At 29.9% G+C, this 56355-nt stretch overlaps 2 protein-coding genes across 4 annotated transcripts; both read left to right on the top strand.

Annotated features, from left to right (window-relative positions):
• Window positions 1-14998: 14998 nt before the first annotated feature.
• On the top strand, window positions 14999-41805 carry LOC107442158 (G-protein coupled receptor Mth2). 2 transcript variants are annotated; one of them, XM_071185990.1, is made up of 2 exons: window positions 14999-15188; window positions 40020-41805. In XM_071185990.1, the coding sequence occupies exon 2, from the start codon at window positions 40075-40077 to the stop codon at window positions 41554-41556; it is 1482 nt and encodes a 493-aa protein (XP_071042091.1). In that variant the 5' UTR covers window positions 14999-15188; window positions 40020-40074; the 3' UTR covers window positions 41557-41805. The 2 variants fall into 2 exon arrangements, with proteins under 2 accessions (XP_071042091.1, XP_015911132.2); XM_016055646.3 differs by lacking the exon at window positions 14999-15188 and adding an exon at window positions 33874-34005.
• A 5686-nt stretch (window positions 41806-47491) lies between these two features.
• On the top strand, window positions 47492-54842 carry LOC107442156 (uncharacterized). 2 transcript variants are annotated; one of them, XM_016055644.3, is made up of 2 exons: window positions 47492-47614; window positions 53297-54842. In XM_016055644.3, the coding sequence occupies exon 2, from the start codon at window positions 53309-53311 to the stop codon at window positions 54401-54403; it is 1095 nt and encodes a 364-aa protein (XP_015911130.1). In that variant the 5' UTR covers window positions 47492-47614; window positions 53297-53308; the 3' UTR covers window positions 54404-54842. The 2 variants fall into 2 exon arrangements, with proteins under 2 accessions (XP_015911130.1, XP_015911129.1); XM_016055643.3 differs by lacking the exon at window positions 47492-47614 and adding an exon at window positions 47641-48054.
• The last annotated feature ends 1513 nt before the right edge of the window (window positions 54843-56355 follow it).

The following is a 56355-nucleotide window of genomic DNA, read 5'->3' as shown; positions in this document are numbered from 1 at the left end:
GACTTTTATTATTTTTATGCTAGTGAGAACCAAAACAATATGGAAATGAATGAGGGAAAACTGGATCCTACCACGTGATTTCCCGGCCAATAAAAATGTAGCGTTAAACGTTTAACGCAACCTTGTTGGAAGTTGTATAAGAAGTATAACTTAAAAAATTTAAATCAAGCAATTATTTTGATACAAATTATTAACCCAAATCGTGCAATTATTTCAGTATAAATAGAAATCCCAAGTCACGCAAAAATTTCTTTATAAATTAAAACCTTAAATTGAAAATAAAACTGAACCCAAATCAAACTACTATTTCACTATACAATCCCACTTCAAATTACTATTTCGGAATAAATAATAATAATGATAACTTAAGCAATCAATGTAAAACAGAAGAATTATATTTCTGTGTCAATGAGTCTAGTGAGCGTGGTACTGGAAAAAAATTGCAGGGAGCAGGCAATTTTTCCAAGCTTCGTTAGTCCACATGATAGCAAGTTGCATTCAAACTTTCGATATTGTAATATACCAGATCAGATAATAGGATCCATCGTGTGTTGTGGATCCTACAATAATAGACTAACAAAACAAGTTTACTTAATTTTACAAACTCAATTTATTTCATTTTCTTCACAACTGCGATAAAGCATAATTGAATTAAGTTTCGTGAAACGGAATAACGTAACCCAGACCTGTCACCCTTTTCTCTTTCCGAGAGAGTATTTTCCATGTGGTAGCGAAAGACTAATTGGAAAGCAGTTGACTTTTTGCAACCACCATGACTTACATTCTTACGACGACAATCCGTGGTTCACCAAACCTCTTAATCTGTAATTTTGCCCTGGGGCAACTGGTACTAATGGCATAGATGGTATGGGGAAATCAAGGCAGTTGGCGGCTGGGTAGCGTGCTGCAATGTGCAGATCATATCATGATATTCGGTTAAGATATAATATTAAATAGAATATGTATATATAAACTTAATAAATAAATAGATATGAACATTGAATTTATAGAGTAATGAAATCAACTTCAATTATTGAGTAACTCAAAAGGAATTATGAATTTTATACGTTTTCTTAAACTAACAAATGGTTGCCAATTTTATTCAAACGCATTTCAAGAAAGCTGAAGTTATTAACAAATGGGAACTTAAATTAAAAATGGTAAAAAAGTTTACCATAGACTTTATAAATTGGTGGTAAGTATACTTACCACGTCTTTAGAAAGGAGTAAAATGAAGATAAGGACTTCAAATTTTAAGAAAGAAAAAATTAAATGTAGTTCAAAAAGGAACAGAGCTTAAAAACGGAGCTTTTGTATGAAAATCACGGTGATAGTCTCAGTTAATAAGGAAGCTTATTATTCTAGAATAAAAGTCTGAAATATATCTCACCTTCAGTAGAAATATACGTTTATAAATTTTGTTAGAATTGCAGCCTAATGCTTAGAATTTTGATAATAGTAAATAAAATATATCCAAATTGTCTCCTTTTATAAGACGTTGAATAATTAATATGTTCTTTTCTCGAAAAATATTTCAAAGTCTGTTGCTAATGTGTGGTATGAGCTGGGGGCAATCACAATAACTAGACAAAACCAGACTTGCAGAGACGTCTTTTGTATTTAAAAGATAATTAACATGGATTAAGGCTATGAAGTGGGCCAAGAATTAATTAGATTTTTCTCTAAGGCATTGAAAATGTGAAGTTGTAAATATTTTCCATTAGAGTTTACCTACAGTTTGGCATTAGAAAAATATTTCCAATATAAGTTTTCTGTAGCTTTTTCAAACACATAATTCTAATAATGATATTTTACTGTAGATTTTCGCAAAATTTTAATAATGATTGTTTACTGCAGATTTCCTCAAACACATGACTCTATTAATGATAGTTTACTGTAGATTTTCTCAAACACATAATTCTAATAATGATAGTTTACTGTTGATTTTCTCAAATACATAATTTTAATAATGAAAATTTACTGTACTCCTCAAACACATAATTCTTCTAACGATATTTTTCAGCACATATTTTCAAACTCATAATTTTTCTAATGAATCAACATTAAGAGTCTCGTAACTAAAATAAACCCGTCTTGTCTTGTTTTAACTTTAAAGTGGTACCTGGAATGCTAATTTGAGTGAAAAGAAAATTAAATATTTTGTATTCTAGATAAAGATGCGTCTCCATTGGCCTAAGGTTTATGTTTTCTTTCAGCTTTTCAAAAGTAAAAATATCATAAAATAGTGCGGCATCATGATTTATTTCTTTTTCAAAATGTTTGCAATAAAGCCTTACCATATGATTGTCTAATATATCAATGTTGGGATGGTGATTATCTTCTTATTTCGGATAAACCATCTTGCTTGCGTTATTTCTGGGAGTATTTTATTCTGACTTCTTTTTAGTTTCTGTAGTAATGATGGGAAGATGTTACACCGGCCTGGAGATGTGTAAATTAGGATGTGACGGATTATTGAGAGTAGAGCAAGCATTCAAGTCTGAGTTCTATTTTAGAGCTTTGAAGAATTCATCATTTGCAAGAGACTGCTTTTGGTTAATTGACTTTACAGTGTCTTTCCAATTGAGTTTGCTGCTTTAAATCAATCCAAAATATTATGCGCTTTTGAAAATGGGGATAGTTTCGATAAAGAGTACAACTAGGTTTTTTGGGAGGATTGTTTTTGTTGGATAATTATTGCTTGCGATTTTCGACCGTTAAATTTAAACTTCCAGTCTGGACACCAAATATCTATTTCATTTTGAGCAACTGCAGCGTTTTCTGCACTAAGTGATACTATTAAAACATCGTCTGTTTACGAGAAAGATATAGGTACATAAAATAAATGGAATATTCTTTGAGACACGCTTGCTATTAAATTATTGATCGTGAAACTTGTTAGAAATATAAAAAGGTATAAAATATTTAATATATTTACTTTTGAAAATTTTCTGGTAGATAAGTAACTGTTAAAGTATCGATTTGTTACAGGTATTATTTGTGGATAGGGCTCACAGAGATGCAAGGCTAAGAATTTTCTACGCTTTATTGGGAAAATTTCTTCTAGTGACAGCTATGTTTATGTTTTAACTCATTTATGCCTAGCATCCTTTTGAAAGGGCAGTTTTTTCTTTCTTCTCAAAAATTAAAGAAATAGTAGTTCAAGTAATTTAATATTCTGATTTATTTTAAAGATAAACCAGCAGAGATGCCAACTTACTCCGAGCAGCAAATATATATTTTAAAGTGGTAGTGTACCACTACAGAAATATAATTTTAATTCTCTAGTATATAAAGCATGTTAATTCGATTTTCTAACGGGGCATCTTTTCATAGATGAAGGATGAAATTATCGAAAACAACTCTCTCAATTAGTTATACATACCTGTTAGTAATACATACATATCAACTTTTACACATTCGGCGTATAAATTTTTTTCTATACATATAAAGTGATTGTAAAATATGTGCTTTCTATATATCCTTTGCATTTATAAATCTAATTTTTACTATTTTTAATCCATCACTATTTTTAAAAAAATTAAGCATATATATATTAATATGTAATACTTTTGTAGTAATCTGTATAAGTTTGCTCAAAATATAAAGAATGTTACTGCCTGAAATTGCTTTTTAAATTTAAATTTACTACCACTGGGGAAAATCATCCTAGAAAGGTGGCAGGTATGGTAATATTCTGCATATCATGATATAATACGAATCTTTCAATTATTTCTCTGTTACAAATATTCTGTAAGACATTTCACCAAAAAATTATAAATAGATGAAGACTGACGAAAAAAAAAAACGCATGAAAAAGGGAATCACTAAATCAAAGCAAAATTGCAATGTTAAGTGCCGTCCTCTTAAAAATCATATGGACTTAGCAATTGAATCGAGTCACTAAGTCCGAATTTAATGCAATTAAATATTTATTTGAATTTCAATAAATATCTTTATTAAAAATTTATTATTAAAGAAGGAACTTTAAAAATTTTAATTTTTTAATTATGCACCTCTAATGATGTAATCATGTCATACATTAAAAATACTAAAAAATAAAGAAGCGTTTCACTTTAATACCTCATTTCAGAACAAAACAATAAAGCAGTACATTAAAAATACTAAAAAATAAAGGAGCGTTTCACTTTAATACCTCATTTCAGAATTAAAAAATAAAGCAGTAATTGAAAGAGCATTTTATAAATAGGTGAAGTTTATAATGTAGCCTTGTACCTACATTACAAACTAGTTATATAGTAAAATTATAAATATGTAAGTAAAGTTGATATATAAAAATGTAAAGTTTTCAAAATGTTAAAAAATTTGTATAAAAGAAGCCAACATTTCCATAACTCCACGAAAAAAATTTTGTTCACCACCTTCCATGCTACACACACGCGTCAAAAGAAAAAAATAAAACGTTTTTGGTTGCGTGCTTGGAATCTTTAGTTGATTATATTCTGAAGTCTTTGTAAGTCACCTGTACTAAAAAATCAAGTATATAAATAAATATTGTGGTAAGATAAGCATCTCGTTTTCGGTCTTTATGATAAAAGTGACAAGTGGGCAAAACCAGTTTTGCTTTTTAACACTAGGTTTACGGACGTTTCTTATATACCTATCTCTACGGACACACGTCAATTTGACGTATGAAAGAATTGCGATTCTTAATTTAATAAATTCAATATAGTAGATTTTTATCCACCACTATTTCTAAATAATTCGTAGGCTTATATAATTCACCACTTTACACTAGCAAAATTTACTTTGTTGTTAATTACCATTTCTTTTAATTATTTTCGCGTGTCCGGAGCAGTTGGCATCTCTGCACTTAGAAACCTATGTATATGTATACTATAAGAAAAAAAATGAAGATATATATTTATGAAATATTCTAGTATTTTATGTTTCAATACTCGAACTAAGCAACTGAAACCTTCAAAATCTGACATCAATTGACATTCTGCGTTTGTTCTTTCTATTATTGCTTATCGGCAACAGTTGTTTATCACTTGTTTTATTTGAGATAACGAATCGAAGTATTGTCGGTACATTCCTATTTATTATTGATGTGGTAATTGCTTGTTTACTTAAACTTTTGTCTAAATTATGATCGCGTCAAATTGAAGCATATCCGTAGAAATAGGTATACCACATAAACCAGGGGTGGCGAACCTTTATGCACCAACGTGCCATTTTTTTCAAAAAATTGTTTAATGAGGTCATAGACGTGCCGTCAAATCATTTTGACTTTGTGATTATTGGGAAAATAATAATATTAAATACTATCAACTCAAAACTCTTTATTTACTATGAAAAAAAATTTTGCAATGTCTCAGTTGTACGCGTAATTCATCTGAAAGTATCATCAGTGTGACCTCTGTTGTTGCAGATTAGATGACAAATAACTTATATTAGGTTGTAAGATGTTAGTTTAAGCAGGACTGTTAAATTTTTTTTGCTAGTTATTTATTATTAGCTTGTTTTGCTAATCCTTGTTTTTTATGGTTATTAATTGTTTTTTGGAATTAATTGTAAATTTTCTTGTTAATAATTGTTTTTTTGTTTTTGTTTTTTGTGAATTTCAATTTAATTGTTAATACGCTTTATAGTAAACTTTGTGATTGGTGGCGTGCCCAGAATATTGTGCCACGTGCCATAAATGGCACGCGTGCCATTGGTTCGCCATCCCTGACATAGACAATTTCAATATTTCAAAGCTTTTGAGGTAAATAGCATTTAATATATATCTACTTCCATCAATGGTTAAAAGTCATTACAAGAGATAAAATAAAAATTCAAACGGGTTTTATAATTTTCCTTACAAAAGTCGAAATCCGTCAAAATGACGTGTCCCGTAAACCTAGTGTTAAATAACTGACAGATTTTCAGGTCTTAGACGGTAAATGCTTGAGTTATATAAATTATAATTTAAATACTTTGGCGAGAAAAAGAGGCTGTTTAATTTTTTTTAATTATTGTCCTTACCTCTATGGATTTTTGTAATCTACCCCTTATATCTTGAAATACAATGAATACAGGCTACGTTTTATTTACATTGAAATCAGTGAAATGTTTAAAGCTTTAGAAGGTGGGATGTATTTCAGTTTTGTTTTCTAATAATACCCAAGCATAATTATTATTCAGAATTTTCTTCCAATAATAATACGAGCATTGCTGCCATCGTTTGCTCTGTAGAAGGAAATGTATCCTTGTAGCCTGTCTACTTATTATCTTGCCATTTAATTTTTTTCCCAAGTGACAGTAAGATGATAATTGATGTACAATTGTGCAGGTAGAGATTTGTTTATTTTGTTTGAAATTAATTATGTTTTTATATTTATTGTTCATTTATTTATGCATATTGGTGCTCCAAATTATTTTAAATTGAATTTATTATTTGAAATAATGAAAAAAAAGTATAAATATTTTTACCACTTTAAATATAAAAATAAAATATGGCGAAAATTTGGTAAAAGATAGCTATTAAGCATTTGTTAATAAAAATTTTTAACATTTACCAAAACCTAAACTTTAAATAAATTTTTAATTATTCATTGACAGTTACACATTATTTGCGTGTAACAAATATTTAACAGCCTTTGTTCAATTAGGGAGCAGAAAATACAAATTAGAGAATAATAGAAAGTACAAGCTGGAGAGCGATCTCACCATGTTTATCCGTCCAAGTTTACGGTGAGATTCGAACCTGCAACTTCCAAGCTAGTTTGGTGGAACATATTGTTCTTGTTTATTAAGCAACTGCTTAATAATTTTTGTATTATTATTTTATTCATTAAAATGTGTTCAATTGAATCTAATTACTAAATTTTGTGCATGTGAAAATGATATTAAAAATATTATGAAGCTATATAATAAGTAATATATAATAATTCTTCGCAATTTAACATGCTGGAAGTAGAAACCTTCGTATGCTTTATATATGGGGGTGAGACAACACGACTATTTAAAAAGTGAACCGGTTGCAAGCTGGAACTTAAATTGAAGTTTAATAGTTAGTGAGCGAAATTTTTCATATAGATTTGAAAATGGAATCTGTAGTGGTAGACAAGTAAATAAGACAAATTAATCATATTCATAAATTAAGCAAATTTTCAGATATATATTTGCTACCAATTTCAGGACTCTTTCGTATACTGGTTTACCATCAGAGTGGTCTGATCGGACTACCTGTAAAAAACCGTGTGGAGGCTTTCAGTTGTAGGAGGCGTTGGGTGAGACCCCTAAGTTAAAGATAATAAATTTTTGCAAATGATTTTAATCTAAAAATTTAAACCCAAAAGATAAAATTTTAAGTAACTCCTTAATGTTATAAATTTATGCCTTTAGAAGCAAACAGTTCTATTTCTATAACTTAAAAAGTTAAGTGTGTGTTAAATCAAAAATATAACTATGGGCATTTTTAAACATAAAAGCTCTTTAAAAATTATTCATTTATTAAGTGGCATTTGCAATACATCCAAAACAAATTTCAAACTTCAAAACTAAACGCTAGTCTCGTTCTATTTTAAAAATAAAATTCACCAGTCAAGTTCTTGACATTGGCGATGATCAGGTGACATGTGGAAAACATGATATGTAGAAAACAAGATAGAATCATCTTTTTTTTACATAATAGTCTTGCTTTTCAAATCCTTTCTAAATCTCATTCTTTTCATTTCAAGTCATGACAATGTGTTTCACTAGTAGGTAAACAACAAATTTACATTCAATATCATCAGAAAATTTTAATTAAAAAAATAATTAAATCAAAAATATTAAACTCAAATTAGTCATCAATATAAAAAATTTGCATTAAAAAAGCAATCATTTCCAAAAATTAAACAGAATAAACTTTTTCTTCTTCTTTAGATACATCCTTATTAATTGAATGTCAATAGGAAGCGACAGAACACACCTTATAGTGCTTTCATTTTAAGCTCAACAACACATTCTTAAATCAAATTCAACATTGACAAACATGTTTCTTAGGTCACATCACAAATTTTATTCTTGAGTCACCCTCTTCTACAGCGGAAAGATTCTAAATATTGTAGACATATCTGATTATTTAAAATTTAGCCTGTTTCCGCAAGTCAACAACTTAAAAATAAAAATATTGTTTTAAATTTATTCAATAGATGGCGTCACGGTAATGGGAAAGAAACTTATGCAGTTACTGAATTTGACAATTAGATGTGAGTTCCTTACCCTGGGGAGTACCTGCTCCTTCATCTGTGATAATAATATTAAGGAGAGGTACTTATGCAATTAATAATCATCCTTTAATATCAGTATTTTTTTTTACTGGAAAAAAGAAAATCTAAGATAAGTGTCGATCTTTTTTGATTATTTTTCTATTTTAAATACAGCATACTAAAATCATATAAATAAAATTTGTTTTTAAGTAAATTGTTTTATATTATGGCACCGCAGAACTAAATTTTAAGGTTTATAAAAAAATTATTAACATGATATCAAATTATAAAAATTACATATTAACAAGATTTTAATCATCTAAGTTAGATAAAGTAAATCACACCAATCGCAAAAAATTCCAAAAAATGTATTAATTGTCTTATACCCCTACATTGAATTAGCTTATAAAAAAAGCTAAATTAATATAAAAAAGTGGTTATATATATGTATAGTTATGTATCCTTATATAATGTTAAAATTAATGTAAAATATGATGTTAAAATCAATATAAAATATAATGTTAAAATTAATGTAAATGCAAAGTACACCTCGGCATTATTTCTAACAACACATTACAACATACACCGAAAAGCCATTACATTATGACCACCCTCCATCTATAACAATGGGCTCGCTCAGGAACAATGTCTTCAGGGAGCACATTACGACCCATAATTCTCATAGAACAATTCCTGACGTCTGTAAGCTACTTGAACAAAGTTGCAGAACAGGTTAACCCATTCATGGCAACAGTTTTTCCTGCGGGGGATGGTGTTTACCAACAGGATAATGCACCATGTCATAAGGGTCGAATAGTCGAGGAATATTCCAGTGACTTTCAAGTCATGTCTTGGCCCCCAAATTCACCTCAACTTAATCCAATAGAGCATCTGTGGTCCTACTTGGAAAACCAAATTCGTGCTGCCACGCTACCCCCTCGCAATGTGAGCGCTAGGTATCAGCACCTTGTGGAATCAATGCCACGGCTGGTGCTAGCAGTTTTGAGGGCTAAAGGTGGTCATAATGTAATGGCTCTTCGGTGTATCTTACGAAACCTTTTTCTTCTTGACAGATCGTAACGAGTCAAAACGCTGAAATTGGTTAGAAAAGTTAAAACAATATTTTATTATATTTCACAAGTAAACTGGTGCCGAATATCAACTGCTTACAGCAGTATTCTTTTAAACACTTAAGATGCAAGGTCGTAATCAGTAAGAATGGAAAATATAGTTCGTTCCATTTTAAAATTTAAATTAGTTTGTCTGACAAAATTGTGCATCACAATTCTACAAACAGTGAAACGTGTTAAGTCTGTTATACAAAAGTGTTAAGTCTGTTATACATATGCAGTGGAACCTCGTTTTTCGTTGCCTGCTTCGTCGTTATCCCACTTTCTATGTCACTTTCTGCTGACTCGTAAAAATTGCCGATATCGATAATGTAAAATTTTCCCGGATTTTACGCTACCCTTTTAAAGAAAGTTTCGCTTCATTTACGTTTTTCTAACGGATCAAAAAAAAAGTTTTTTTTTAGCCAAATGTTTGGCGATGGACATTAGCTAAATTTCAGGGGTTTGTACTTCATAAATATATTCATAACAATACACTTCCCCCTTTGACGCATCTATGGATTATAATTATTACTATGACCCCTATTAGCTGGCAGCCAGGAGATGCTCTGTGTGTGCGAGCGCCGTAATTAACCGATATTACAGTTTGGTAAACCTCCAACCTCCTTCAAATTACCACTGTCTAATACTAAATTTATCTATAGACTAATACTGAGCTGTGATGGCTCAGAGGATAGAGCGTTCGCCTTCCAATGAGGTGAACCGGGTTCGAATCCCGGCAATGGCTGGTCGATACGAATTCGCATACGGCTTGTACCGACCCTAGTGCTGATGTGAAATATCCTCAGTGGTAGACGGATCATGGGTTAGAGTCCCCTTGCCGTCAGGCTAACAGCGGGGCGTTTTCGTGGTCTTTCTCTCCATGTAACGCAAATGCGGGTTAGCTCCATCAAAAAGTCCACCAAGAAGGCAAATTTCTCCCAATACTTGATCCAGGAGTTCCTTTGTCTTCTGGATTGGGTCCAAAAATGACAATGCTACGGAGTTGAGCATTAGTAGTCGTAAACCCATAAAATTGGGTCGGCTATTCAAAGACGGTTATAAAACAAAATATAGACTAATATTCCATTCATATATATAATGAATATTGGTCTATAAGTAAATGGAGTATTAATCCCAGTAAAAGTAAATTTTGAATGCTCTTTATATTAAGGCATATGTTTTGCAAGTCGAAACAAGTTTCTTCTGTGTTGTTATATATAGCAGTGAAGTATTTTATAGCGACAAACGAAAAATATAAAAAGAAATGTGCACACTTCGTGACGTTGTCCACCGTTTAGTAGCGTCACTTCAGCGGAGCAGATTGCAGTATCGAAAGGCTTAATAATGTCTGATCAAATAAATTTCACTGATTTCAGTGGATGAAGGAGTTAAATAAAATGTTTGAGTGTTTTTATTTCTTTGTTTCATATGAAAGAAGATTTTTAAGTGTGATTTTTAACAAACAGTCGAGCATTCCTTTGAAAACTAACCTTTTTAAATAACAAATTAACATTCCAAGAGTGCGAACGCCATGACGCTAACTGTTCATATGAGTGTTTCGGATTCACTTCATCGGAGCGGACAGCAGAATCGATAGACTTGTTGAATCGAAAGACTAAATAACAATGTTGTTTGATTAAATAAGAAATTTCAGTGGATGAAGGCGTTAAATAAAATGTTAGATTGTTTTTTTTCTCCTCTTTTTTTACATGAAAGAAGATTTTTAAGTGTTGTTTACAAACAATCGACGATTTCCGAATCGACGCTGTGACGCTAGGTAAGTTCATACGAGTGTTTCGGGTTCATGGTCACCGCCAACTGGAATTAAGGGATTTATAGACTTAGCAAATTGAAACCTTGAGGATAAGAAATAAAAGCAAAAGAATATAATCTTTATTTATTTTTTGTAAACGTATGAGCTTTAAAGTTAATTTACTGAAATGTAACTTTCATTCATACATGGGTAATACACGTTACTTTCAAAAAGTAACGAGTAAAACGTTTTGATTTTAAAAATTAATGAGTAAAAAGTACAAAACAAAAAAAGCAACTATTCTTACGTACATTGCGAGGAAATCCATAATTCAAAATAACCTTGAATTTCGTTAGAAAAGTATAAGAAAAAAAATTGTTTGGTTTAAATGCGTTAAATTTTAATTCAAATGAATAACAACTTTAAAATGCATGAAACTGTTGCAAGATTAACTGAAATAGTGAACGTTAAAAATATACAGAAACCATACCAGAAATGAATATTCGATGTTTGCAAATAAAAAGAGTTTTGATTAATGTTAATTTTAAAACTACGGTATCTTTAGAATTTGTAGTATTAAATTAATTCGTAGTAATCAATAAATTTGTTTAACAAATTCGAAAAAAAAACATTATAATTTCCGTTCAGAGAAATAAGTAAAAAAAATAAAAAATTGAATTCATATAAAGGTGACCCCTTGAAATCCGAAAAATTAAAAATTGTATTTAATTTTTACAAAAAAATTTCAAATTTCAAATATTCCATTTTGAATACACTCGTAATCATATTACATGCATATTACACATCATATTACATAATTCTTTTAAAAATGGATTTAAGTCTGCAAGTTACTTTATTCCTCTTCTTCGTCTCAAAGCAAACTGAACTAAATAATATGAACAAGGAATCTCAGACCATCTTTTCGTGCACAAAAAAAGAAAGAAAAAAACTGCCATTTTTAATTTTCTTAATGAGCGTAGTCAAAATACATCTAATTACTTAAACAGAACTATTTTCTAAGGAGAAAAACGTGCTCTCTTACTGAAAGAAAAGTGATACATGGTGTGTAGAGCTTTTAAAAAGTGCTTAAAGGTGCTTATTTTCGATTTTCGTTTTTTAAAAGGCCTTAAAGGTGCTTTTTACGAAATTTCTCTTTACAAAACAGAATGCCGATTTTCGCCACGTATAATGAGCTGTGTTCGGTGAGATTATTGCACTCTCATGTGCAACTCTGCTGCATTTTGCAAGATGTTCTCATTCATTTATATTAGTGTTATTTAGTGTTCATTTTACACCCTATGATATCGGACCAAAAATTCTCTTGGTCATTTTATAACGGCTAATATAATCAAGAAAGTAGTTCTTTGTCAGAAACTAGTTATTTTATCATGATCAAGTGAAGTCTTTTAAAATTATTTTGCATTTTGTTAATGTATATAGTGCTTAAAAATATTTTTTGAGTGCTTAAAAAGAGTACTTAAGTGCTACTTATTTTTTGTTGAGAAATTTGGCTGCGTACCCTGTGATACCGGCTCCGATCCAAATTCATAAGACCATCAATAGTTTGCTGCTCCCCCCCCCTCCATGACTTACACGCTACCACTACTATGAAATATTTCCAGAAAGAGCGTAAGAACGTTTGTGCAAACTGAAACTCTCATACACTCACAGATAATTCATGCAGGATAAGATATGAAAGTAGAGAATATACCAATGTTAGAATAATTGTAGATACTTGAAAGTAGGAAGAACTATCTTTCTGAAAATAGTGTACATTGCGCATACATTACATTGAAATGCACATTTTTTTCCATTCTCAAACATTTTCTTTAGAACCGAGCGATTCCACCACATGCAACGTCTCATATCATAATTGATTATTATACAATCTTTCTTTTTATATAATGTGGAGAATAAACAACTAAGAATAAACAACATTGTCTATATTTTTTAAAATAAATATATACTATTGTATAAAGTGTGCATTGTGTTTTTTCCTCTACAAATAGTGATTGATTAACATGCTAGCACTGATAATTTCAATAGTTTATCACCAGAAAAACTTAAAAAGGCAAAAGGCATCTACTTTCCAATGAAGTTTTTAGGTACTTAACTATCACTTACTGTTCAATTTGAGCTTGCAAGATTCATACGCACCTGTAGAACAAATTAATGTGAACAAGCGTTATGTTAAGTCATAATGTCACTAAAAAATTTGACCACTACCAACTTTGTTTAGTGTTTAAAATTTGTTAAATACAGTAATAATTGAAAGAATTTCGAATTACACAGCACTATGATACTAAATCAACTTTTAAACTGGTTACGGATGCAGTATATTGAAAAAATGTTTTAATAACTGCTAAGTTTGACAAAATATTTCATACCATTTGATTTTTTTCTTGATTTGTTATACCTTTATGTTTTTTTTAAAATTTAATTATTTTAATTAGCCTCCATGGTTTTGAAAACTATTTTATTATTCGTGGACTTCAACTAATTAGAATCTAAATTTTTTTTAAAAATTATGCATATAAGTTTAAAAATGTTTCATTTTATGTTCATTGAGTTTTTGATGTAATCAAAATATGTTTAAATTTATTAAAATATTTGCATACCTTAAAAATGCTTTATTTCATGTATGCCATTTTTTAAAAGTTCGATTTCAAGCAATATGACACGATATCAAAGCCCAAAACATTTCTGTGCTAGGGGACCCTTCATGCTATAAAGACGGCCCTGGTTAGCTATTAACACGTTGAATGCCACGCTAATTTTACATGGCTTGCCCGCCTGGCCACAACGATAAATAGCTGCAAACTAAATTTGCAAATATTAGACAAATTTTGCTAGCTTTCGTTTTTAAAAGGTTTAGCATGACAAAACTTTAAAAAAAAAGTGGTGAATTATATAAGCCTACAGATAATGGTGGATAAAAATCTACTAAATTGAATTTATTAAACCAAGAATCACAATTAATAAATTTCCACTTGAAAATATTTATTCGCTGTCCGGAGCAAGTTGGCATCTCCGTGTATATGAATAAAACTATTATTGTGTGTTCTATATTGTATTAATTTCTTCAAAATATTTAGTAGCGATAATATTAAACAATTAAAAATTTACTCGAGTTATGTGTTTCTAATAATCTTGGCTTTGCCAGTCACCGGTGACCACGAACAAACTCAGTGCCGGTCACCGGTGACCCCCATGGCATCAACGTGTTAAAGAATTTATAATACACAAAACTCATAAATTAAAACAATTAAATTTCAAAATGTTTTCGAACATATACAATGCTTTCGATACACGTAACGAAAGTATTGCCATGTATGCTCCCAACTCTTCAATTTGCTCATCAAAATATTTTTCCTCTTTTGTTATACTCAATAAAAAGAACACTCATTCATGGTTGATCGTGCTTATAATTAAGGGAAGACGTAAACACTTATAATTTCATTCCTATCTTATAACAACACTAATTTTAAAGCAATTTAGAAGATAATGCATGCATCACAAAGAACATTTTAAAACAAATTTATTTCCGTATGACAAATAGACTGCTTTATTCGTCAGATTTACAACGCATCATTAACTTTCATCAGAGAGCCTTTTATCGAAAATAATTGCGATATTGCACCGTAAAGGCGATTTGGAGCATTATCTTCTTAGTTTCGATCGCCAAAAAACGACATTTTTGTATCACTTCGCGTGGTAAAATGAAATAAACAAGCCTTTCCTCGAAACTAATGTTATAATATGGTTCAGTAAGGCTGAAGGTCAAATGAAAGCGAGGCTTATTTTATTATACAATGCCCAAGGCATGACACGTTTGTTTTGTTTGGTTATAGATAATTCAGGAATAATTCTGAACGCGATGAGGGAAAAAATCGCCAAATGTAAACATTAGAATCCGGCATCCAATGGTGGTTAGAAAGCCGAATGAATGGCTTGATTTTGGAGTGGAATTTTACTTTACTTTCTACGTTGTTGTGTGAAATGATTTAATTAAATTAATTGAAAGATATGCTGAAAAACTCCTTCTTATATTTTATTTTGTAATACGTGAAAAGGAAAAATTTAGTGACTTGGCGAATTTTTCACTCACCGAAAAAATGAAAAGTAAGTGTTTTTTGAATTTTTAATTTTAATTCCACTATATCTCTATAATTCAGCGACGTGTAGAGGTATGAGGATACCTGGGATTAAGTGTTCGATTAAAAGTATAAATCAGAATCAGATTCTCTATTGGATTCGGTGATAATGGAATGATATGATATGTGATAATTTGTGGTATGTGGTCATAGTATAAATCATATCAATGGAGTGAATCATAAAAATCTAAAAAAATATTTTAAGTTCATTTTTGTGTAAATGCACACGGAAATGATACTATGATTAAAAATTATTTTCTAGATGGAATATAATAGATTCACTATCACATTATGTGACAATGGAGCGATAGTGGTCACAGTGATAATGGAATGATATGTTATGTGATAATTTATGGTATGTGATAATGAGGGAATGGAGTGAATCACAAAAATCTAAATCCATATTTTAAATTCCTTTTTGTGTAAATGCACGAGGAAATAGTACGATTAAAAAAATATTTTTCCAACGAAATATTCTTTGATGGAATATGATAGATTCACTATTACATTCTGTGATAATGAAGTGATAGTGGTCACAGTGATAATGGGATGATATGTTATGTGATAATTTATGGCATGTGGTCATAGTATAAATCATATCAATGGAGTGAATCATAAAAATCTAAATAAATATTTTAAGTTCATTTTTGTGTAAATGCACTCGGAAATACAATGAGTAAAAATTTATTTTTTCCCACGAAATATTTTCTAAATGGACCGTGATAGATTCATTATTACATTCCGTGACAATGGAATGGTAGTGGTCACAGTGATAATGGAATCATATGATACATGATAATTTATGGTATGTAGTGATAATGGAGTAATAGTGGTCATAGTATTAATCATATGCGACAATGGAGTGAATTATAAAAATCTAAATAAATATTTTAAATTCATTTTTGTGTAAATGCACATGGAAATTTTCTTTGATTAAAAAATTATTTTTTGCCACAATATATTTTCTAGATGGAATATGATAGATTCCTTATCACATTCTGATACAATGGAGGGAGAGTGGTCACAATGATAATGGAATGATGTGGCATTTGATAATTTATGGTATGTGATAATGGAGTAGTAGTGGTCACACTGTAAATCAGACGTTACAATGGAGTGAATCATAAATTTTAAATTTATGTTTATGTAAAAACAAGGTGAAATTATACTTAGGTCAAAATTTTTTTTTTCACGCAAAATATTTTCCAGATGGAATGTGATAGACTTATTATCACATTTCGTGAGAATAGGGATATCGTGGTCACAGCGATAATGGAGTGATATTGTATGTGTTAACTTATAGCATGTGATAATATAGTGATATGATACGTGATAATTTGTGGTGTGTGATAATAAAATGATAGTGATCATAGTATAAATCAGATTCTGTGAAAATGGTGTAACTCATAAAAATCTAATTCCATATTTTAAATTCACTTTTATGCATGCAGAAATTATTCTACAGTAAAAAAAAAAAATTTCCACCAAAATATTTTAAATTTTTCTTAAATTTATAAAAAGTATTTGGATTTTAATGATCTGCAAGGTCCATTCTAAATTTGTTTAAAAACTATATTTTATTCTTCTTAAAAAATTTTGCTTGGTAAAAAATTAAACTTCATTATAAAATTAAATATAGAAATGCATTTAATTGTACTAGGTATCAATTTCTATCTAGTACAACACTACCTCACCTCGAAACGAGGGCCTAAAAACATATTTAATGAAAAAAATCAGAAGAATATATTATTTGTGAAAATCTAAATCTCCATTTATAACTCATGTTTTAAGTAAATATGTGTGGTAAATATTCTGCAACAGAAAATTATTTCCATTAAAATTTACCTAATTATTATTATTATTATTATTTTTTTTTTTGGAGTAAAGAACATTCAAATTATTTCTCTTTGAAATATTCCTAATTATTTTTTGATGTAAAGGAAATTCAAATTATTTCCATTAAAAAACCCCTAATTATTTTTTGATGTAAAAAACATTAAAATTTTTTCGTTGATCCCTCTTTTTAGTATCCAAATGCTTTAAATCTACGTCAGTTAATTTGTGAAAAAAATCGCATTTTTATTCTTCATAAATATTTTCGAAGAGCTAAAACATTTGTTTACAGTATTTCTAAATGCGTAAGAAAAATGTTTAAAAAAAAATCTTAACTCTCGGAACGCCTTCAACTCTTTCACAGGATTCCGAAGAACACCATTTGGGAACCAATGCTTTTGTATGCTTTTATTTTTTATTTAGTATCCAGAGTTTATTAATTAAATTCTAAAAGTGCATTTTTCAAGTTATATTAATTCTAAAAGTTATATTTTGATTTTTATCTCAAAATTATTTTTTTGGCCTTCAGCTAACTTATTTCGGGCAGCATGGAAAAGTTGTGCAGACTTCGTCAACCCCTTAACGATCTGCTAATTTTCAAGAAAACGGTCATAAAAGTGCCTATTTTGCCAAATACACGTATTTGATTAGTGCTGACATCTAGTTTAAAATAATCTAACTATCTACAATTACCTTAAAAATATCCTGGTATCGCCATCTGATGTGTGAAATGAGAAATAAAATGTTTTCCGGGCAAAAAAAAAAGAAGAGAGAATTAGTTTTATTATTATTGGTGCCCTACCACTGAGCACTCCAGCCCGGAAATTTCACGGGAGCGAGAAACAGTGGGCGAAACCTCATCCCGTCATTTTCACGGGAGAGAGAATGATGGGGTTAACAATATGTCCCAGCCAGTACCGCCATCTATTGAGAGGCTTTAAACTAGCTTTTTAGACAGAGGAAAATAAAGTAACTTGTTTTTGAGCAAACTGGCGATAAGAGTTTGCGTTATAAATATTTTTTTCAATTTAACCGTGCTGGTCAAAATATGTTTAGATGCATTTAAACCAAAAATAAACATTTAAGCATTAAAATCATTACTACCACTAAAAAAATTTCAGCGAATATAAAGAAATCAGCATGAATTGTTTATAACAACAGAAATAATAGAGAAAAAGTAAGTAATGGGACGTAACAAAAAGCACTAATCAATTAAATTAGCAACATTTTCTTAACAGATTTCAATTTATTATAAAAGAATGAATACTCGAAAGAATAAACTCTGGAGATATAATATAGATATAAACGATAGTGAAAGTTGAATAATTAATTGGAATAGTTAATCTGAATATTAATGAAATGCAATTAAGCCAATCTCTCTCTCTCTCTTTTTTGGTGCTCGCATTTTCAAGATTGCAAAGCTCGCATCTTAACCTTCAAGGTATTTCGAACCTTCGAATATGTAACAATATGCTAAGAAGCAACTGTAATTCTGTTTTAAAAGTTTGTTTTGTCAGCTATCTTTTTAATTTAATAATGGGAAATTTACTCATCGATTAAAACTGGATTGCCTCGGATGACTAAAAATGCAAAACGTGATGACTAATAATATTCATATTTTATTAAAAGAAATCAAAATTTGCAACTTAATATAGCATATTTAGTCCTGCCAACTACTACGCTTTTTACAAAATATTTTACTGAGTGGTACACATTTGAAAACTTAAACTTTTAGAACTGTTGGTAATTTTGCCAACATTTTTAATTTGGATGGTAGTGGAGTTGTGTACTAACTTTAAAATCATATACTGTAGTGTGGAAATTAAATGAATAAAAATTAGAAAATTTAAGCGTAAACATAGCTACCACTAGAATAAACTTTTACAAAAGGCGTCGAAATTTGGCAGCTCTGTATTTTTGTTTTCAGTTTAGTTTTCAGTTATACCCTCCAACTTATGAGGATTTTGAAAATAATTCTTTCTAGTGGTAGCGAACCAAAGTAGAAATTTTTAAAGCAAATGGATCTTTCATAAAACTTTTATCAGAACTTAAGAATCTAGCCATATGGCCTGCACTTTTATAAGTATTAGTGGACAAGTTACGCTAAAATTAATTTTTTTAAAATATTAAGACATTAATTTTGCTACCGTCTGAAAAGAAGATTTCTGAAACTACGGAAATTCCGTAGCAGTTGGAGGGTAAACTGTTTACTATGAAAGTAACTGAAATTTTTTATTTTATTTAAATATTATTAATTTAAATGTAAGCCAAAGTGGTAGTTAGGATTGAAATATTCAAAAGAAAATAAAAATGAATTAAATTTATACCTTTTACACATTTTTTGTTGCCTGTAAATTTTCTAATAAATTATCAAATATTAATTTCGATAAATTATATTTTATAAAAAATAGTGATAAAAAAATGTTTGAAATTATATTCTGTTAATAAGTTACAATGCGTTTTCATTAGATTTTTTTTAGAGTATAAAATCTGCTGGTGAAACACGGTATAATAATTCAAAGTTTTTCTACTGCACCGACCAGTGCACAGAATAAAAAATAAAATAAAAAAGTGAATAACTTCGGTTTGAACGATCCGATTTTCTCGCACTAAGTGTGAATCGTAATGGTCTCCTTAAATATGCTAATAAATTAGTGCTAGCAACTATTTATTAAGTTATGCAAACAGGCACATAAAGGTCAGACTGTTTCAGATGACTATATATATATATATATATATATATGCAGTGGAACCACCAGGTAGTTTTACCTGTATGTAGCGACCACATTTATTTACCCCCATTTTTGGGATTAAATTTATTACAATCATATGCTTGAGTTAGTAATTGTGCAACTCTTTTAATTTTTTTAGATAAACTCTTTTAATTATTTAAAACTAACTACTATAGCTCCATTAATTTTATTTGACTTTTTTATTTCTGGAATAAACGATCGGTCTATACAAAAGACTTGGATCAGAGTTTTGGGAAATGTAATTGATAATAATTTATTAATTGTAACTGAGATAACAAGATGAGTCGATTGTAACTAAAATTACAGGTAATTTTAATTAGTTATTGTGCTTGTATTCGGGATTTTCAGCAATCATAATATGGAACTACAATAGAATCTGGCAATTAATATTTAAATGAGGTGGCGAGGAATACAAATTAAGATTAAATGTTATTATGAATACTTTTGATCTCGATTGTAATTGCAACCAATTTTTTGTAAATATGATTACAAGTAATACTAATTAATGATGGCATTTTTAAAAATATTATTAGTAATCATAAATTTACATGTACTATTGTAATTATGCTAACAATAATTACATACGACTATAAATATTAATCAACGATTTCTAGTAATAATGGGAGACGATTAAAAACATATATTCTGGATTATAATTATATTCTGGATTGTAATTATAATCAATCACATGCGGGATCACAAGTAGACATAATTATGGTTCTCAGTCATTAGCAATGATGTAATAAAAAGCAGTTATAACTTACATTTGAAAAGTATTTCAAAATTTGTATGCAATATTAAATTATGATTACAAATGAGAACAATCTGATATTAAAAATAATTATAATTAAAATTGTTCTTAGCTATACTTTCAAAGAATTTATTAATTCAGTGATTTCAAGTAATCATAATTACAATTTTTATCGAGAATATTTTCAATCATAATTTACAATAGCCAACTAACATTTAACTACGACCTTCAATTAATTCCTATTATAATTTTGATCATAAATTTAATTTCATTTAGTTATAATAATCAATTACTTATAATTACTTGCAATCTAGAAAATTAATCAAGGAATAATTTTTAAAACATTATTAATGATGGAAAATGAGAAACAATCAGGACATCAGGTTGAGTGCAATGAATGATTTATTTTTCATTTTCGAATTAAATAATGAAAAAGTTGATTATTGGTCACGTTATGGTTCGTTAATTATTCTTTAATTTTCCTTAATCGAACCAAAAACAAATCTAAAAGACAAAATGAGGTTTTAAAAGTCCCATGATCATTGTTTATGTTTTGATAATGTAAATGGGTTATTATGTTGAAATAATTGTTCAAAATAATGATAAATTATTCAAGCAATAAAATCACGAGCAAACTTTATATTATAGATTTGTTTATAAATAATTGGCAATTATTTATAGTTTCCTTTTTTAAAACTATATACCTAGCATCTTTGATATTTAAAAATCTTTCTTTCTGTATACAAATAAAATTTTCTTTCAACTATACCAGTCTCTGATCAAGTAAGAACTTATTTTTTTAATTTATCGGTAAAAATTAAGCGTATCTAGTTTTTTTTAAATCTTCGTGGACGATTCCAATTAAAAATACCAATATCTGGTTTTGTGAAATACTTAAAAATTGTTTTTTAAAATTTGATTTATTATTTAATGATTAAAGAAAACATTGTGGCTAAAAAAAATTAAAAATAGCTATTTCGTATTGTGAAATGCGTTTGATTCCATGTGTAGCGCCTACGAAAAAATCTTTTTTTTTTTTTTTGTGAACGTGAGCAATAGGTGTCAATAATCATTATCAAATTGTTCGTTTTTATCACATATTTATTGACAAACAAACGTAAAAGCATTTGTTGCTTTTTGTGATAAGTTGTAAATGTTGATATCAGCAATGCATCATTTGTAAAAGACAAATATCAATGTGATAGTTTTTGTATTTGAAATAAGTTATCTTAATTTCAATTCAGATTTTTAAAGAAAAACATCAAGATAATGTTGCTTTTAATAAAACAAAAAGGTCGGGTATATTTTTGCATTAAAAATAAATATAAATTATTCAAATATTGTGAAAGCAATTTATTTAAAAGAATGTTTTATAACCATCTTGGAAAAGCCAACCCAATTTTGAGTTTACGATTACCAATGCCCAACTCCGTAGCCTTGCAATTTTGAACCCAATCCAGAGGACAAGGGAACTCCTGTATTGAGAAATATTTGCCTTTGTGAATGACTTTTTTGACGTAACCAACCCACATTTGCGTTACACGGAAAGGAAAGTCACGAAACCCTACCAAGGTTAGCCTCACAGCTATGGACCCATGATCCGGTAACCACTGAGTTGATAATTGTCAGCGCTGTGATCGGTGCGAGGCGGGTGTGGAATTCGTAACGACCAGCCATTGCTGGAGCGAACCTGGTTCACCTTATTGGGTGATGAGTGCTCTACCCCCTGAGCCACCACGGCTTTATTTTAGCTGTGGTGTAAACAATTTATTTTAACTATTGAACACTCCCCAACTACTACGGAATTTCCGTAGTTTCAGAAAATATTTTTCATATTCAAATCAAACGATGTGCATTAATATTTTTATAAATTATAAATAAATAAATTTTTCAACCATTAGAACTAAAACTTTAACCGGATATTTAAGAACTCAGAAATCTGTTAAGATAGTCACCTCTATACTCAGCTAATATAATATAGTGTAATCAAAAGGTTTACTAGCACTGAGGTTCGTTGGATTAATTAGTGAGAATATGGGGCCAAATTTCTGATTATGGGATCTCCTTTCTTTAACCCATTCAAGGGTCTGAAGTTAAAACTAACAGTGCACGCGCGTCTAAAAATGCAAAATGTAGTTACCAATAAATATCAGCAATTCAAGATATTATTAAAAAATAAGATTTTAGATTCAATTGTAATAATGATGTGTAAATTGTTACAAAAAAATTGCTTTTAACAGTATATTTAATTTCTACCACTTTAATAGTTTTTACTTTTCTTAGCTTTCTTCTCTTTCTGATTAAGAATTTTGTAATTGAAACGAAATATTAATTGAATTTACTAGCAGACATTATTTTAACTTTCAAAATACATTATTTTGTAATAAATATTGTTAAGATCCTTTTATTGTTTGTAAAAATTAATTATACTAAGTAGGGACATAAATCGTTTTTCATATATTTGGATGAATCAAAGTACATTTTTGATACCATTTCAAATATAAAAAGAGGAAGCTATGATATTTTTGGCATTTCGAGAAGGGAGTAAATCAAATGAGCCAAGATTCAGAAAAAACCTTCCGTGACTTAATAAATATTGTTAAGCAGATTAGAATAGAGTTACATCCGCAAAGAGATCTAAAATTACATTGTGAGTGATCGATCTTTGATTTTTTGCTTTAAAATAAGTGAAGCAATACTTTACATAATATGTGTATGGAGACTTTTTTGAATTATGTCCAGAGATAGCCCACTTGCTCCAGACAGCGGAAAAATATTATTAAGTGGTAGTGTTTTAATGTTTTTGATTCTTGCTTTAGTAGTTTCGATTTATAAAGCTTTTACTCATCATAACTTTTAAATATTTCAAAACCTTATGTAATTCGCCACATTGTTAACGTTAATCAGAGTTTAGACTTTTATAAAATTACTCAAAAATCTGCAAATTTTAGTTGGCAGTTCTCTACTGTTTTTAAAAAAATTTGTTGAATGCGGAACAGTTGGCATGTCTGTACTATTTGTTTCTTTATCATTCGCTGTTTCAGTGATTTAGATTAAGAGAAAATATATCTGTTAAAAAATATATGCATCTATATGAATACATATTAAAATTATTTTTCGTTTTGCAACCTATCTATTATTTTTGTTAGCCACAGTGACATTGACAGCCCATTCCACGGTTAATCAGGGTCTACTGTCTAATATTTACAGAGATGTCAACTTGCTACGCTTTGTAAAATTATATTTTCTAGGTGTAACAAAAAATAAGTTATTTTTAGTTAAGTATTTTTGTGTTTAAGTAATTTTTCCACCATCTCGCATCAAAATTTCAAAGTATCATATGAAATGCAACTTTATTGGAGTTAGCTCATGGTGACACTTTTGAAGAATAGGCGTAATCATCTTTATTCTACAAGTTTTAGTACTCAATTTGCTACCAATTTATTAAAACTTCTGCTGAAAGCGGAGGCAATTGGAATCCCTGTATTTAAACGAAGGATTCGCGACATAAGCGCAGTTCTTTGTCTGACAGGAGTAAAACAATGATGCAATCATCTCCTGCCGCCAAAAGTCGTACTACTAGACTCGTTCTGTAATGGATGCTCCCTTTACAGCTCTACTTTACATTTACTTTAAATGCTCTCATTTGAACTGGTTCAGTTGTGTGCAGTTTGCGGTGAAATCTTCTTACCCTCGTTTATGACCCTGTAAAGTGGCGCTGATATTGTTAGCATATTTCTGACGCAATCACACTTGTTTACTTTTCGTATGGCCCATTAGATATCAAGTAACGTCAGCGTGTACCGATTTTGACTGGCTGCTCAAACGTCGCATTAATTTAAGTTAGTGACTGTTCTTTCCCTTCTATATAGCTTAGCCGTCAAATATGATCGCCTTTAAGTAACCCATTCTATAATCTTTTTCAAGAAAAGATTTGGTTTATTTCTTACTTCATGCATTGACAGGTACGAAGCTATGCAAAGCATAAATAAACTAATTATGCAACGAAGTTGCCAGATACACAAAGCAAGAATCATCATGGTTATCAAAAAATCATGGTTAAATCAAAATAAATAATAAATTTGGGTTATGTGAAACACGTATACAAGAATAAATTATATTTTAACAATTTCGATACGACATTGTATTTAATTAATTTCATATTATAATTAACATATAACTGATAAAGTATAATTAGCATCCTAACTCACGCGGAGAAACGTATCTCGACCTTAGCCAGAAATATCCTGAATATCAAGACGGGATCTTGTTTATAAACAGACAGCTGAGGTATTCGATCAGGTGTCTGTGTATCAGTGATCTTCTTCTTCTTGAGTTGCAAATACCCAATTCTTGTATTTCTTACCAAAAGCTCAGAATCTGACAATGGGATTTAATATGTTCTGCCAGACGCTTTGAACTAATCTTCTACCATTTCCTAGCTGTAAACGGCATCTTTTCCGAAAGTAAGAAAAATCTTTATTCTCAAAAACTATTCCCTGCAAAAGGGATTTTATTTGCAAATGCGTATTAATTTAACAAACAAGTTTAGAATCTACAACTAGCATTGAATTTATGCATGCATAAACTGTAAGAAAAATATAACCTTCCCTCTTACAAGCTTTGAAATAGCTCGTGGAATTATATTTACGAAAAACAAATGCAACGTTTTTTTAATTCTTAGGTTTTTTTTATTCGTGAAATAATTTTACAAAATAAGCATACGTATGATTACTTTCTTTATTTAAATACTGTAGAAGTTTCTAGAATTTGATGCAGCATTTCCTGAGAATCATCAAGAATTATGAAAGATACTATCTGTCTTAGTAAAAATTTCGTGACTAAACTTTCCTTGTAAGATTCGATTTCTTTTTCGTCCCGCTATGGACGTTAACAAATAAGAGAACTAATTATTTTTCATAAAATTACCAGTAACTACTAGCAAATTATTTTATTTTTATTTATTTGATGTCCTGAACTTTAAGGGAAAAATTATTTTTATAATAAAATTTATTTTTTATTATAAAGTGATAACTATGTATTTTCAAATAATTATTTTTGTCAAAAAAAAACAGTTTTTTTTAAAAAAAATTCAAAATTTGAAAACGAATTGCCGTTAAATAAATGCAACTAAATAGGAATAGATTAAATGCATCATAAATTAGGAGAAACTGACATTTTATTGTTTTAAAACAATTTAATTCAACATTGAAAAAAATGAATTAATTATAAAGTTAAAACTGATTTTTGACTTTTTCAAAATCTTATTTTCTAAAACAAAAATCAATATCAAGTTATTATACAAATATTTTAAATCGGCAAAAATGAAGAAAAGCAAATCTAGAAAATTAGTGTCTTAGATACATTTACTTAAGGACGTAATTTTTTTAAAATTATTAACACTTATTGATTTTATTTAAAGGAAACCTGAAGTATATAATTCTTAATACAAAAGTTGATATTTCTTTTGATTATCTACCGCTTTAATTCTTTTTGCTTTTTCCTGTTTTTTGAAAATCAAAGTATTGTATGCACAAATGGATTTAAAAAAAAATACAAGATTAAAAAACGCTTAGTTGTTAATAATCACTTTTTTTCTCTTGGCTCCTTTTAAGGATGTAATAATAACGTGAGTAATAAGCCATTTAAGACCCTTAATAGATCTATACTCTGTTTCAAGTTAAGACAAAACCATTATCTTATGGGGACAGCATATTTGCATCTAAATGCACGCCGCCAATTGGATGCCAAACTTCCAGCGCAAACGTGTCCAATATCGCCAACTCTTAAAACATCGTTGCACAGACTGCTTTTTTCTTGCTTCATTATTAATAATAATAACCAATTAACAAGAATAACTAATTATCAAGAATAACCAATTGACAAGTAATGAAAATTATATCTAAAAATCGGAACAAACATACGTTTTTCGATTCGCATTTAAATAAACTGATGAAAGAATGAGAAATATCGTTTCTTTCAGACGATTTTCTTCTGCAGCGAAACAAAATTAAAAATTCTTAATCTCGCATTGCATTTATTAAGAACATGTCAGTATATGGCGTACCATTTTTAGTGATCCAATCAAATCCAATTATCTTGCATCGTCATATAGTTGTTTCGTTTTCAAGAACGAATATTCTCCTTATTTATCGAAATATATCGCCTAGTCTAGGATTCCAATAAGGCTACGAAACTATAATCTTTTTTTTTTAATTCTATGATATATATATCGTAAAAGAGAACACGAATTAAATTTCCACTTGACGAGATCAGCTTTTAAAAGCTTTTGTATTAATTTGAAAGCTTATTAGAATCGACGACAATCGTGTTATGAGATGCATTGGTGAATCTATAGGTGTACATATAAGTGATTAAAGGTAACCTCTTAGGAAAAAGTTACACGGATTGAGATCTGGTGAACACGAGGGCCATGCAACTGGTCCCGTGCGTACAAAATACTCTTCCGTGCTCTTGTTACATCGAGGTGATTACATGCGTGAAAGGCATGATGTACAAGGACATCATAATGCCTGAGCTAACTTCAAGGCGGATACCGTATAATCGATTAATTTAGGTGGGACAAAACTTCGACTGAGCCCCAGTTTTCGTCTTCTCTAGATACAGCGCATGCTTGAGTTTCGCCTTTTTATTGTGGTTTGTGACTCCATGTTCTATGGTGAGACTTCATACCCGTCGTGCTTCTTATAACCTCTTTGAATTTCGCGGCCAAATTTCGGGTCACTCTGAAAAAAATCTATGGGTTTTAAAAAATGGGAAAAATATATTCTTATGTAGAAAAAACAGTGTTTCCAACCGTTTTACAGATTTATAATTGTGATAGTAAATTTATGTGAATTCTAGTAGGAATTTTTTTTTTGAATAATTAATTTAACGTTTAGAGATTTGACAGTTTACAATTATAATACAGATAAATTTCCTTGAAATAATTATGAGCATTAGTGATCTCAAATTTACAAATATATTGAAGTTCGTTTAATTTACGTCACCACTTTTTTAAATATGTAAGAGTCGTGGACACTCTGAATACTGATAAGTTTTTAAAAGACAGATTCTGGCTTTTAGTTGACTTCATATATACCAACATTTTCTAATAATCAAGAATGATTAGAAAATGTTGCGTTGAAGTTCATATTAAAAGTAGCCATTCTAGAAAAAGAAGAAGCAAGGCATAATAAAGTAATAATCCTAATCTAATTACGCTCACTCAGACATATTTTTTCGGTAAACAAATATAGAGCGTTTTGTTGATCTCATTGACTAGTTCGGGTGTTATGGTTGCGGCTATATTTCTTTCTCACCTTTTAATACATTTAACAATCCCTCCTATTTTAATACACACTCGCGCATTTTGTTATTTCTTTATAGTAACGGTAAGACATTTTTGTCTCGTAAAATATCTTAATCGATACCTGAATGAAAATGAATTGGTCTGGGAAAAAAAGAAATAACTGGAAATAAGTATATAAATAGCGTTCCCAAAGAATTTCTAACCAGAAACAATTCAACACCAGAGCTGAGCGAACTATTATATTCTCGCAGTAAGTAAATCAGTTTGACCCTTCATAGATAATAGTACTTTTATGTACATTATTTTAAATGTTGAGATCGATTTATATTTGATATTTATTTAGCTTGTTAACTGAAATTACTGCGATTTTTAAGACGATTTTTTGAGGGGAAGGTGAATGGGTTTTTCAAAATAATCGAAGAATTTCAAAGAATTGGTTATAAACTTGAACGAGAGCATGACGCACATGAGAAAAAAGCTCTTCAGTTTCTGTATCTTTTCTTGATTTTACAAGCATTTTTATTACCCATATTTATGTAAGCAAAGCCCTTTATTAGTATTTTTTCCCCGTTGTTATTAGCAAATGGCCATCTAAATCCTAGGTCCATCGACATTTAAAAATTAATGAAGATGACGGCCTAAATGTCATTAGTGATAATTTGGCTTTTAATTACTCAGATCCGTTTGAATTCTTGAGGTGTTGAAGGCCTCAAAAAATCAACGATTAAGTTCATTTAGTAGAATGACTTAACGAACGTTCCGGAACAGATAACATTCTGCTATTTTTAATGATGCTTCTATTTACATTTTCACACTATGTTTATTCATATTTCGGTCCACTCTTTTTAATTAATTTAAACAAATAATATATTAGTGATTTTATGAAATTATATATTGCTGTTTTGTATAAATTTCTGTGAGAAATATAAAATTGTTAAAATAAAAATTGTTGTTCTTTAATTGTGATTTTTCACATGGTTACATGTGGGTCTGGAATTTTATCGAATATTTAAATTAGAATAATATAAAGCGTTTATAGTGATTTTTAAATAATATAAGGTTATTTACGCATTATGTTTTTGAACTGCTTATTTTTCTGAAACATTATTTCTTCTGGGATTCGTTAGCTCTAGTAATTAGTTAAGGCTTCTTTTGCGTTAGTTGTAGTAAGTAAAAGTTTTTGGTGATATGTTTTGGGTGCTAAGCTAATGTTGAAACATCTTAGTAATTAGAAGAAAAAAAAGGTCTATAGAATTATTGACTTTTTATGAAAGTTAGGGATATATTGAATTAAAATTTTGCAGTTTTACGCATTGGATAAAAATTTAATACATAAATATAAATATATTTATAGATATATATATTTGCGGATATAATCGTGTGGGCTGATGAAAAGATTATGTCTTTTTTTTCCGGTTTTTTTAAAATAAAATTTCATCCTTTTTTTTCTTTTTTAAACTGTTGTTTTCAATTTTTTTACTTATCATTCCCCCCCCCTTTTTTTTTTCCATATGTCTATATCTTTCTTTGTTTTATCTTCATTTTGAACTTATCAAATGAGTTCTGTTTACTTGCAGCTTATGCGCAATAAATGAAACTTACTGTTTTTCTTAACTTTCTTCTTGTTTTCTTGTATTTATATATTGCACTGAATATATATATATATATATTCAGTGATAGCAAATCTTATTCCTAACTTTCTTTTGCAAAATTAAAATTTTAAATGGGAATCTCTAATTGTTATTGCAGATATGGATTCTCCAGAAAAAGTTACCCCAATTTTTCCTACTGATTTTAACAATTTGGTTCACAGATGGCATTGTAATCTCAAAATTAAAGGATATATATGATAAATATTTATTATATATAAAATATATAAATAATGTTGATATCTCGCGAAATGTTTGTCAGATCCGAAAAATAAAATCGAACGTATTTGTTATTTTTTAAAAAAACGCATCTATTAGCACCTAACTTGATCCCCCATCCACTCCCAGAGGAGGGCAACGTGAAATTGCATGTCCATGGAGAGAAAGGTATGTTTGATCAGAGAAAGTACGTGTTTGTGTTTGGTTTTGTAACTTTAAATATCGTCTACCCTAGTTAATTAGCATATTTGAAATCACACCCGTGAACCATTAAGATTGAGTCCTAGCTGATGAAAGTTCGATCATTAAAAAATCAAAAGTTATTCGGGGTGTTTATTTTTTTTTCTTCTGTATAATGTACATCTCTAACAATCAGAACTAATATACAACGAAAGAAAAAAAAAAGTCCGGACTGTCCCGAAATACTTTTCATCTAATCATCGAATCCTCACGTTCTAGGACTCAATCTTAATGATTTGAGGAGTTGGCCTCAAATATGCTAATTAATTAGTGCAAATGATATTTTGACTTACGAAATCATTCACAAAAACATACTTTTACTGAAGAAACATACCTTTTTTTTCAAGGGATTCGAATTTCTGACCTCCACAACATATGGGGTAGCCGCAATCTGGGAAATATGGTCCCCATAGTTTGGTCAGGAGAGCGATCCAAAGTTTGGACCCCTTAATGTTAATTTTACTTTTCGCGTATTTCGCCATATTTCATGAAATTTTTAAGCAAATTGAATAAATTTTGCACCCAATTATAAAAGATATTTATCCAAAGATAATTCTATGCAAAACATAAATTTTAGTAAATAATTTTTTTTCCATTATTTTATTTAATAATGATGAACAAATTTTGAATTGCAAAGCAGGTAATTTTTTACATCATTTTAAAGTATGTTATTTTACACGTTATTTTTCAGGCTTTTATTTTATTATCACATAGAAATTGATGCGATCGGGTTTAATTTAAGTCCGTTCGAAGCAATGCCAGGAGAGTATGAAGGAAGTAACAGTACCATCCAATCAAATTAACGATTATGTCAGAGTTTTGTTTAACTCATCCCTACAAGCTGGGAAGATCAAAACTACCGAATATAAATTCAAAAAAAATAAAAAAAATTATTTGGCATTTATAAAGTTCTATTGAACTCAGATAAACATTACAAATGAGTTGAATTATCAACAAAATACAATTGTTATTAATGAAATATAATCCACACATCCACTGCATTGTATATTATAACAGAAAAGATGTTAACTTCAAATTATAACACAATAAATGAAATCATCTGAGCCCGTGCAAAAATGTTATTTTTTGAGTATTTATTTTTAATCAGTGAAGCAAAAATATTAATTCGTAAGAAATGCGGAAAAAAATTAATTTTTACTTACCTAAAAAAAGCATAGAATCTATATCCGGTTTATTTACACACATTGCATTAACCACATTTGAGGCAAACTAGAAATATTTTTTATACAAAGCTGTCGAAGTATATTTGAACGTTCTTGCAAATTTCACCTGTACAAAAATACTTATTTATTATTACACATACATAAAACATTTTATTTATTTATTTATGTGTACAACAAGCATCGATTGACTGGCTGTTGACTGTTGATGATGATGTGGGGGGGATCTCTGCTACTCGCTTTTATCCCCCTTGCTGTAAGGTGTATTTTTGTGAGTTGAGTTCCGATTGACTGCCGTGCTCAATTAATGCTTATAAACCATCGTAAAGTGAAAAAAACAGATAGCACGATTCAGAGAAGGACCGCATGAAGTTAGAACCAGGGTATTAAGCGGTATTCGAACCTTGTACCTCCACGCTTCGCACAGCGTTTGGCGGGGGATTCCGCTCGGCCTGGGAGGCGTCTACTTAAAATGTATTTATTTATTTTACTTACAAACATGCAAGCTTGTGTGCTTAAATATATAAGTACAACTTATAAGCATTTGTCAATTTTATAAGCATTACAATTCAGAGATAGACAGCACGAGGATACACGGGTGCGGGATTCGAACCCGATACCTCTACGTTACAGAGCGTTTGGCGAGCTCTACCGCTAGGTCAAGGAGGCCCCCTACAGACCAAATGTTTATTTATTTATTTATTGTTTTAAGTTTTGTGCTAATATCAAGCTTCGGTTTAAAAGTGCTTTTCAGATGAAGAATAGGTAGCTCAAGTTAGAAAAGGACATCGTTAAAATGCATTCAAGCTTTGAGTGAGTTTTGCACCCGTTTCTGCTACGCTACGTAGCGCTTAACAAAATGTTGATTGCACTTACGATTTTATCTAATTTAATTTTTTTTCGGGTTTACTGCTCTCAATTAAAATCCTTCAGGCTTAATTCAAGCTGTATGTTATTTAGATTGTATATTGCATTTTATTAAGAGGTGTGAGAAGCTTTAAAAAGTATAAAGTTCTTTTAATAATTACTCTTGAATTAGAATGGTGTGACTATGACTAATGTTGGAACCAATCGCTCATGGGCAGCAATAGTGGCACAACTAAAAAAACACGCGTTTTGGACCAAGAACAAGTGTAAATAGGAAAATACACATTATTTTCAGCAGCAATACTCAAGAACTCATAATTCAACTTGAAGGTAATCTTCGTTTAAGCAAACAAAAGCATTTCTCATGCATTTTCCTCAGCAATGAAAACTTTAAACCCACTTATCTCAAAACATGATTTTTTGAGTTCTGCCGCTATTGCAGCCTGTGAGCGAAATGTTGGTGTATATAAAATTAAGAAGGAACCTTCAAACAACGCTCTGAAACGCAAGGGTAGCGGGTTCGATTTCTACCACATCCTTTAATATACTTCTGTTCTTTCATAAATCGTACTATCTTATTTTCGTTTGACAATGTCCTTTAAGAGCACATTAGTCTTCCGATCTATAAATGAAATGCATGTAGAATAAGAAAAAAGTAGTATATAAGACATAAGAGTCGAGATGGTCGAAAGACTAGAGTCTAGGAATGCGACAAGAAAGATCACGCGTTCGAGAACCAAAGTCACTGAAAGCATGTTTGATTGATTGATTGATTCATTCATTTGTTCATTTACGTCGCACTAGAGCTACGCAATGGGCTATTGGCGACGGTCTGGGAAACATCCCTGAGAATGATCCGAAGACATGCCATTACAATTTTGATCCTCCACAGAGGGGATGCCACCCCGCTTCGGTAGCCCGACGACCTGCACGCGAAGTCGAGCACTTTACGGTCGAACAGTTTAACGAGGACCAATACCGCACACCCTCGGTCCCTATGCAGACTGATCCAAGTGGATCACCCACCNGTTGTTAATTAACTTCGCACTACAGCTGCACAATGGGCTATTGGCGACGGTCTGGAAACATCCCTGGGGATGATCCGAATTCATGCCGTCACAATTTTGATCGTCTGCAGAGGGGATAGCACCCCCGCTTCTGTAGCCCAATGACCCGCACGCGAAGCCGAGCACTTTACGGTAGAACAGTTTAACGAGGACTCATACCGCACACCCTCTGTCCCTTCGTTCGGTGATCTGCTGGGAATCGCGTTTTAACGATCAGTCCACTGCGGGACCTTCAATTTTGATTACTTTGACTTTGATGTGTTATTCAACACAGGGGATCAAAAAAAATCACTCAAATGTTGAAAAAATAGTTAAGTATTCATAAATTGATAATATATTCCGAAAACAATATGAATACAGAAATTTTAAAGAGTGAAGTTAAATACTCTTTACTTTAGATTCATATTATACTTTTTACTTTATACTTTATTATACACTTATTATGCTCTTTACTTTAGATTAGTTAAATATGAATTTAGAAAATATGTTTAAAGAGTACAATAAAATATCCAATGGATAAAACAAACACTTGGCTATTTTTAACACAGAACGCCTACAACTGCATTGGCTTTATTCTGTGAACTATCTAGCTTTCAGAACATGTACTCATAATAAGGCATAAATTTGGCGAAAAATGCTTCAAACACGCGATGGTGTCGCTAAGTTTAGACTCCTGCTTTTATATTCATATCTGAGTTTAGTAACAATAAGTCCCCAAAGATCTTTAGTATTCAATTAACGTCCATTTTTTTAATAACCGTAACTGCGGGTTCTTTACTAAATACTTTTCTCTGACGTAGGCAGATCATATCAAGCTGGACTTGACCATGGGTGTGTTTGTCTTGGAAATAAAGAACAACGTAAAAGGGGATCTTGTTAGATGTTTGTTTAGCGTTTAGAAAAATCGTCTATTGTAAGTTTATATCATTTCAAGTTTGTTAATTAGGTTTGATCTTTAGTACTTTATAATTAATACTTTTTGTTTAATTATCTGATAATATAAAGCTTTTAGTGTTCAATAATATTGTAGTTATACTCAAATGTCTTGAATGTAGACTATAGTATGGAACGGAATTGATCAGTGCGTATCGTTTTAAATTGATACGCAGCACGCGAAACAAAAATTTCTGTTTTGGAGTTTTATTCTAACACAAACTCTCATTTTTATAGAAATATAAATAGTAGGATTTCATATTGTTAAAATAACTAATGATATAAAACTTGAAAAGTTACTCTAAGGATAATTTAAAAATTTAAAAAAAAAATACATGAAAACGTTTCCACCTTTTTTTTTCAACAAATTTTTTATACCATTTTCTGTTTGTACCCTTTTTTTCTGCTTTAGATTTCTTCATGCACAGTGAGCAAAAATAAATAAATTACCCTAAATAACTTTTGCTCTAATGATCGGATTTTCACGTACTAAGTGCTAATCTAAATGTTTATGGGGGACTTCAAACATGCTAATTAATTAGTAATAACTATTAATTATGTTTCGAAATCAGACTCCAAAACGTACATTCTCTTAATAAAAATATTTTTTTACATATTTAAATTATTATTTTAAGTAATGTTCTATGGGTTATCTTAAAATCAATATTTTAAGATAACCCATAGACTAATTCGAGAGAGGAATACTTAGTTTTACTCCGTCGCTAAACAACCAAGTTTAAAGTGCAAAAAAAGATTTAAATAATGTTATGTGATTGCCCGGAGAGGTTTATTTATTAATAGTCAATAGAAAATATCACGAAGTTTCTAGGCAATAGGAAATTTTTCAGCTGATTCCTGTCCTAAAATTAAAGATTTGTTTCTTTTTAATCTTCTCAGAAAAGAAAATTTGAATCTATTTATAAACTATTTATAATTTTCTAAGCTTTAAGAATTTGAATATATGAACTTTGTTTCTGACATTATTTGTGTTTTTGTTGTGCTTCATTTATACGAGTATTTCATACTAAAATCAAATTTACATACGTAACTATAACTATATACAAAATATTAGGGATAATAATTTTTACAGCTCAGATCGAAGCTTCTAAGCAAGAAAGTTTAAAGAAACAAAAAAGTGCCTGCAAAAAATGTAGATTGTATAGTAATTTTAATGCACAATTGCTAGGTTCCATATAATTTACGATATTTCTTTTTTCTTCTTCTATAACCTAATGAATTGCTGAATGTTAAGTGGCATTTTAAAAACAATGAAATATGTTATGTTTAAGAATAACATATTGAAATAATGTTACATATTGCATGATTCATTGTTTAAAAAATCTCCTTATTCTGCCATATATTTAGGTTTCATGGTTTTCTTTGAATAAAGATTATTTGCAGAGAGCATTCTGATGTTTCGATACATTCCGAAACTTATTTTCGCATATTCACCATAAAATGTCGCACACCATGTTCAATTACGATAAGCTACATTTATCACCAAATACAGCTACTTTCTTAGTTTTCTTACATATATCGGATACGATACTCTTTTAAACAAAGTTCGTAAGGTCTTTTAAAACACTAAAATGGTGGCACAAAAACATAAAAGATTAAATATTCAATTTTATTTTCTCAAAATATCTGGTCTCAAGTCTTTAATTTTAAAGTTAAAGATAACTTCATAGTTAAATAGTGATATTGCTGTTCTCTTAATATTTTAAAGACCATATGAATCCTGTTAAAATATTAAAATGCATATGTTTACTTTCACTATATCAAAAAATAATGATCAAGATCTAAATGTAAAACAGTATAATTGATTAAAACTTCGCCGACTTCGAAAAATATGAAGAGGGGAAACAAAAATTGACATGTCTCGAGCTTCCAAATAAAAGCGCTCATTCTCAAGACTTGTCAAGGGTGAATGACTAGTGACGTTAATTATTAGACACTCAAAACACGTCTACCTTTATTATCAGTTATTCTTAAATCAGTATTTTTAGATTCAGTTTCTAAGAGTTATTCATATAGTAACACAGTATATTAAATTACTTCACGCTATATTAAAATAAGTTTTACGGAAGATAAGGCATAAGTTCTTAGATTGAAAAAAATAATTGATCTATTTTCTAAAAAAATCTATGCATTACAATTTTTTTTAACTGTTAGCCTTAACACTTTTTAAGGACATAAAAAATTCCGTTTACAGTTAAAATTTAAAAAGTCTCTGAAAGAATGTCCCATAGCATCTGGAATCAAAATTAAATAGTTACAAGGACAGTTGTTTCAAACAAGATAGTTTCCTTCCCCTACTGGAACTTGTTTGAAAGTGTCTTTTTTTTTATTGATTACAAAGTTATATTTTACATATATTTTATTATATATTTTGTGGTACATATATTTTGGGGTATACTTTAGGCGTACTTCGACTGTTTATTCTTACGCCCTTATTTGCTTTTAATTATTAAATTTGCTTAAAATAAATTATTGAAACTATATGATTTAATGCATTTATAGTATAATAAACGGGGGTTCTATCTCATATACCGCAATCATTAAATTAATGGGACTAGCTTAGACAAATATTAAAATTTTCTCCTGTTCTAGCTTTCGAGGAATAATGTTTCATCCAAACCAGATTTCAATTCTGGAAGTAATGAAGTTATTGAGTAGATTCCTTGGAGCAATATTCTTTTTAGCCTTTTATGACGAAATATAATAAAAATTGGGATTCAGTTTCTGTAAAGTATGTTGACAGTCTAGCTGATTTTTTTAATCAAAATAAGTTCGAAAATTTGTTTTTTATTAAATTTTTTAAATCAGATTCTAAAATTGGCATGGCTTCGGAATTTGTTTTACAAATTTCAATTTTTAGTATTTGCCGTTTAACAAAATAAGGAATTTTCCGAATAACAAATTATGTTATAATATCTTAGGAATACTGCTAAAGATGAAAAATAATTTTAACAGAAGTAAATTGTTTCGACATCTTTTTTTAAAGGAACAGCTTTCTTAAAGTTAACGGTGTAATATATAAGTTTAAACGTCAAAATAAAATTGCTGTTCAAATTTGTTCACTTAACAAATGAAAACAGTTGTGGTTTTTTTGAGTGTCACTAATATGCATTTACTTTTCAAACTCCTTTATACTCCTTGCAGTGACTTATAAAATAATAAAAAACATCCAATCAATGCTATTACTATTATATATTAGAAAATATCAATACTATTTTACATAATCTATCTTGAAGTCACTAAAAACAATTAAAAAAAACAATCAATAATTTATTTTCATTTTTTAAAAAAATAGTATGCATAGTAGAAATAGTCGGCGGCTTTGCATCGAATAATTTTAAATATCAGAATGTTTTTAATTTCCAAACAAGATTTAATTCTCAGCTGGCAGGCAATAATTCCAAGTTTTATCCTAACAAAAACTTGACAATAATTTAAAAAAGAATCTTATTTTAAAGGAACACCTGAATTAAAGTACTAAAAAAACCCGATTAGTATATTAAGAAATAATATATGTGGTAGCGCGAAGAAAGACTTTTAAAAATGTTAAAATTTATATAAATAGTAAAATAGTAAATAATAGGTAAAATAGTTCTGCAAAACACGCCCGAACAGGTAAACAAAAATTTTTATTTTAAGATTAATACGATATATAAGATGCTAAGAAATTTTTAGATGCTTAAAAATGTTGACTACTTATTCGAATTAATAAATATAAAATATATATTGAACAAATTGATAAATATATTATTCAAAATCTATGCATGCATACGTATGTATATTATTGAAATTGTATGAATTATTGAAAAAAGGTATTGTATCAATTATTGTCAATTGAGAACTTGCACTTCAAGATGACAGAAACCCACTCATGTGATCTATGACGTAGGCGATAGTTCCGAAATTATGTGTTAAAGTTGAGGTAATTAACGTGAAGTTACGTACAGCCCCGTATCGCACATCGAATTTGTTGAAATATAACTCTTTTGCGTCTACTTTTTTACTTTATATTATTTGTTTATATTGTTTTGTGTACCTGGCAACTTCGATTCATTATCTGTTCTTCGTGGCTTCATGCCTGTTTTAGTGTTAAGAAATATATAGTGAAAGAGTAAAGAATGTCTCTCTTAAGAGAATTTATATTTGAAGGGCTTAGATTACTCGAAATAGAAGGTAAAGAGTTTCTAACTCAGGGGTTTCCAACTTACATGAGGCCGGGGGCCACAATTAAAAATAGAAATCAAATGGCGGGCCTCAACTTTATCAAAATTTTATGTTGGACTTTTTATGTTTGAAGGAACATTAAATATTACTGTCAGATTTTTACCGAGTTGTACAAAACAAAAGTATTGAATTACAAATTAAAATAAGATAATATTAAATAATATTAAATAAACAATAAAATTAAATAATATTATATAATAATATTATATAAATAATAAAAATATAAATAAATATAAATAATATTATATATATAATAATATTAAATAAATAATAAAAATTCGGGCTGCAATAACTTTAACAGTGAAACAGATATCTAATTGTTAAGATACAAAACTTTAAAAAGGTTGGTATTAAAACTTACCTCAATGAGAAAATTGAGGTTTGTCTGCGGCAACCACCAGAGAATATATTTACATTTTAAATTTAAAATTTACTAATGTGTGTGTAAATATTTTCGTCCAAAATGAGTGGTTTCAAAAAGTTAAATCGGAGAATTTCTTCGAGAAAATTTCTGATACGCAGATGCTAAATTATATTCACAAAATACAAAAAAATGAAGGAAAAAAGAGAAACACACACGATTATTTTTGTATTTGAATAAATATTTTCTTGATGCAAAACCCGAGAAATATTTTTTTTGCACCGTTGGTATGTTAAATTTCACAGAAACGAAGAAATTAGGTTTCTATTAATGAGAAAAGTATTTTAAACCCATAGATTTTTTACGAAAATTGTCCGCAAAAAAATGAGAACTAATATATTTGAGTTCGAGGGGCCACAAAAAAAAGGCTTCGTGGGCCGGATGCGGCCCCCGGGCCGCCAGTTGGAAACCAATGTTCTAACTTATACAAATGCCTCGTTTCAGCAACCAATCAGGATCGAGATGCCAACACTAGCTCACTTGCAGGTATCCCACTGTCTTTTGTTCTTCAATACTGCAAGAATTGCTGTTGAATTACTCAAAGTTGAGGCATTGATTAAATGTTCAGATTGCCATTTAAAATGAGATTATTCTTAAAGAAACAGTATAAATTGTAAATCTAGTACTCTTAAGATGGACGTAAAAAGAAAATATAACTTCCTATAAGATATATATTACATAAACAGCTCCATCCAGTGACACAAATAAGCATTGAATTGGAAAATTAGTGACAAAATATGTATTTTATAATTTGTGAATACTTTGAAACATTGTTACCCGACACAGAAAATATAGATTTAAACATAATTACTTTTTTATAATTTGCTTTTTCTTAACAGCAGAATTTAAAATGGGAATTATCGATTAATTACAGGTTGAAGTTTTATCCAGAATCAATGAGTTTCGTATTTATTTGAAAGATATGCATTCGAAGATTTGAAGGGAGTTTCTCAGAAGCATGTAGAAAACAAGCATGAAGCTCATTTTTTTAAAGATTGCAGATTTTGCAACCAAAACTCTTAATAGATAACTTAACAAAATCTTTTGATTATTTCTTGAATTGCCAAATGTTAAATATACGATTTTTTGAAATTTGATAATTCAAACTATTAGACCAATTTATTAAAATTTTTTCTGCCTTTGTCAATTAAAATTAAGTATTTTAGAATGGTGTAAATTATTTTATACATTTCAAAATTAGGCACCCATTATTAAATAATACAATTTGCGATCTGTGCAAATGCACTCTTACACAATGCACAATTTAAAATAATGAACAAAGCATTAACAACTTTGTTTATTATAGTAATTTTACCTTTCATTTTTTCTAGGCCCATTTAAGACTAGACGATTAGGACGGAGTTTGGAGAAATCATTTCAATAAAGATGTCTGGATTTATGTTGACAGGAACGTTCATTTTCATTCTATTTACTCTTTTCTCATCATACTCGGCTAAATCCTTACAAGACCCATTCGACGTCTTCAGTGATTTTGATGAAAATCCAGAATTAGAACATTATAACATCAGCGTGGAAGAACAAGTCTTTCCAAATTGTACTACATACTTGACCTCTCAGGATTTCATTATCCTATCTAATGGGAGCTTGTTTTTAAAGAACCATAACCAAACTGTTAGAGGCAAGTTTTACTTAAAAAATGGAACGGCATATTTCTGTGACAAAGATGTTACGCAAACCACTACATTTTACAACTTGAGTGAAACTGCAAAGCAAACTATTGCCACTTCTTTTTACAACTTTAGCGATGATGCTACTGAAACTATTACTACTACTTATAATTTTAGTGAAGAGTTCCAGAGATGTGGTCATGTTTTAATAGAGCCAGAAGAGTACAAGTTACTAAAAAATGACACCATATATATTGAAATTTATTCAAAATCCTATGGATCACAGGACTATTTAATAGTTGACGCTGGCGTTTACATATGTGTGCCATCCTTTGAAGAGTTGAAACAAAATGGCACCTTGCCTTATGACTGGGTAAAGTTTTCCAAAACATCAGACTATGTCACTTTCATTGGACTACTCGTATCTATAGTCAGTTTGATGTCCCATTTGGGCATATTCTTGTTGGTACCGGCTGTTCGCAACCTACCTGGGTTTTGCCTCGCATCTCTAAGTTTGTCGCTGTTAATGGCATACATCTGCTTTTTGGTCGCTTTTCTTTTGGAAAGTGATGTACTATGTGCTGGACTGGGCATGAGTGTTTATTACTTCTTCCTTACATCCTTCTTTTGGATGAATGCCATAGCATTTGACGTTTGGAGATCATTTAGAGTTGTGATTCGCGAGTTAAGAATAACCAGCAACAAAGTTCCGTGGAGAAGATTTATTTTGTACTCTTTATACTGCTGGGCAATCCCTGCTTTACTGACAATCCTGGTTAAAGTGTTCGATTCCACTAACATCTTACCAGAGGATTTGAGGCCATCTTTTGGACATCCGTTTTGCTGGTTCGGGCAGCGCAAAGCCCTGCTTTTGTTCTTCGCAGTTCCATTAATCATTGTTATGCTCTTAAACGTAGCATTTTTCGCTGATGTCATCTTCGTTATCAACCGAGCAACGATAAAGTCTGGATCGGCGCAGGATGCTAACTTGCGAAGAAGTTTCGCCATGTTTACGAGGTTGGCTTTGATTATGGGCTTAACTTGGGTGTTTGGTATCGCAGCTGGGTTTGCTGATAAGCCTTTTTTGTGGTACATTTTCATCGTCTTGAATACTTTACAGGGGCTATTCATTTTTGGAGTATTTTTGGGCAGCTCGAAAGTGCGTAGTTTGTGTACTAAGCAGTATAGAAGTCGAAAGAGATCTAGTACAAGCGTTAGAACAGTATCTGCAGCTCTGTGACAGGTTTAATTCATATATGAGTGTATTCTCACTCAGTCAAACATAGACTCTAAATGTATAGTAAGTTTTATAATGTAAATATTTCAAAGTGTATATTTTATTAATTGGGTTTTATGCGATTTCTGCGTATGTCTATGTAAAATGTCAGGACATTTTGTGTGTGTGTGTGTGAATATTGTAAGTATATTTTGTGTGAAATTTAGTATTGCGACTCATTTTAATGTAAATAAAGTGCTAATATATTAAAAATATATTTTTTTTCGAAATTTAAATGTTTCTTTCTGTAATTTCAAATATTTATACGCAAATAATCTGAGTTCTAATTACAAAACTTATTTAATTTCTTTTCAATTGATTAACGCAAAATGCAGTTAAAGTAAAAATTCCTCAGTTTAAGAATTTTAATCAGTTGCAGGTAGCAGATATTTTTAATAAAGAATTAATTTGAAAAGTTTGAAAGGAAATAAATTTTATGCTTTGAACTTTTCAACTTATTTCAAAATCACTAAAATGAGAATACTTTTTTTCACTTAGTTTCAGTGAAGTTTTTCTCAAATTAGTGCGAAAATAAAAGCTAAGTCCACCGCCATTTTTAAATTTTTCGTTACTCTGGTGACTGTTCATATCGTATTTTAAGGTGGATCAATGAGGAACCTCAACTAGTATAAGGTTTTCCCTTCTTTAAGTTTCTTTGGAGGACTTTTTTTTTCTATTTGCAATTTCGTGCTTGGTTAATTTAACATTGCTGTTACAATATGATCATTCACACATGCGAATCAGATGTATTTGCTAAGATGTATTAAATTTTGATAGAGATAAAGGTGGGAGCAATAAAGTAGAATCTAGTATGAAACTATGAGATTAACAATATTAAATCAACTAGTAGTTTCAAATAAATTGCACTTTAAGAGTGTCGACGAACTCTACATTAATGCAATATCAGGTTTAAAACACCATTTAACAAGAGTATTTACTATTTAAATGGAAAAATCAAAATAAATTTTTATGTAACTATTGTATTTTTAAGTTTTATATTTTTCGAAATGGTAAAACTCAAAAAAATAAATAAATTAATTAAAAATATCTACCAGTATTTTAATTTTAAAATGTTATTATTAAAATTTTCTTTTTCTTTATTATGTTGATAATTTCATACGATTCTTCTCGTGAGTCGTGAGTGCTTTTTGAACAGCCAATTAATTTGGTTAGTAACCTTTAGTCGTGCACCTCGAGACATTTGAGACCGGTCTTAAAAGGTTTTCCCCAGAGTAATTAAAATATTCATGACTGTAAAGTTTTTTTAATAATTATAACAGATATACAGAACGAAGTAAAGAGTGAGGTATAATTTGAAATTTAGAATTGCAGGAATTTATTTTTCTTTTTACGAATAGCAGCTATAAAGGTTTTTAATTCTAACTTTCCTCTTTGTTTTTATTTTTTTGGAAATGTGGACAATTTTATGAAAAAAACCGAAATATTTTTGTCTTCAGTTTTTATGCTATTTCTTTATGAATAGTCAATAAAATTAAACAAAAGTTTTGGAGCGATTTAAAATAATTACTAAGCCTGCGCAAGATATGAGTAATTAAAGTAGTTCTTATATACTGAGCATGCGCAGGAAAAATTTAAATTTTTTTCTCTTAATTTTGTAGTGAATCGTATTTGGCAATTAATGAAAAAAATTCGATTTAAATATCTCAAAGTTTCAAGTAATTTTCTGAGAAAATTTCGTACTTTTTTAAAAAAAAAGCTCAAAATGATCAGAGGTTTTCCACAAATTCATTTTTGTACTGTAACATTGTTGGGCATTATTCCCCATAAAAGTATATTTTCTTCGGTATATTTTCGTTCCTTTTAGAATCTTCCTTCTGTGTACGATCGTTTATTGAATGACATCATTTAATATTATATTTTGTCTTAAGATTCAAGACAATATTTTCAAAAAACCCTTCAGAGTAGTAGCACGTATAAAAACTGCTTAATAAATTGCTTGAAAATGTTTAAACTTTTAAGGATACTGAAATTGGATTATTTTTCATTAATTGCCAAACATGACTCACCACAAAATTACATTAAATTTTTTTCTAAATTTTTTTCCGCACATGTGCAGTATAAAGGAATTTAATTATTTAGATAATGCACATTTTTCAGAATTTTTTTTAAATTTGAAGCAAAAATTTTGTACTTCATTTCAAATTGCTTTAAGGATTTTATTGAATATTTTTATAATTATAGCAAAAAAAAACGTAAGGCAAAAAAAAAATTTTTTTAAATTCTTTTTTATAAAAATTTTTATCTCTAGAAGAATATTTAAGAAGAATATTAGAATTAAAAATATTTAAGCTAAGCTTACGAAATTTCGTGTAATTTACTGCAATAATTTTTAAAAGTTACAAATTTATTGCTACATTCGGCATATTCAAAAACACTATAGATGCATGCAGACTTGTGGGCTCAATATAAAGAACGACTCGGACAATTTGAAGAACAAATAGAACTAATTAGATAAAGACAACTAAAAGTAACGTCTACGAACCTGCTACCTCTACTTCTCAGATGGTATGGTTAATATAATGGCAGGAATACATGTCTACTCCAGAGATATATATGAGCGCATATATATGAACATTTTATTAGCATTATCCACAGACTTCAAAATATCTGAACCTTACAAAATGGCAAACAAGAATTTGATCTTAAAATTTTAACTTCATGTTTTGAATTGTTTTTCGAATCATGATTCGAATGTGTAAATATAATAAATTTGTAGAATAAAAATAGAATAAATTTGAAGATAATTGCCTGGCGCATTCTCATTGGATAGATACATCACGTGATATTAACTAATACAGTATCAAGTTAGAAATCTAATTTCGGGCTGTTTTTTTCTTTTAATTAATAAATTATTTAAATAAAATTGCATAAGAAACATACTGTGATGCAGAGAATTAGATCTTCATGCACGCATTCATCTTTTGAATAGTTATTTCATATATGTGTAAGTATATCTTAGTTTAAAAAAAAATCAAGACTTTACCAGCAAACATGGAACTATCTATATCTTCTATTTTTTTAACGAACGTATTAAATAAATAAATAACCTCCGTGAATACAAGCACAACGTAATGAAATCTTGGAAAATGGTGATATGGAGCAACATTTGCACGATTTTAAAATTTATCACAAACACCAAAATAATGAGTTATTATGTTTGTAACAATTTCAAACTAAAATGCTATAATTTTTACACACAAAGACGAATAGATTAAAGTAAAAAAGTATTAATTCTTGCTAAAAAGAAATATTTCATAAAAATATGTAAAACCGATGTTTCAATTTTCTTAAAAGATAAAATGCTTAGATACCATGTGTGCAGTGCATTAAAAAAAGCAGAATATAATACTTATAATTACCATATAATATCGGTAGTATAATAAATTTCATACTGTATTCAGTATGAAATCGAAAGCAGGTGTTGCCATATAAAACAGTTTGATTCAAGAGCTCTTGTTTGTGCAAAATGTCATCTCGTAGTTAACATTCTATTGGTTCTATTTGTATATGTGAGATAGGCTTAGTTTAAGCGCGATGTGGGCTTGGGACGCTAACGAAAAAAATTGTTCGAGCTGTCGAGAGGGCTTGGACTCATGATAAAATTTTTTTAAACTTTTTTACTACTTATAAATAAACATTTGGTTTAGTTATTGAATACGAAAAATTTAAATTTAATAAGATATAAAAAATTACAGATATCTGTTTCTTGTGTTTGGCGCTTTTGGTTTGTGAGGCATTTTCTTTATTAACACGTTGAAAGCCATGCTAATGTTACATTGCTTGCCCGTCTGGCCCCCACGGTATATAACTACAAACTAACTTTGTAAATATTACAAATTTTGCTTGTTTTTAAGAGGTTTGGCATTACATTGGAATACGTGGGGAATTATATAAATCTGCGAATTGCTTAGAAATAATGGTGGATAAAAATCTATTAAATTTAATTTATTAAGCCAAGAATCACAATTAATAAATTATCATTTGAAATGATTTATTCGCTGCCCGGAGCAAGTTGACATCTCTGTGTATATAAATAAAACTATTTTTTATGTGTTCTATATTGCACTAATTTCTTCAAACCATTTTAGTAACGTTAATAATATAAGAAAAAAATAAAAATTTACTCGGATTATGTGTTTCTAATAGTCTTTGCTTCGCCTGTCACCGGTGGCCTCCGTGGTGCTACGAACAAACTCAGTGCCGGTCGCCTGTTACCCCCATAGCATTCAACGTGGTAATTTTTGTTTTAGTCATCTTTGAGTTTTTGTCAGTTGAGCTTTTCTCTTCATTTTTTGTTTCACAGGTTAGTGAACAAAAAAAAATTTTAATGACCAATTTCCTTGTTCAGGCATCAAAGACCGAGTACTGAGAAGGCAAAATAATGGGCGTTTTAATAGCTTTGAAATTATAAGGATTTATTTTTTCTTGTTTGATGGTTTTTGAACTATTTCATGATTTTAAAACTATTCCTTTCGATTTTGTTTTGATCTCTTTTGATTTAATCTGAAACAGCATATATAAAATTCAATACGTTGCTTGACAAAAATTACTACGACAGGTGTGCAAACGGGCATAAGTACAAAACTACTTTTAAAAGATAAAAACTCGTATAACTTTAAAACTATTAATTTCTATATTTGAATATGGAAATACCAATTTTTCATTTTCTAATTCCAGTCAAACCCCGCTATAGTGAACCTTCAAGGGACCGAAATTTCGGTTCACTATAACCGGGACTTCACTATATCCGTACAGCGAACAATCTTAACTAATTTTTCCGAACTGCTCCCTTTTATTACACATGATTTAAATAAACGAGCAATAAAAAGAAATACAAAAATGATTAAAAAACAATATGTAGTAACAAAAAATGTGTTAACTTTTGCTTTTTATTACTCTTCGTCTTGCGTACAAAAATTTAGGGGTGACCTTTAGGGATGGGTAACTGAGATAGAAGAAGCAAACAAGAAAAAATATGGCTACATTCCACTCAATTGATGGTTTTAAGAATCAGTATATGTATTTTATGTAGAAATTTCAAAATTACCCAAAAATGAAGGGGAAAAAATCAGTGGAAGACAGCAAAAAGTTCATAATATCCAATTTCTTCTCTTCTTATGGTTCATTATAACCACAAAAAATAATATTAAATGTGTATAGCAAGGAACGGGAGCGAACATTTAGTTCACTATATCCGGGAGTTCACTATAAACCATGTTCACTATAGCAGGGTTTGAACGTAGTATAAATAATAAAAAAAATAGTACGTGGAGTCCCTCCGCGCGGAAGAAGTTAAACTTCGCAACCTGCGATGTTAATTGTAGAGGTATCAGCAGTCGTAGAGGGATCACTAGTTCTATTCAACGACTCTTTTTCCTGCTCCGCTCGCTTCCGTGCTCTGTAATCACGGTAATATTGTGCATTTTTCCCTCGTGGACCTCTTGAACCAGTGGAAGTGCTTGTGGTTGCCTCATCGTCTCGCACTGGAAAATTTATTTGTCTTAATAACGCATGTGAATGCGTCATAATATGATTTCAAAGAGAAAACCTAACAACCTAAGAGAAAACCGAACAATCAATTGATATTCACGAGAGACGTACCTTGACATAACCTTAAATCCGTCGCATTGTCCGTGGGATTGTTTTCACTCATTTTTCACAATTGTTATCCACTAAATTTGTAAATAAAAAATAATACCCTATTAAATTATGTGTATCAAAACAGACTAAAAAAATAATAATAGAAAAACAATATTTTTATGACTTTTTATTATTTTTATGCTAGTGAGAACCAAAACAATAAGAAAATGAACGAGGGAAAACTGGATCCTACCACGTGATTTCCCGGCCAATAAAAATGTAGCGTTAAACGTTTTACGCAAACTTGTTGGAAGTCGCATAAGAAGTATAGCTTCAATAAAGGAATTTTTAACACTAAGATTCGCTGTTATGCTTATAACCTTGAAAATACTACGAACCCTTCTACAATCAAAGTAAAGAGGTAAATTTTTTTACGAATATCATTTCTGACGAGTTAAGCAGTTCAGTTATGACAGCTTTCCATGAAATCACATGTCAAGATAAGAAACCGCGAGGGTTAAAGTTCTAGGACTCACAAAAAGGCAATTAATTTACGCTATTGCTTAATCAATGTAACTATAGACGAAGTAATTTATTATTTTTCCTTTCAAAAAATTTTTGAAAAGAAAAGAAATGAATTTAATTGTGAATGCAAATGAAAGAAATTCCCAATCCGGTTGGCTTATTTCCTTTAATTTGGATTTTCTATTCGACAGTACGAATTTTTAAATCGGAACCGGAATAATTCTGTTGTATAAAATGTGTTATGCATTCTGTTTATTTTAATTTGTAAACGAACGTTTAATGAATTTGGATTTGGACAGAGATTGAATCAATTTGTTCTCATTGAGTGAATTAAAGGTAAGATAAACAGATTATTTTTATTTTTCTATTCTAGAATAATAAATTAAAGAGACTGCAGCTAAAACTTACTATTTTTAACAAAATCTTCAATACATAATTTATGGACATCAAAATCTGAATATATAAAATAAAATTTAAGAAAAAAATTATTTATTTAGCTTATAAATTTTTACAAATGCTCTAGGATTTAAATTTTTAGATTTAATTCAATTTTGTGAAACGTTTAAAAATGTTTAAGTTAAAAAAAGATCTCAATCCAGTTAATGATTTTCTTTTAGATTGTGTTTTTTATTTGGTAATCAGGCATTTTCAAGTAAGAAGGAATTTTTTTTATTCGATAAATTTTATAAATGCTTTGATATCAAATATATATTTAATTTATTAATAAGGTATTAAAGCTAATATAATTAAAGAAAGTATTTAAATCAGTTCTATTTCTTCATATATTAAGTTTTTCATTTTTCTATAAACATTTTATAATTATGTTGATTTTATATTTCAGTTAAATTTCGAAAAGTATAAAAATTCTACTCTTGTTTTAATGTGTTCTAAATATTTCTTGAAATGTTTCACTATTTTTAATTCTAAATAATTCTTCGTCTAGTTTAATTCTATAATTGTTTTTTTTTAAATATTGAAGCATTAAGTCTATTTTTTTGAAACATGCTATTTTAAATTTTATTCTAAAGTGTTTAAAATATGATTCTTTTTTTTCCAGAGGAAATATTTTAAATATTGAACTTTATTTACTTATGCAAACAGCGCAAAGATAACATAAATAAAATAACTATCGTTACTCTTTCCAAGGAAATAAATTTCGTCAAAATTAAAGAAATATTTCGTTGCTCTATTTTTTCAAATGCCTAATTTATTAAATTAAAGATAATATTATAAAAATTGTGAGAGCCGAAAAGCGATCACAGGTTTCCCATCGGTAAAAATGGTTGTTTACTTTTTAAAATTTTTTTTTTACCTCCTTTATTTGTGATGTTCATCTGAATTAGTATTGAAAACGATCGAGTTTGAACTGTAGGTTAGAATTTCTGATTCTTAATGAAAACAATAAAAATAAAGATAAAGTTTAAATTATGAAATTCTGTTTTATTTACAACTTAAGAAGTCTTTATGAGATCTCTCTGGTCCCATGTCTCAAAAATGAACTCACCAACTTAATGCATGACAAAATTAAAAGTGAAAAAAAATTCTAAAAAAATTATCAAACAGCAGCAGTCGCCATAGCAACGCATGCAATGACGTTGTATGCGCACTATTTGTTATTACCCTTGAGCGCAGTTGAAAGTGTGATGACGTTCAAATAAGGTACGCACGCCATCAAATCCAAAACAACACCCATTTTGCCAATAGGTAATCACATAATTAAAAACCTAAATATACTAGAGTTCACCAATTGAATAATTTTCTACATTTCAATCTAATTTATGGCAACTGAGCTTAATACAATTTCTCTCACAATTCCCTAATTATTTGCTTTAAGTAAAATCGAAATTATTGTTACTTTATTCAATATCATTTTAACATTCAGCTGGATGTAGGCAATTTAACAATATGTTTGCTGCATTCTTATTGATTTTGTTATCATGAACACAATTTTCTTGTCCTGCTTTTTTTTCAGTCACTTTGAAAAATAATGCTGAGCATTATATAGTATAAATATTACAAACTCAGCATTGTTCATAAATAACTTTGTACTATACCTGATAAAAAGAGATATACTCAGAAATTTCAAAAAACATAACCTTACATTTTTCAAAAAATTATTATTCGTTGTTTCTTTCCATAGTTAACCCTTTCATGCTCAACCCCTATTGTATATATATAGTAGCCTATAGGGCCACATTGTGGGTCCCCTAATAAGCCTATAATTATTTCCTACCGGGTACACTAGTACCCGCTAATATAATGCGTAGTGTAGTTTGAATGCAATAGGTCAATATTATGAGGAGATATAGAGCCATGTTGTAATACAGAATATGGACATCGAATTTCAAAAATAATTGATACAAATCAAAATAATCAACCAAAAATAATTGATACATGAAAAAAGTGGTAACAAATATTTATTTACAATAGGTAATAAGTAGATATGCCATTTTATCAATTACCACTTTCTTTTAAATAAAAAGTAATTATTTTACTTTTGATAAATAAATAACAGAATTTTAGGTAAAAATATAAAGACATGCCAACTGCTCCGCTTAGTACAATAGTTTTAATACAGTGATAGCGAATTATATAGTAAAATTTGTTTAAGGAGAATAGTTACGCCTAGAACGCTTAAAATTTTTGATATTTAGTGGTGAGAAAATAACTTAAATTTCGCTGCCACTATAAAACACTATTTCACCAAGCAGTACACTAAATTATCATTTTCACTTTTGGTGTAGAACTAAGGGTTGATTATTATATTATTAATTTTACATTTTACCAATATATTTTTTATTAATATAAAAACTGGTAAATTAATAATTACATTTTTAGTATTTATTTTGGATGAGAACGGCATTACATCCGTATCAACGGAACTGTTAAAGTGATTTTGAAATCTACTATTGGTTCCAGTGGTGAAGGCGAGGCGGAAGAGAGAAAAAGCTGGTAGTAAAACCATTTCAATTATAACTAGTTTTTGGGAGGAGTTTACTTATTCTTTCATCAAACTATTCAATAATATCGACTTTTTTTTTTTTAAAAAAAAAAAGGGAATCAGCTCTATATATATGCTAAAATTATAAAAGAAATTTTGATAGTTACAGATACTTTATTTTTCTTAAAAAAATGGCTAGAATAAAATGTCTTTCGTACCAATTTTGACTCTTTTCCGTCCTGGGCTTTGAGCCTTGGGCTTTCAATAATTCATAAATTTATTTTGCGCTTAAAAATCGGTTGGTGTATACACCAAATTAAATTAGAAAACCCAAATCCTGCAAGTATTTCAGTATAAAAAAATTCACAATTGCTCAGTAGTTTTGGTGTAAATTAAAACATTAAATTAACAATTCATTTTGGTACAAACTAAAACACAAATCTAACTATACTATTTCAGTTTATATACCAATCCCAATTCAAACCGGCATTTCGGAACAAACAATAATAAAAAAAAAAGCAATCAATGTAGCATAGAAGAATCATATTTCTACGTCAATGAATCTAGTGCTGTAATTTTTCACACTCGAATATAATCTAGAATTGAAAATAACAATGTGAAAGCTAAGAAAAAAATAATGTTTTATTGACATTTATCATTTACGTAGGATTATAAGGTATAACACTTATTTATTCAAGAATAAAATAAACAGAGATGCCAACTTGCTCCGGACAGCGAATATATATTTTAAAGTGGTAGTTTATCAATTGTGATTCTTCGTTAAATAAATTCAATTTAGAATATTTTTTTCTACCACTATTTCTAAATAGTTCGTAGGCTTCTATAATTCACCACTTAGAAATACTTATGTCAAGCTATACCTTTTAAAAAGCAAGCAAAAACTTTTTTGAACCCTTTCGCGCCTAAGTGACAGTATAAAACCGTATCAATCAGGGTAAAATTATAAAACTGGTGATCAAAGTATTTCTTTAGCAGTTTATTGGTGGTTTAGCAGTTTGAGGGTGGAGTTATAATTGTTTGATTTATTTAATTCACCAATACTTTATTCAAAATTAAACTAGTTATAGTTTGAATTAACATTGATTATATATATGATTAAACTAACAATAATTAATGTAAAAGCAAAGTAAGTCTGTCAAACTAGCAACGATTACATTTAAGTTACCGTTCTTTATTTAATTACAACTTGATTCTGATTTTGTACGAATGCTTTTCTGAATCCCCCGTCCCCAAGGGGTTAAAGTCAATCATTTGCAAAATTTACTTTGAAGCTATTTACCGTTTTTTTAAAATTTATTTGGCGTGTTCGGAGCAGTTGACATCTCTGAATATAGCCTTTATCCATGGAACAAAAAGAAAGACAGTGTTCTAAAGTGTGTTTTTTATATAAAAAAGGTGATTTTTTTGGCCGGTTTTTTTCAAAAAATATGTTTCAATTAATTTATAAATCCACGAATTAAAAAATAATATTCCTTAAATATAAAATTGCAGACAATCTGTGGTTGTTGGTAGCTATGCCTTAACCGAAATTATATCGGCAGTAAGATATATTTATCTAAGTGGAATTCCGGATTTACGTGGTCCATTTCATACCTTATCCCACTTCCTACATCATACGTTTTCGGTATGGATCTTGAAAATTATCTATTCCGAAAAAATCCCTTTTATAAGTTGTTTCAAACAAATTTAAACAGAATTTCTTTATGAAGCTCGCACAAACAGAGACTTCTTTATAAGCTGTTCTGAAGCAGCTTCAACATTCTTCTGTTCTATCTTATTGAACTTTAGAAGTATTGTACTATCGTATTGTACTTTTATTGTTCTTTTGTCTTATTGTCTGTGAGAAGGGTTTGCCCCCTGAATCAAAAACAGATGGGTGTGGGATAGACAAAGTAAAAAAGGAATGGTTAAAGGAAATATGGGGACTTGAATTGTAAAATTTGCAAGTGGAGTTTTTTCAAGCATACTTCAATATTTGAACTTTGGAATAATCCAATCATTTCAAGAACGTTACACTTAAGAACTCATTAATCATTCCTTTTTTTCTTGATTATGGCGACCTGAAAGATGTTTCTAAAGCAAAAATAAGAGTTCAGGAAGCTCTGAATTCGATTTCTACATGTCGAATAAAGTACATTACAAGTGTATTTAATAAATTAAATATCTTGGAACAGTTGCCCTTCAGAATAAAATTTCGTGACCGAATATCTTTTGAAGTCGATAACGCTTATATCGACTGAAATCCCCACCCCTCCCCATTGCATTTCAATTCCTTCAATATCTGATTAAATGCTCGCGTCCGATGAAAACGATGAAGATGAGTAAAAAATATTGGAGAATATACCCACAACTGTTTGAGAGTTTCAAAGCATAAAACTCCGAAGCAATCGTATTTGCGAATGTAAATCAAATTGCAATTTGCAAACAATAGAAAATTTTGAGAGTAATATTGTAGAAATTGAATCTTAAAAAAAAGAATTACCTATTTTTTCTAACAGTTCATCTCAAAAGTGCCAATTTTAAAAAAAAGAAGCTTTATATATATTAAATCTCGATTTTTCGCTTCCTCGCTTCATGCTTTTTTAACACTAATCCGATATTCTTGTATTCTTTTAGATTGAACCAACCATGAAGTCTGAATGGAAAACATTACCAGCTTTTGCTCTGTTACTCTTATCCGGTTCATTTACTAGGGCAATTGTTGGATACTATTATAATTGGAACTATCCCAATTGGTGGATTCTATTATCTGATGTGATATACGAGGATATGAAAAGTTTGAATGCAACATGCAGCGGTTTGGATTCTTGTGAAGTTCCCAGAACGAACGAAGCTTGGAAATATAACTGCAACTGTGACGATTCCTGCAGTTTTCTAGGAACTTGCTGCGTCGATTCGAAGTACAGAAAAAAATATGAACAAAAATATCTGAAAAACGTTGAATGTAGAGTGTTGAACAATAACCGCCAATTTTACTACCCGTTGATAAATAACTGCAATCCCAATTTGCAATACGACAGTACCACCGAAGAGCTGTGCAATGGCAGAGGTGAATATTTAAACGATCCTTTTCTGGATATACTTGTTACTGATCCTGCAACGGGTATAACATACAAGAACTATTACTGCTTTGCTTGCAATGAAAACTCTGGCGAGGAACGGCTAATCCCATGGGATGTTGCTTTAGGAGGTGATTTAGAAAAAGTTAATCGATCCGAAGAACTACCGAATTTGCAAAATTTTGAGCAAGACTATTGGAATTGGGTTCTGGATGACGATAACGATACCAAAGTCAGTTTGTTCCATGCCTTGCCTGAAGTGTTAGAAGACTCTTTGCCGTATTGCTTTGCCTTCAATATCGTATCAGAATGCGCGTTGAATTGGACTGATGAAAATGTAAGAAAGATGTGCCAGGGGTATATGGCTCTTACAAGATTTCGAAGTGAGGACTTGTACAAGCACAGGTATTACCGAAACCCACATTGCGCCATCTGCAATTATGAGAGTATAGAGGACATGGTTTGTGTGATAGAGGGTGAGTATAAAACGAGTGCTCCCGGAGGGTTAATTCCTACTGGGGACTATTTTGTCAGGTTATTCTCTCTTCACGACAAAACGAGCCACCAATGCAGTGACAGAATGGTCTATGATCATTTTGAAAAGAAATGCAGAAGATTATACAGAGGTAAAAGGAGTCGACTGGATGGGGTTCTTTCTGGATGAGCGAGATGGTTTTCCCGTATTACATTTAAGGGCACCCTTCTGTCATTCTATACATTCGATACTCGAGAGAAAGATTTTTTTTTGTTTACGTTGTATTAAGTATACAAACGACAACAAGGTTCTGGAAGTAAATAGAGATATCCAGAACTTGTACCGTGATAAATATTTAGTATCTGTTGCAAAATAATATCTGTTATGAAAATATATAACATGTTTCTAAGTGCATGTTACGAAATATTAAGCGAAAGTTGCAAATCCATTCTAATTTCAAAAACTTTTTTTTCCCTTTAAGTTTTGTGCAAACTGTATTTTAAGAATGTTTGAGCAGTTTTAAATAAAAAAAAGAGCAAATTTTTTTTGCATATTTTGTTATGTTTTTATGTGATTGTTAAATTATATATTGCTTTCAAATCATAATAAAAAAAATAACAAAAGTTCATACTATTTGTTTTATTTACTTATGGCTCTCCTGTGGACAGACAGGTCTCTAACAGTATCCCTGCATTTTATTCAAGTGATGCTGGAATTGCCAAGTCCAAAAACCCTTTAAGAAATTCTAGAAAAGCTGAATGAAATAGAAATCTTGTGTCTAAACTGGAAGTTCAAAGGTAACGGACAAAAATCGCCACCACTAATTGTCCAACATAGACTCATCTCCCGAAAAAAATAAGTTCTTCCCTTTATCGAAACTATCCCGATTGTCAATAGCGCATTATATCTTGTTCTGGTTATGAACAGTAAATTCGATGGGAAAGATCGTGTCAAATCAATAAATCAAAAGCAGCTTGTCGCAAACTACTAATTTTTCTTTAAAGCTCTAAAATGGAACTCAGATTTAAAATGCTTACTCTACATCTCAATGATCTGTCTCATACTAACTTACGCATCTCCCGACCTGTGTAATTTTCCTTCATCATTACTAAAGAAACTCAAAAAGTGTCAGAATAAAATACACCCAAAAATAACACAAACAAGATTGTTTACCTCCGAAATAAGAAGATATATCACTGTGACCGGCAAAGTATGAAATGCCGGCATTATATATAATGCCTGACGTTTATAGGTAAAGTATGAAATATGAGAAGTATTACATACTTTGCCTAGGCATTATATATAATGCCGGATGCTATTTAGCCAAAGTATGAAATAAGCGCCCTGATGAGGTTATTGGGTAAATGATGTGCATGTTACTGTGAATGACCGAAATCGATGGTTGTTGACTTTCACCGGTGAATGTTGACAATCACATAGTCGCTTTGGTGAATGTCCGAAATATTTATTACATCCGATTTGATATTAATTTCGGGCAAATATATATCGGGCAAATATATATCGGGCAGTAGCCCTTGACCTTAAAAAAACATCAGTGTAGGGTATACCAGGCAATGGTTTTTTAAGGTCAAGTGCCATTGCCCGGTATGTATTTGCTAGATACTCCAAATACTGATGAATCTTCTAATCTATCATCGGTAAGTATTAAAATATCGAATAAATGTAATTATATCCTCGAATAAATTAATATCAAATCAGATGTAATAAATATTTCGGACATTCACACAAAGCGACTATGTGAATGTCAACATTCACCCGTGAAAGTAAACAATCACCGACTTCGGTCATTCACAGTAACATGCACATCATTTGCATAATAACTTCATCTGGACGTTTATTTCATACTTTCCCTAAATAGCATCCGGCATTATATATAATGCCGGATTTCACACTTTGCCGGTAACATCACCATCTCACTATTGATATATTAGGCAATCATATTGCAAATGTTTTTTTGGAAAAGCCATAAATCTTGATGCCGCAGGATTTAATGAAATTTTTACTTTTGAAAACCGGAAAGAAAACATAAAGCTTAGGTAAATGGCGACGCATCTTAATCTAGTATACAAAATATTTAATTTTCTTTTCACCCCAATTAGCATTCCAGGTACCAAAAAGTA

This window comes from Parasteatoda tepidariorum, chromosome 9 (assembly GCF_043381705.1).
Source record: "Parasteatoda tepidariorum isolate YZ-2023 chromosome 9, CAS_Ptep_4.0, whole genome shotgun sequence".
NCBI classification, from domain to species: domain Eukaryota; kingdom Metazoa; phylum Arthropoda; class Arachnida; order Araneae; family Theridiidae; genus Parasteatoda; species Parasteatoda tepidariorum.
This window is presented reverse-complemented; position numbering and strand designations above follow the sequence as displayed.

What these genes read in the sequence shown, in the direction of transcription:
- LOC107442158 (XM_071185990.1), top strand. Translation starts at nt 40,075, where the DNA reads ATGTCTGGATTTATGTTGACAGGAACGTTCATTTTCATTCTATTTACT.
- LOC107442156 (XM_016055644.3), top strand. Translation starts at nt 53,309, where the DNA reads ATGAAGTCTGAATGGAAAACATTACCAGCTTTTGCTCTGTTACTCTTA.